The following is a 67997-nucleotide window of genomic DNA, read 5'->3' as shown; positions in this document are numbered from 1 at the left end:
GTTTTCCCAGATTGATCAGAAACTGTCAGAGATAGCCTTCCCCCACTTCCTGAAGACTTTCTCCTTTAAACTGGGACTGATATGGACTCCCATACAGAATTTCAAAGGGGCTAACCTCTTCTTTCGACTGAGGTTTAGTTCGAATTCTTAATAGAGCCAGTGGTAAGGCTTGGTACCAATATAAATTTGTTTTCTGACATATTTTACTAATCTGCTGTTTGATCAGATGGTTCATCTTTTCTACTTGCCCACTGGCCTGAGGCCTGTATGGAACGTGTAGTTGCCAATCAATTTCTAATTTCTTGCTGATTTCTTGCAATAATTTTGCACTGAAGTGTGAACCTCGGTCTGAAGAAATTGCTGCTGGTACTCCAAAACAAGGTATTATCTCATTTAACAATATTTTAATCACTTGTCTTGCATTGTTTATCCTGCAAGGGAATGCTTCTGGCCAGCCTGAAAAAGTATCCATTAACACTAACAAATATCGATAACCCCCTTTCCTTGGTAACTCAGAAAAATCTATTTGCCACTGCTGTCCCAGATAACTTCCTCTCCCAATTATCCCAATTTGATTTCTATTTTCAGTTTTAGGATTATTCTTAAGACATAGCTGACATTGTTTTGTTATTAATTGAACTGTAGTGTATAGATTCCTTCCTACAATTTGCTTGTCTATTTACACAAAGACTTGCTACCCCAATGAGTTTTATTATGCTCTTCCTGAATTAACTTCCAGAGCTGGTTGTAGGGGATTACAATTTGCCCATCAGGTATCTGAACCCAACCCTCTTTATTTTCCTGTCCTTTTAGATCTTCAATCAATTTTCTATCCTCCTTTGAATACCTAGGTTTAGTTTCTTCAATTATTAGTTTGCCATCAGGGATTAAGGACACTGGAACAGGCTGCCCAGGGGGGTTGTGGAGTCTCCTTCTCTGGAGACATTCAAAACCCGCCTGGACACATTCCTGTGTAACCTTATCTAGGTGTTCCTGCTCTGGCAGGGGGATTGGACTAGATGATCTTTTGAGGTCCCTTCCAATCTCTAACATACTGTGATACATGATTTGAGATTGCTCAGCTGCTCATTTGGCTTCAAAATGGGCCAAATTATTTCCAATTTCCTGATCAGAGTTACCTTGCTGATGTCCTTTACAATACATAATAGCTACTTCTTTATGTAGCTGAACAGCTTCTAGTAGTTGTAAAATTTCTGTAGCATGTTTAATCTGTTTCCTCTGTGTGTTCAAAAGTCCTCACTCTTTCCAGATAGCACCATGTGCATGTACCACACCAAATGCGTATTTAGAATCCATCCAAATATTTATCCTTTTATCTTTAGCCAATTCCAGGGCTCTCGTTAACATTATTATTTCTGCCTTCTGAGCAGAGGTGTTCGCAGGTAAAGGTTGAGCTTCTACTACCTGTGAGGTGGTGGTAATGGCATCTCCTGACTTACGTTCACCATTTTTTAGGAAGCTGCTACCATCAGTAAAGCAGGAATCAGCATCTTCCAGAAGTTTTTCTTTCAAGTCTGGTCGGCTCGAATTTACAGTCTCTATGGTGGCCAGGCAGTCGTGTGTTAGTGGTTCTGTCGATTGTTCCTGCAAAAAGGATGCTGGATTCACAACATTAGTGACCACAATTTCTATATCATCTTGTTCCACAAGGGTGGCCTGGTATTTCAAAAAGCGTGAAGGAGATAACCAGTGGGCTCCATTCTGCTCCAGGACTGCTGATACAACATGGGACACTAGTGCAGTGATCTTTTGTCCAAGGTGAATTTGCGAGCCTCTTCGATATTCATGGCAACTGCTGTCGCAGCCCTCAGGCATCTGGGCCATTCTTTGCTCGCTTCATCCAGCTGTTTTGAAAAATATGCCACTGCCCTTCTCTAGGGTCCTAGTTTCTGAGCAAGGACCCCCAAAGCTATTCCTTGTTTTTCATAGGAATATAGCCAAAAGGGTTTAGTCACATCCGGAAGTCCCAGAACTGGAGCTCTCATTAACTCTATCTTTAGATTTCTAAAAGCTTCCTCTGCTGAATAAATCCAATTCAGACAGAGAGGGTTTCCCTTCAACAGTTCATATACAGGTCTTACCAGAACACCATAATTATGGATCCAAAGTCTGCACCATCCAGTCATTCCCAGGAATGTCCGGAGCTCCTTGACAGTCGACGTTCATGGAGTCTGGCAAATGGCTTCTTTTCTGGCAGTTCTAAGTTCTCTCTGTCCTCCTGTTATTTCGTATCCTAGGTAGGAAACTCAGGTTTGGATTAGTTGAGCTTTTTGTCTGGATACCCGATAACCACTCAGTCCCAGAAAATTTAATAGTTCCACTGTCCACTGGATACATTCTTCGTTTGTTTCTATGGCAATTAATAGGTCATCCACATATTGCAACAGAGTCCTTGTCTGAGTAGGTGGCTTCCATGATTCTAGTTCTCTTGCTAACTGATTTCCAAAAATCATTAGACTGTTTTTAACCTCCTGAGGTAATACCATCCAAGTTAATTGAGTTTTAATTCCTGTATCAGGATTCTCCCATTTGAAAGCAAGTAAGTTTTGGCTTTCTTTGGCTAATGGTAAGCAAAAGAAAGCGTCCTTTAAATCCAGGACGGCAAACCATTTCTGATTGAATTTTAGTTTGGTCAATAAAGTATATGGATTAGCCACCACGGGGTGGATGTCCTCTACTATTTTATTTATTGCCTTCAAATCTTGAACTAGCCTATAGCTTTTCCCATCTGCTTTCTTTACTGGTAAAATGGGGGTGTTATATTCCGAATCACATTCCACTAGAAAGCCATATCTTAAAAATTTATCAATTATTTCTTTAACTCCCCTTCTATCCTGTATTCTTAAAGGGTATTGTTTTATTCGAACTGGGCAGGCCCCCCTTTTTATTTCAGTTTTAATAGGCAAAGCATTCTTTGCCTTACCTGGAATTTCTGATGCCCAAACTCCTGGGTATACCTGATTGAGGCTTTCTTCTACTTCAGGTGAATTGGACTCCTTGATTTCCTGTTGAAACAATGACACACTCAAAGCTTCAATTAATTGATCCTCTTTTACTTTTAGTTCTATTTCACCTCCTTTGAAAGTTATGACAGCCTCTAAATATTCTAATAAATCTCTTCCCAATAATGATTTGGGTGAATTTGGCATATACAGGAATTTATGTACCCCAATTTGCTTCCTATTTTATATTTTAAAGGGTTTAGAAAGAATACTTTTCCTGACAACCAGTAGCTCCCACAACCATTACAGACTCGGGACTGTAGTGACAGGACAAGGGGTAACAGGTTCAAACTTCAACAGGGGAAGTTTAGATTGGATATAAGGAAGAAATTCTTTACTGAGAGGGTGGTGAGGCACTGGAATGGGTTGCCCAGGGAGGTTATGCATGCTCCATCCTTGGCCGTGTTCAAGGCCCGGTTAGATGAGGCCTTGGGTGACATGGTTTAGTGTGGGATGTCCCTGCCCATGGCAGGGGGGTTGGAACTAGATGATCTTAAGGTCCTTTCCAACCCTAACTGTTCTATGATTCTATGGTTCTATGATTCAGAACCGAATAAGTTGCCCTAGTATCTATAAGAAATTCCACTTCTTTTTCTGTGGCCCCTAGCTTGATTTTAACCAGTGGATCCGCTAGGGTAGATTCCCCAGGTCCTCGTCAATCTAATTCTAATTCAGTGATCAGTTGAGTTTGCTTCTTTCCTTGTGGACATTCTCATCTCCAGTGTCCAAACCCTTTGCAGTCTGCACATTGATTCCAGCTAAGGGGAGTTTCAAAGGTGGGCAGATGCCAACCTTACGGAGTTTAACCATGCCAAGTGCAAGGTCCTACAGCTGGGTCGGAGCAATCCCAGGCACAGCTACAGGTTGAGCAAATAGGAGATTCAGAGCAGCTCTGCAGAGAAAGACTTGGGGGTGTTGGTCGATGAAAAAATGAACATAAGCCAGCTTCAGTGTGCGCTCGCAGCCCAGAAAGCCAACCATATCCTGGGCTGCATCAAGAGGAGCGTGACCAGCAGGTCCAAAGAGGTGATCTTGCCCCTCTACTCTGCTCTCGTGAGACCTCACTTGGAGTATTGTGTACAGTTCTGGTGTCCTCAACATAAAAAGGACATGGAACTGTTGGAACAAGTCCAGAGGAGGCCACGAGGATGATCAGGGGACTGGAGCACCTCCCGTATGAAGATAGGCTGAGAAAGTTGGGGCTGTTCAGCCTGGAGAAGAGAAGGCTGCGTGGAGACCTCAGAGCAGCCTTCCAGTATCTAAAGGGGGCCTACAAGGATGCTGGGGATGGACTCTTCGTTAGGGACTGTAGTAACAGGACAAGGGGTAATGGGTTCAAACTTAAACAGGGGAAGTTTAGATTGGATATAAGGGGGAGGTTCTTTACTGTGAGGGTGGTGAGGCACTGGAATGGGTTGCTCAAGGAAGTTGTGAATGCTCCATTCCTGGTAGTGTTCAAGGCCAGGTTGGAGAGAGCCTTGAGTGGCATGGTTTAGTGTGAGGTATCCCTGCCCATGGCAGGGGTGTTGGAACTGGATGATCTTAAGATCCTTTCCAACCGTAACTATTCTATGATTCTATGATGTCTGACCACAGGTAAAAATCAACCCAACCACCCGAACAAGCGAAAAAACAAACCTCCACAAAATACAGCTCTAACTAAACAACAGTGAGGAGTTATGGTGGTTTGACCTTGGCTGGATGTCAGTTGCTCACCAATGCCTCTCTTATCCCTCCATCTCCTCAGCTGGACAGCAGACAGGAAACATGGCGAAAGGCTCATGGGTTGAGATAAGGACAGGGAGAGATCATTTGCCAGTTACTGTCACAGGCAAAACAAACTTAACTTGGGGAAATCAGTTTAATATATTACCAGAGTAGGGTAATGAGAAATAAAAACAAAATCTTAAAAACACCTTTTTCTCACCGTCCCCTCTTCTTTCCAGTCTTAACTTTACTCCTGAATTCTGTATCTCCTCCCCTCCAGCAGCACAGAGGTATGGGGAATGGGGGCTATAGTCAGTTCACCACATTTCTGCTACTCCTTCCTCTCAGGGAAGGACTCCTCAAACTCTTCCCCTGCTCCAGAGAGGGGTCCTCCTATATGAGACAGTCCTTCATGAGCTTCTCCTGCATGGGTCCTTTCCACAGGCTGAGGTTCTTCACAAACTGCTCCTGCATAGGTCCCTTCCATGGGGTGCATCCTTCAGGAACTGACTGCTCTGGCGTTGGTCCCTTCCGTGGGTGCAGCTCTTCAGGAACATACTGCTCCAGCATGGGCTCCTCTCTCCATGGGCCACAGGCCCTGACAGAAGCCTGCTCCAGTGTGGTTTTCTCATGGGGTCACAGTCTCCTTCAGACATCCCCCCAGCTAATTCTTGAATAACTCAATGAAAGAAAAAGGGAGGACCAATCTCTAGGTATCTATCACCTCTCCTTCCCAAGGGGTACACTCTACAGGAGTTTCCTCCACAGGAAGTGCTGCAGGGAATGGAGCTGCAGGGAGCTCACTTGACACTGTGTGCTGGGTTCAGCAGCAACAGTCATCTTTCTGCTTCTTAGTAGCTGGTGCAGTGCCATGACACACTGGCTGTCAAGTGCCTCTGCCAGAAGGGAACCTAGTAATACTCCCAGCACAGGGACCTGGAACATGACATCTATTGTGAATGTATAGCAAAAGGAGAACCCAGTAACCCAAACCACCATGCCAGTATCTGAGAAACTACTATTTCTGGTTTGGTTCAGATTATCTGAGATTTTAGGGTGCTTCACAAATTCTGACAAGGAACATAGAGAAGGTGAAGCATGCTGCAGGAGGGTTCTTTGGATAACAATTTCCCTTTTCTCAGGAATATGGGTTTTCTGACCAGTCTGAGGCTGGTAAAGTCAGGAAGGAGCAGATGCTCACCATTTACTATCAAAAGGTCCATAGGCAAAGACAAGCAGGGTATCTAATGCTGACAAAATATCCCCAAATCCAACAACTGAAAAGTGGAACTGAAACAGAGTACTTCAGGAAGCCCACAGACTTTGCAAAGCGATGTAATACTCAGATCTTTACAGTAACAGGATGACTCTGACAAATACAGTAACTCTCTCCCTGACAGAATTCAACCATGATCTCCATTTTGACAGTTCAAATACTTTATTTTGACCTCATCAATGGCTGCTGAAGTAGAACAGTGAACAGCACTTTAGATTAGGTTGAAATTGTCTGTGTACCTTGTTGGGAAATTTGTGGAGAGAAAAGACTCTTCTATACCTCTTACCTTGTAGGCCGGGTTACGCAAGGAGGTGAGGGACTCCTGGTAAGTCCCACCCTGCCTGCCATTGACAAACTTCCAGCTGTCAGCACATGCCTTTTTTTACAATGCTTCTGTGGGACTGTGACCAAAAAGAGCAAAACCCAACTTCTTAACCAGCTCCAGTCCTGGAAAAGACCACCATCCTTCTTTAGTAACTAACCTTAGACGAAACTCGCACTAGAAACAGAAACTGAGTGTTTCTCTCTGCTAGATCTTTTTTGACCTTTATTGTGTGTAAGTGGATTCCATTCTCCATGAAGCATCTGCGATTTTTCTTTTTACCTTTTTTTTTTTAATCCAAACAGTTAATATCTTTTCATAACATCTGAAAAACTGTCCAAAGGGACAAAGGGTTTACTTATTAGATGTCTCATTAGCTGAAGAGGAAAAAATGCACGATATTTATTCTGCTATATATTCACATCCAGGTACGCAATGATGCTTAATCAACACCTACGTTTTGCTGGACAAGATTCTTCCTTCATAGGAATGACGCACAATTGTTTCCTGCTTTTCAAACCATTCTCCTGTACAGCTTGAAGAAGGGTGTTGCTTTTTTGTTAATACATTGCTCATCAGGTCCTTTACCAGATGTGTGCGTGCATTTTTTAATGCATTCCCATGACAGGCATTTCTTCTTCTGTTCTTTGGCAACTGCACTGATTTTTTAGAGCTTTTTGAGTTATGTGTTTATAAATCAGCTTTTTCCCTTCAGCTACTGCAATTCAATGTACTTGTCAAGTAAGTAGTTAGACTGTAGCGAGCATATAATTTTAATTTGTACTGGCATATCTAGCAACTGTATTTTACATTTTATGGTTGTTTAACACCTGGGATGCAGTGAAGAGAATATTGGTGTCTTCTTACTCTATTTATCCAGTGTGATTCCATGTGTGCATTTATCACACATCCTGCAATCCCCTTCACATGCTATGTGTGTCAGTAATATTTCAATTCACTACACTGAACAAGCTCCAGATGATACTGAATCACAATTGCATTTAGGAGAGACAACTGTCTCACATGCACATGCATGTGATCTGAGACACACAGCTGATTGCGAGAGGAAATGGCAATGGTCCTTCAAAACAAATTCATAAGTTTGGTTTAATTGATAAGAAGAGATGTCATCAAAAACCTAAATGGCCATCATCCATACATCGATTATTCAATGCAGCTTTGAAAAATCAAAAACCTTCATAAGATATATCTATATATTTCACCACAGTTCATGACAAAAAAGCTGTTGGGAAACAAAACTCCTGAAAGGTAGAATACCATTTAATTCAAGTTAATAAAACCAAGTAGTAAATAGATAGTGCATGGTCACCACCTTTTGTGTGTCAAGAGGGCTTTATGGATTTACAACCACTGGTCTCAATGAAATGTTGGAATATTTTACAGATGAGAAAATACTAGTGACTAGCCACCAAGACAATAAGAGGTTGCAGGGATAGAAAGCTAAAACTATTTCCATGTCACACACAGCTGGACGTTTGCCACTAGAGCATCACAGTGAGATGGTGCTAACGACACAGACTGCTGTGTTTGGTATCACATCTCCAGGTCAAAAAAGCAACTCCTACTTAGTGAATAGAACTGTGTGGATTTGAAACAAATACTTCAAGTTTTCTTTTTTGAGAAGGTTAGTTAATCTTAGAAATAGATGGCAGCTGCCAAGAACAATGAAGTAGGTATTGCATATGTGCTGTCATGGTAAATACTTAGTAAGGGAGAGGAAAATGCTGTTCAAGCAGAGGACTGTGCTTGTGATTCTGGGTGGCTAAGAGCTTGTTTCTTCCGTGCCACAGCCATGCGCAAGGCCTGAAGAATCGTGTTCTCGTTGTTCATGATGTTGTAATCAGTCAGCTTCAGCAGCTTGTTGAAATCTTCTGCTTTCAGCGAGACCTCCCTCGTTGAGTATGGAGAGCAGAAACTGGAGATATCAACCTTGCCCAATTCCATTTCAGCAGCGCTACGTGTCATGCCTGTCAAGGGAAACAAAAAAGGGTGCTTGTATTATCTCAGGAAATTACAGTACTCTGAGAGACTATGAGAAGAATAATTTAGAAAGATCACAATTGCTGTGAAGACAAGTGCAGTGCTATGATGTCTGAACAAATTCTATTGAAATTGTGTCACTAAATATCATTCTATTGCAAACAGCACCTTCTACTGGCCAGCTCGTGGCGTGTCATTTTATACGGTCACATGCTCAAGTCAACCTACAGGTTGTCAAGTAGAATACATACTAAAGGTAAAAGGAATAAAGATATACAGGACAGGAAGAAGCAGAATGTTAATAGCCTTGGAAATCGTTGTGACAACAAAGCCTGAACCTCAAATACTAGCCCAAAAATTACACAGTGACTGTATTAGTTCGTGCACTATTGCTTTCAGTTTCCAAAATAAGCAACCGATAACATTAAACAGCACAAATAGAAAGCACAGTGGCCCTCCATAGAATGCCCATGTACTGGACAGGTAATTTACCACTAAATCTGACCATCATAAAAATACATCATCTGAAAAATATGTTTTATTCTGTATGATAAAGTAAACTTTTGGAGATCACAAGAAGAAATTAGTTCCCATTCCTCTACTTGCAGAACTTGTTTCTTCTTTCACTGAATTGCATCAAGACTCAGACTTAAAGTTATGACCAAGATTTGACCTGATTTCAAAAATGGTTTGTGTCAACCCCTTTTGCAATATATTCTCTAGTAGAAACAAGTGAACAAAGGATTTTTGTATTGGAGCAGGTGAAAAAACATCCAGGGAGTGAGAACATTCATTCGGTCAATGAAATCAGATGGGTACTGTTAACTTACCAGGTGCTACATATTTTTGGAAGGTGTCATTCACCAATGGAAAATACAGCAGCAGAGGAGCTCCTGGGGTATCTGCACCATCGAACATGTAGCATTCCTTCAGGTTCTTCTCATCGTCCTTCAGGTCAATGCTGGGAAACGGAATTCCCTGCTCCGAGAAGTATCTGCAAGCCTGCGTCAGGGGCTGATCATGGCCCAACAGCAGCAGCATAAAGAATGGAAAAGATACCCAAGATCAGGCTGCTGCTGAAGCCCTATAATTCAAGCCAGGTTACACAAAATAGAGTGCTAGCACTGGACAGCCAGCAATAATGTGAGCACCAGCAGCTACAGATATGTTTTTCTCTTCCCTGAGGAACTATTTGGAAATAGTCTTCCAGGAAAACACCTAATATCAAGATGGTAAAAAGGGTTTAAATACATACCAAGGCACATTTCTAAAATGGGAACATGATTTAGGAACAGAACAGATTAATTGAAAGCATGTTATAGAGCATCATTAATTAAGTGAGAACTAAGTCAGAAAATTATGGATCTAAACAAAACTAAATTTTCAGTCCAAGACAGTAAGATTCATAATCAAATTATCTGTATAGCGGTATAACTTGTGAGTTGACCTCAATAGATTTCAGCAAGGTTTTGAGACCAACCTATAACTTTGGATTTTAGAAATAATATGAGATTTCAAAGTAAAATATGTTAGACCTCAAAACAGTACTTCTCAAAATAGTAAAAGCATTCATCAAAAAGCTTATTTGTGATGAGCAACATTGTTGAATTATCTAACAAAACACTGAAGTACCACCTCAGTTTGTTTGAATTAAATATTTCCAGAAGACTTGTGAGTACAAGAAAGAAATGTAATGCAAGTTTTTCAGCTACAGTATAGGGACAAATATTTGTCATGTGGCAGCTCAACGTACAAGCATTGAAGTATCTTCCACTTGAAAAAAATGACAGAACCTGAAGCAAAGAACTTTGTGTTTTCTGTGGTGCTGTTCAAGGACAGGTTTACAATTCCAAGTCTGTATTCGGAAGACTAGATCCACCTTTTTATGTGGTAAATACCACTTTCAAAATCTATATAACCATTTTAACTAAGTCAGATTTCTGTGAACATAGTAAATGCCTTTAATATCTTGCTTCAAGCCCATTATTTAAGGAGAAAAATTCTATTTATTAAAAGAGATAAAAATAAAGATGAAGAAATTCTTCACTCATGAGGTTGCTCTTGAACAGCTAGAAAATCATATAAAATATATATTAAAGGAAAATGCAGATTAAATTCAGCATCTGAATCACAAAGTTTTCCCAGCTATAGCTGTGCTATTAAATCTTACATATAATTGCAATAGAAGTTGCAGCTCAACAATCATGACAATCGACACAGCGTGCCATGCTGTATTTCATTGGTAAAGTGTTTAGGGCTATTTCAGAAGTAGCTGGAGAAAGCTAAAGATATTTTCCCCTCTGGGAATTTTCATTCTTCTTCTAAGGTTTGGAAACACTCTGTTACTAATTTTCACTGCATTCCATGTTTTACAGACAACTGTCTGAAAGTTGTGGAAAGCAGAGGGAAAACAATTATTAAACCAAGACAGTTTTCAGACTTCTCACCAAGGTCTGTGATCCACCAGTGTAATTTAAGTGTATGATGAGGTCCACTTTCCGCTCTGGTCTCAAAAGGGGTGGACAGCTGGTTTCAAAGAAGAAAGCTGCATCTACCAGCTCCAGGTGCTCTGAGTTGCCTCTCAGGTCATTAGGAGAAGCGTCTAGCAATGTGTCTAAAGAGTAAAAGATTCAGAGTTATTAGCAAACTTGCAAAAATACATCTGTAAAGCAAAAGGAAGGCAAATCTCCCTCCCATCCTGGATTTCCCCTTTGCTTTGGGGTAGAATGCAACAATCCGAAAGCTTCTTTTAGCCTCTCCACTCAGGTTTTGTTGGTGTTTCCAAATCCGTGAACTGCACCCACTCAGCTCTCCTCAAGATGTTTAAATGGCCCTCACTAATTCATAGCCCTGTGCCTCCCATGATGACCACTGAGGTGCATAGGTGGGAGTGCTGTCCACACCTTTCCACTTTGCGAAATGCTCCTGCTGGATGTACTCGTTGTGCATCTGGAAGCCCCTCAGGAAGTTGTGGTACTTGGACACAGCAGGACGGTCTGTCAGGATATCCCGGAGAGTCGTGGAGAGGCCACTCGTAGGAGTGAACATGCATGTAGCCATCTCATATGGCTTCTCAGGCAAGTCTGGTCGTTCCTCTAGATATATACGGTATAAATGACATGCAATTGAATTATAACCACAGGTAAGGGGAGGTTAGACGCAAGGAGGAGAAAGGGACAGCTCTCAGCATTGTGTTATTTTTCCCTACAGTCTGCTGTGAGTTCTGTTAATTTCTTGACGAAAATACAAACTTACTTTCATTTTGTAAACCCAAATTGGCTCTGACCCTTGTCCAAGCTAAGGCCAGATTGGATGGAGCTTTGAGAGCTACCTAATCTACCAGAAGGTGTCCCTGTCCATGGAAGAGGGATGGGAACTAGATGAGCTTTAAGGTCCCTTCCAACCCAAACTAGTCTATGATTTTATTCTATGATTCTATCTGACTAAAGGATCATTTTTCTCGTTTTCTTCATATTTTTCTCATTTTTCTGAGTACACATTAAAGTAATTCACTTTCCCACACAAATAAAAAACCACAGGAAAAATAATTTTATTTATACATTTAAATGAATTACTGCTTTTACATTCCATGTAGGTTAAATATGAAACTCAAGGTTTATTTTGAAAAGAATAGAAAAATTTTGAATATTTTATTTTTAAATTAAATATTTTTGCTTTTAAAAAAAGTTTGTTCAATTTGATTTGGCTGTGGACAGCTGAATTCAACAGAAACTTGAAAAATATTTATATAAACCCAAACATAAGAGTTCGAGTGTTTTTTCAAAAACCTGAGATTTACCTATTTCAGCCACTTTATCATGGGTCCATCTGTGCCAGAAGTCCTCTGAATTGTCAGCTGCGTGCCAGGCATCCAAGAGGTTTTTGGAGAAGATACTACTCCACATTCCTAGGAAGTGGGAGAGGTATAATAAGTAGTGCTGAGGTAAACACAAGGAAGTTCTTTTTAAAATTGTCTCTGCTCCTTCCACAGCTGCTCTTTCACTTTTTTCTGTTTCTATCCAATTTTCCCAGACATCAGTTTCAGCAGTAGAGCTGACTCAGAAGGCAGAATTATTTGAGAAGAAATTTCAAAGGATTTTCCCTTCTGCCATGTTTTACCTGGAACTTATTTTTCTTTTTTCTTTTTTTTTTTTTTTTTTTTTTTGAAATTTTACATTGTCATTTTCCTATTTGCATTTCCCTTTTCATTTGATAAAGAAATATTTTCAGCCAGCTCCTTCTCTGATTCCCCTCTTTCTTGCCCTATTTATTTCATCTTACCATTTCCATCAGCTTCCACAGTGTCGTAGGTCTCCAGTTCTCAAAGGTTTTGTAAGCTATAAGAAATAGTGGTGCTTCACAAGCACTCACAAAGGTATATAACAACTTTTTTGTCATTTTAGTTTCATTTTATCTTAGTCTAAATGATAAAACCACTTTTGCAGGTGAATGAGTCTCAGAAGACATGTTGAATTTCAGCTGACTGACCCAGTACCTCTGCTGCCACAAGCAGAACAACAGGTTTCTGGGGACTAATTTCTAACATCATTAGTGTTTGTATGAAAATGTTGTCACTCTCCCAGGCTGGTGAGTCACCTTGCATGAAGCAGATTCGGGACTCGGGAAGCTTCTTCATCAGGCGACCCATGAAGAACTCACTGCCAAAATCCTCTGCACGAATGAAGGCACCGTACTTCAGGAAGCCCACCTCATACGGTGTGAACTCTACCCACTCTGCCAACACAAGCACCAGCAACATTAGCTCTGCTACTAAAAACAGTCCAGTTGCCAGATACAGAATAAGCCTTTCAGGTGTCAACCCTCACAGACAAACTGGCTTAGCATGTGCCCTGAGCAAACCCTGCTGAGAGCCACCACTGAACCAGCTATCACACAGTCTGTGGGTTTATGAAAGAACAATGCCAGGGCTAAGGGAAAATTTTAATTCTTTCTTTTTATCTGGCAAGTGGGATAGCAATCTGTGCTCTAACTAAAACACAGTTTGACTTCTATTGGTTCCTGCCTTTAGTCAATCGTGAAAAACACACATTAAGCAAACCTAAAGCTCCAGTGAAACACTTTCTATAAGAATTCATAATGTTTCTGAGACAGTATCGTGGATCTATATTGTGTTATTAGTCTGAAATTAATGTCTGAACATGCACACTTACATGCCAGAAGATCTTACAAAATACTGAACTGCTGCTGTCTATCCTATGGCTGAACAGTTACTCTTTACACCTCTGAACAGGACTTCTCCTGGTGTGAAGTGAGAATTTAAAACAACTCATCATTATTTCCAGCATTCCCACGCTGTATCTCCCCAGGTGAAAACATAGCTCTTTTCCAGAATGGGAACATTACCTCTAAAATCTTTGGTGGCAACTTTATCCTTGACATTGAGGGCAAGGTAGATGGGCAGTGGGTTCTGACCCTGATTCACTGCCTGACGTTGATCAGAAAGTCTGTGGTGGCATTTCTGGATTTGGAAAAAAAAACAACACATTATCTGATAATCAGTTCCTTGAAGACATCAGCTTGTAAATCTGAATATGTGATATAATTTTCCTGAATTTCCTCCTAAATCTTTTTCCACATGCTTGAATAACAGAGGGCAAGAATATCATGGGAACCGGAATAATTGCTGTTAAGATAAGCAGCCATGTTTCATATTCAGTATACAATGACAGTAATGGGCTGCTTCACATGCTATTCTAACTTTTCTTTGCTAAATATAAATGAAAAAATATGGCAGGTCTGGGTAATTCAGCTGTTATCACATACTTCATCTGTTAAACATACGAGTTCTTCAAGGCATCATGTTAATGGCCCTTCTTAGTCAACATCTTTTTTGAAAACCATATTGAAAGTTTAGATCCACAGAGGAAAAATCCGTGAGCTGTCCAATACTAACAACTTCTCTTGTATAAGAAATGCAGATTTCAAGTGCACTACAGACAAATTAAATTCTAGCAAATTTTACTATGTAACACTGAGGCCAGAAATACAACTTGAAATACGCTATGAAATTACAGTACATAATTTTACCTGTTTCACCTGGACAAAATAGAAACCACGTTTATAAGATTTTAAAATAAAATAGCTATTTCTCCAGCTATCATCAGTCTGCTGGCTAATATGGAAAGTTTTGCTTGTGTCATTACAACAATTAGGAACCGGAGGTCCTAAGAGATCAAATCCAAAGTAGCTGAAAGGCACCTTCAAAATCAAAGTTTCTCTACGTAAAATGTCTCAGGAACTCTGGATCTGTATACTTTCTCATCACTGTAACACAAATTGCAGTAACTACATATGTGGTACATCTTCAGTACATTCAAAGTATGGCTGCAGCTAGTGCAAGTGCTGCAGCAATGGAGACATTAAAGCATCGGGCCATAAAAACCACCCAAGAAGCTGAAAAACTTCTTGGACAGCTACAGTGTTAATTAGCATGCTGGTTATTTTAGTGCTAGTCTGAGCATTTCTATGTTACACTCAACCACACTTTAGGCTCCAGTGTAGACATACACTATGTCTCCAAGTTATTAATGTAGATAAGTGGTGTTCTGCCTATATACCAAGTGTCTCTTCCTAGGGTTTTAATTTCTTATAAAGGTCATAAAGTCACAAATTTATGAGAAGATGTATAGACATTACCCCATCATTTAGCATGGCTTCAATCATGAGCCCCCACAGATCAATAAAAGACGTTTTATGTCCTGCTTGGGTCCTTTGGCTCAGCTCTCTGTAATAATTCCTCAGACTTCTCAAGCAAAAAGCTCCCATCTTACACTTGGCTGCTTGCTTCCGAGCTTCAATAATTATTTCTCCAAGATCCTTACGTGACCAATCAGCATCTTCATACAGTTTTGTCATTGTCCTGCAGGCAGAAAATACAATGGAGAGTGGAAAGAAATGAAGAAGATGCTTTTGAAACGCAGAGGATATACTTTGCAGACCTTTGAGCACCTATTGTTTCATCTTTAGGTTACTCTTTGAGCTTACTTTGAGCAGAAACACAAGACTAAAGTCAATCAGATCTGGGATCCAAAGCAAGCAGCTACACCAGCTGTCTATGCTGCTTCTGTTCAACAGTAAGTAACCATAAAGAATCATTTTGCATAGGATTAAGGATGGTTGCACTTCCAATAAAATTTCCTCTTTTGGTGACAGATAAATCACTTCAATTACACCAAATGTATGATGCATAATAGACCTTTCATAGGTGACCTTGTCATTCACAGACAAAGCTGGAAGTAATAACTCGAGACCCCATTTACCATTTTCAAGATTTAAAACTAGACAAAGCATGGGTTTTGTTTAACACCACAAGATCCAAATAGCAGTATCAAAATGACTCCTCACCATGTTGTGCCAGAGGAGCCACTGATGTATGAAACGCAATCCAGAACACGCAACTTTTGAAGGCCCAAAATGCTGCCATACATGCCAGTAAGTGCTCTTATCCCACATCCTGCTGTGGTCACGGCCACTATAGGCACCTGTTCAACACAGAAAAAGGCAAAAAGAAGAGGTTGAGAAATGGCATTAAAGCACATCCATATCAAAAGATGACAGATGTGCAAAAGCAACATTCAGACGCTAATAACACATAATTAGAGATAAAACAACTGCTCTGTAAGTTATAAATAATACAGGTTGTTGGATATCCCTGTGAGGTATAGTAGAAGATCTTGGCACCTCAGGAAGGATTTTTTAAAAAACATGGAGCAACCCCCTTGGTTTGAAGTTCCTTCAAATGATCCACTTGAAAGCCGACTGGAAATAGAGACTTTGCTCATCCAGACAGACTGTTGAGCTATCCAGCTGAGATAACCCTGGCTGCAAACAGTGTCCTGGAGCTGACAGAGGTTCTCACGTGTCATCCAGATTGAGGTGAGAAATCACTCCTCATCTCCAGGGTTGAGGGAAGGAGAGAGTAAAGTACTCCAATAGTGCCTTTCCTAGCTACCTCATGCTCTTGCAGATCTTCCTCCAGATGAAGAACACTTTTCAGTGCATCAGCAACCACCTTCCTTCGGTTTTGCAGGAAATTCTGTTCATCAGTGCACAGGTCAAACCCCAGGCGAGCATCTAGATTTCTTGCCCTGTAAAACAGACCCTGAGTCCTGAGACCAGGGCACAAATATTGTTATATTATTATTCACCATGGTCAATTCCATCTACGCTTGTGTGTGTTTACAGACCAGTTTGTGTAAATGAGAAAGAGAAACAGCACAGACAGGCCTCTGCTAATTGCTGCAGCTACTAACAAGAATGCGAAAGGGAAGGCAGAACAGAACATGACTTACTGTCCTGGTATGGTAACAAGGTACCCACAACACGTTTCTGGTTTTATTTGCTCATGTAATTCATTTTTGCTGCCATGTGTGCTTATAAGTAGATAACCAGCCAACAAGCACTGCAGTTTAGGGAAACAGCTACCATGCCTTTGTGTTATTTGTGTTATTGGTTTTATAATACAGAAATCTGATTTCTTTGTGGAGCTGCTCTCTCCATCTGTGGGCATAATAGCACACACAAATTGAGATCTACTTATTTAGCTGCACTAAAAGCTTGGAAACTTGGAGGAAATGGTACACATGATTTAATTCTCCATCACTGAAAAAGGAAAACCTGACAAACAAAAGCCTGCAACTCAAAGACAAACACACCTCTGCTTACAATTGAGCCTGCATGGACCCCTGCTGATTTCAAACGAGCTTTGTGTAGGTGCAAATGTCTCCTAATTACAGGATCAGGTCTTGCTGGAGACACACTTACCATTCACTTGCCTTTGTGTACAAGTCAATTGTCCTGTCCTGAAAATCGCAATACAAACAGTGTGAGCATGCTCAGGTGGTTAATCCTGCACCTTCCTCCCCCACTTCATCTATGAGCTGAGTTTCACTGTCTTTGCAGTCAGCAACGCAGCTGCAGAATCTGACCAGCCATGGTCTGGGCTGTGAGAGACATAATGAGCTCCAGTACAGTCTAGGCTGAATAGAAGTGGGCCATTCTCCCAAGCCAGTTGGGCTTAAAGTCCCTCATGTTTTCATAGCTGAACACCTAATTCAACCTTCACTTTCTGGGAATGTTATTGAAATCTGGACATCTAAACCACAGGCATATGGATGTTCTCTGTTTTATCCTCCTCTTCAGGCTCTCCCTTAACAAATGTAAGTCTTAATAGTCATATCCATTACTGTTATCTTGCATACTATGTTGATGAACATGTTAGATATGTCCTGAGGAAATTAGTTTAAACTCAGAACAGGGTTGAGCAGCATGCCTAGAACCACAGGCAGAACAAATATTGCATAGTTGCAGAGTGATTGTCATTCACACCTTAGACTGTAGCATTTGTCATTTCTGACAGGAACTGAATCACTGAACTGTAAGACTTGTCACCCACCAGACTGAATATGTCAAACATCAGTCAGTCCATATGTTGGGCTGGTTTTTATTAAGAAAGACTTGTTCTCACCTCTGCTACTGTTATTTTCTCTTGTATAGGAAGTGAGTTCAGAGCTAGAGTCACAGACTCGTTCATATCTCTTTCATTTTGACTTGAGATAGACTAGAAAAAAGGGTTAAAAAAAGTAATGACAGTTAACATTACACAAAAAAGGGGGAAAAAGGGGTAAAAGCAGTTTCTCCCACCTCACTTACACATGAACTTACCAGTTCCATGCATACACACATCTGCACACACACTCAGGTCTCAGAGGCCCCCAAAGAAATACACAGCAAAGAGCCAGCTACACATTAGTGGTGGTCACCTACCCGGCTGAGCCGTCTCCTCCGTGGTAGAGCCACGGTGAGTGCCGAGTGACTATACTTGATGTAGTGGAACCTGGCCGGGGAGGTCCGGCAGAGGCAGGAGCTCAGTGTGTGGATCCGGGTTCCTTCATATGACCCATCCACAGTTAATGCAAACTTTCTCTCTGAAGCAAAGGAGTTTCAAATTCAAGTTCTTAAAAAAAGGTGGATAATTTTTCTGCACAGTAATGTAATATACGTTTTTCCTAAGTAATTATTTTGATACTCAAAGTATTGGATAAATAAATATGCTCTTATCTCAGCCTTTAGGTTTTAGCTTTAGAGCTCATGTACAGAGCATGCCATACAGCACCTACTGCTATAGCTGCACTGCACTTCCATATATACTCCTGCTGCTGAGTCCACCACTCTATTTATTAGAAAACGATTCACGGCTGATAACAGTTTTGAGGGGAAAAAAGCACTCTCTCTCCTGAAAATCTGTAATTTTCAAAGTACCTCAGCAATAAGACAGTATGTGGTACCAAAATATTATTCTGGTATAATAATAAGGTATTTTGAAAATGTCAGACTTTTCGGAGGAACTGGTTTGGTAGCAGAGGACAATTCTCTTTGGAACCAGAAAAATCTCAGTCCTTCCATCCTGTTTCGCTTTACTTCAACCTGTAATATTTCTTTTGAAATAGTTTCTCACACCTACAAAAATAATGTGTGGTGGTTTTGCTTTCACACAATAAACCTCAGATATGTGTTTTCAAGTAACTGAAAAACAGTCTTTATATGGAATTAAATCAACACACGTTCAAGACGAAAAATACTCTGCAAATCCACACACTCAAAAGTATATAATCATCATTCAAAAGATTTATCCCAGTCAAGCATTTTCAGCCACATCTTCACTGAGCTCAACTTGAGTTCAACTGGACCATCCATGTGCTTAAGCAGTTTGCTGGATTGGGGCCATCAGGAAAAGTCAGAGTGAGTTTAAAATTGCATAGGAGATGCACAGGTCCACAAGAACAGACTCAACTATGTATCAATGCACTGCTTAAAATCTGCAACGATTGTCTTTGGCAATATATTGAGTGTCATGTTTTACATTGTTATACTGAAAGAAATTTTAAAGAAGTTAAAATTATAAATGTGCCCCAGTCCTCATTCTATTTTCTAAAAAAATAAAATAATCAGTTCCCACAAATACTTTAAAATATTACAAGCATCTGACACAATTGTAGAGCAAAGCATTTTGTGGGGAAACCAGACTGCATGCTCATCACACCATGTTCTATAATAATCTACTTTTTACCAACTACAGCCTCCTCCACAGGCCACTGGCGTCAGTGATATTGTCTTGCATCCTAAATAACTTCAAACCCAGAGGTTCAAGTGTGAAACACTGAGCATTTTGCCATAAAGTGGCATCCAGATTTGCTTTATAAGTCAGTGAAAGGCTCACCTGTACTGTCCTTACTCAGCCTCCCGCCATTCACCTGCACATCCAAACAGGAAACTTCACGGGACTGTAAAAGACAACCAGGGCAAGAGGAAAAGGTGCTTGCTGTTAGTAGAGCTCTGCCTTGGTTGGTCCCTCAGTCATGTGCAGTACACAGGGCTTGGAGCATACACCTCAGGGGAGAGATGGTGCCTTATAACCCCTCTACTAGATCTAGGGAAGTGGCACTGGGCTTCCACATGGGAAATCACAGCTCATGTAGAGATGAGGAAATAGGAGGGATCTGCTCACTCCCTGCTTGAGAAGCAGCCCCAAAGGGCCTGGGGGAGGACTGGCTGCAGGGAAGGGTCCTGGGCAGGGTGCTCAGCCAGGATCTCCCTCGCAGATCCCAGAGAGATGTCTGAGCCCACCTGGGATTGGGCAGAGATGAGCACTGGTGGCAGCAACAGCTTTTTGCAGCTGCAGCCTCTCCCAGCATGAGTCACTTGCAGGGATCATGTGGGAAAGCCAGTGCTGACACCAGCTTTAGCCTGCCTCTTGGCCAATGCCTTCATGTCACTGTGTGGAGCAACTACCCGGAATCTTTAATTCTAGCTTTGCAATAAGCATTGCTATACGGCAGGGAAAGGATTATGAAAAAAAAAATTACCACTAAAACTCCATTAGTAACAATGTTTTCAGGAGGATCCGGACTAAAAGACAAAATGGAAAGCAATCAGTTCAAAACCAGCACTCTCTTTTATCTGTTTGGTTGAGTTTTTTGACCTTGCTTTAATCATAAATTCGTTATCTTTAAAAATCCACCTTTGAACAGGCTGCATGGGCAAACAGCATCAGAAATTCTAGCTGGACATTCAATCCAATTTGCCTCTTACAGGCTTCAGTCTGAAATTTAAACTGTTTATGGATATCTGCTGAATGGAAGAGCTCCTTACTTATCAGACAGGATTGTTTTCTGACACACTGAAGCAAGTTAACACAGGGATGGCATAATTACATTATTGCCCCATATTGCTCAGTTTAAACCTGGGGAACAGAACTGAAAAGCTGGTGAATTCATCCAACATCCCATAACAAAAAAAACAAAAAGAAAAAATATTACCATTTACCTTAAAAATCAACAGCAGCAGTAGGACTGATTTGCATGCCCATTCTCTCCATTAACTGTGCGGTCAGCACAGAAACACAGTAAAACTAAAATTTAATCTATTCCTACAACTAATCCAAATTTCAAGTATCATTTTCCCCACATTGTTATGACAAAGCAAGCACCTGGGATCTCACAGTCAGCAGCGAGAGGGGTTTGAAACTTAAAACAACCTCCTTTGCAGGATGCCCCTTGTAGCCTGGTGAGTGGCAGCCATCAGGGACAACTCTATGCTTTCATCAACATCTGTGCTAGATTCTCCATGTGTCTGGATGCCCAGTGTAGACACACACGCATCATGCACTGTCATGCACCCCTTCTTCATTAAATGCCTTGCAGAAGCATCTCCTGAGCACCCAAAGTTCATCTCTATTCTATTCACCCAGTGACAGTGTCAGGGGGCAGCAAGTATAAACACAGGTTTTGTGTCAGCAATATTTTGTCTCTGACTTACATTTCTGTTGATCATCTATTTGACCTTACGTACCTGCTCTCCATTGTGAATTCAACCTCCAGCTCCTCTTTTCCCTGCAAAAGAAAATGAAGTCTGTCACTGCAGGTTGGTTCTCTTGTGATCAGAGATACCCCAAGGGAATCTGTGCTTTTCAGGGGTCTCTCTATAAACTAGTGTCCACCTAGTTACAGCACATGCAGCAGATTTCATTTTCTTCACATTGTATATGTCATATTTCTAGTGTTCCATGCTTCTAACATCGTATCCATTAGTTTAGATCTTGCAGGATAAATGTAATACATTTTACATGTAAGCAGTTACTCCCCTTTCTGCAGACATAGGTTAACCCCTCACTGTTTCATAGGAGAGCCACAATTCCCTTCCTTTCCCCTCCTACAAGCTCTTACAGTCCTCACTAATCCTCAGCAAGAGCAAGGCTGGATTTCTCTGGTGCATCCAAATCATCCTGCCCCTCTCCCAGCCCTCAGCCACAGCCTGCTCAGATGTGCCTGGCAACACATGAGCATGGTGGCACACTTAACCATATATAGCCCAGGATGTTCTGGATGGTGTGCTTTGGTTTGGTGAAGTCTGCACACATAGCTTTTTGTGTGCTCAGACTTCATCTTCATCTTTTGTAATTGCCTCCTCCTGAGATTTTCTCTCTCCTTTGTAGGTTTTGTGCATTATCTTATTGCCTTCCCAGTTTGAGCACTAAGGAAAAGTTTCAAGGCCAGGCTGGACAGGGCCTTAAGCAATCTGGTCTAGTGTGAGGCGTCCCTGCCCATAGGAGAGGATTGGAACTAGACGATGTTAAGGTCTAACCACTCTATGATACTATGAAAAAACAGCATGGAGGAACAGCCTTTCTAAAAGAGGTATTAATTCAACACTCGCTCTCGTATTTGTAGGCCTAAACACTGTCCTTAAAACTTCATTATAAAGTTGTCTCAACCAGATGAAATCAAGACCTGCTGAAAGTTCAAATTTTTGAATAGTTCAGCTATGTAAGCTATGTCATCTTCATTTTCCAAATAAGCTGAATGTCACATTGGGTTTGGGGTTTAGGACTGCAGGATAAAACACACAGCTCAGAAACACCAGCTGCACCTGCAAAACTATTGGGGTAAACTCTTGATATTTTGACATCAAGGATAGCAAGCAATCAAGCCTTATAACACTGGCCAACCCTGTCTGTAGAAGCAGAACCCAAAACCTGCTGTAGTTACGAAAGTAACACTTGACATCAACCACTGAAACATATGGACATACTCAGGTGGCAAAATAGATATTAAGAAAAGCTGAGATAGCCACATTCTCACCTGACAGCATTCCCTTAGCTTTGCCCTTGAATTTTACCCATACCTGTGGATTCAGCTGGAAAGATAGCTGAATGTTTTCTCCAAGCTGGATTTTAGAGACATCAAAGAAAACGGTGAGGAGATGGTCATCTTCGGTTGTGTTGTCCTCATCACAAACTTTAAGCTCCAGAATGTTCTGGGATCAAAAAAACCAAACAAGCAAACACATTATAAGGTTGAATAAACATGCTACAGATATTTCATTTTAGCTGAAGGAACTTGGGAAAGAAGATCAAAACTGAAAAAATAGAATTTCTGCAGTTGCTCTCTACAGACTCTATTGGCTATGCGGCCAGATACAGGCTTATCCAACCATGAAAAGCTAAATATCTACAGTAAGAAAGTGTGAATACTTCATGAGGGAACTCAGAAACACCTGCAGAGCGGAAGCGCTGTATGGTACTTTGATAGCAGGTAAGAATACCTGTTATGAATAGCCATGATCTTACCTTAACCTGACTCTGAATAGTGAAGTGGAAGGTTTCATTCCATGTTGGGTTCTTGCTGTTCTGGACTGTCTTGGTGCGGAAATGCTGAACAGAAGCTGTTGGCAGGCTCAGGCTCACATAGCAATCGGATTGGGTAACTGTTGAAGAGGGGGAAAGTGTGAAAGCAATGGACCAGTTAAACATACCTAGTACCCCACAAGGCATTGAATTTTGAAGCATAGAACATAGGACAATATGCAGAAAACAGGCAAAGATGCCAGCTAAGGTATCTTAGAGCCAGTGCTAGACAACCAGATTCTTTTGTGCAAGCCCAGCAGTTTGTTCTAATTGAGAACTACTTCTTTTAACTGCTGGAAAAAACAATAAACATTCAAAATACACAGTTACATTGCATTCCTTTTCAAAGAAATACATAGGCATTGTCTATTTATATCAGACTTCAAAGGGCTTCCAAAGTTAGGCATAAACATGCCTTTAAAATTTCTGGGGTAGCTCTGGCTGTAAGTTCTGTCTTTTCTACTTTCTGGAGCATCCTTTCTTTCTCTAGCACATCTGGCTGCCAGTGCAAGGCAGGAAGGAGCTCATTGCACTGAAGGTTCCCATGGAGTTCCATTGCTGTCACAGAAACCAGGTCTTCCAGCAGACTGATTCCAGTCTGCTTTCTTCCATTTTGTGAAGTTAAAGAAGGGAACACATGCACACCATAAAGCTCAACAACAGAGTTTTTTAAGGGAAAAAACAATAAAAAAGCCTTTCAAAAATAAAAAACTGACACTCTGTGGAGATAAATTGCACTTAATCCTCTGTGAAATGGGTTAAAATAAGCACATGTAAGAAAAGCATGGAAATGCTGAACAGTTTTGTGGTGTAACATGTACTTTGAGAAAGTCCCAAGGCAAATTTTTCACCAGTAAAGCTGTACAAAAAAAATGTTGCTTAATGTCACTGTTTTCACCTTCATCTCAGTGCCTCAGCCAGAGTGGTAAAGGCTTTTACAACACTTTACGTGCAGGTGAAAGTTTGCCCATGCTTCCCAGCACAGAGCGAGTTGATGTTGCTTCTTTACACAAGATTGCATTGCTTTGTTGTTTCCATTAGAGGCATGTTCAGGTCATAACATTTATCTATTAATTTTAATGTTTCCAGATGTAGGGAGAGCAGCTTTAATGTTTTTATTTTCCTTTCTCAGCTGAAGAGGCCATTTGCATAGTTTGCTGCTAACCACTGTTTCACATCGCAGCTTTGGCCCTGAACATCCATAATCTATGATGGAGCTCAGTTGGGAAGACAGTCTGCAGGTCTGTATCATCAATAAGCACTTTCATTCTGAGGTCATAAGAATTTGCTCCAAATATGTTTTGTCATCATTATTAGGAAATAAAAGACAAATGTGAATCACGAGATTAAAAATCCTGTGGACCCACACTCAAAAGTCAGGGATGATCACCCTACAGAACAAGATCTGTTAGTTAGGGATGACAACCTACTCTAATGCCAAAGACAGCATGGGGGAGTATTGCTCATAAATGCCAATCCCATCATTAGCATTGTAGTTCCTCTATTTGTAACGCCACCTACTCAAGCATTCTTGCCATTGCATAGCAGACACACCTTCATCTGCATAGACTTGTGTCTTGTCCCACTCAGTTTTGCTGGTAGACCTAGCTTTGGGAAACAGAATAATCAACTTGGCCCTTTATCGCAGTCCCGTGTAACTGAAGAATTAACAAAGCCAGACTTCATTTTTTCCCCTAACTTGCCTGAGACATAAGTCATTTTTGTTTGAGTAACTGAATGAAAAAAGAGTAACTTTGATTAAGGTAGCTGTGGTATATACAAAGATATATAAATTCTAAAAAAATTATCGAAACACATGGAAATGACCTGAGCTTCTAACAGTCCTAATAGCTCCCAAACTTCAGTGTGCATACAGGAAATATCCATATGAAAATATTTTTTGGCTCTTGGGAAGTCCAGGTTGATATTAGCACAGACTGCTGTCAGCTCTTGTCCCCACTAGGAAGAAGGTCAGAAATGGCCAAATGCATGTCTGTGAGTGATCCAAAGTTCATGTCACTGGCATTTCCCAAATAGCAATACATGCACTGACTTTGTCAGTTGAGAAGAACAATGTATTATTTCAAAACTATATCAATTTTTTCTGTAGGTGATCACTCTCTGCTTTTGCACGGTATCATATGCCTTTAAGAAATAACTACTTAGACAGCAGAGCCCTGACCTCACTTAAATCTCTGACTTTCACTGTAGGACTTCTGACACCAGCACTAAACAAGCATGTTTCCCTCTTCCCATCTGCAAAATGTGTTTGGTTATGCCTTTTGCGCTTCAGAGGTGTCCTCTGAAACTTAATTATCCCTTGTTCGTGACGTGTTTTCCAGGTGTTGTGAGGGAGGCACTTAGAACACCCAGGAACCTTTCTTACATATCTCAGATACCTCAGGACCACACTCTGCCCAACCAGCTCCAGGTACAAGGAGATGTGAGAACTGGCACTCCATAGCGCATCCTGTGCCCAAGCAGGTTGGTTACACCACAATATCCCATTGCCTTGTATCAAGTGCCTTTCCACATACATATACAAGGTTCCCATTGCCAGCCACATGCAAGCAAATCATCACTACCCTGGTACGTAAGCCTAACCACCACCTAACTACCGCAATTATGCTCAAACATGATACACACCGCAGAGCTTCGCAGCAGGGATCTGTCGTGTCCCTCCCCTCAACCACGACACGTGAGCAGTCGTCAAACATGCTCGGGTTGGCAGCCATGGTATCACTGTGGGGCAATATCCTGCCAAAAGCAGGTGTGGCAGCAGGTGTTTATGAAAGCACGGTCTCTTCGTCCAGTTATTACACTAAGTTTCTAATTATCTTCCAGGATAATAGCAGGACTGGATTGTAATTGTGATGTACCATTAGAAAGCATTGCAGCAACATGACCCATGCTGAAAAAACACCATGCTGCATCCCAAAATACAGGGCTCAAGCTAAAATCTTGTTCTTGTTCAAGCTAAAAATCTTGCTCTTGGCTCAATCTAATATCTCACCTGCCTCATAGACAGCTCAAATTCAAACAGGACTAAATGAAAATGGTTTCATTTTAATTCTTCCACTTTTGATGCTTAAAGAAGAAACCTCCAGACTGCTGGTAACCTGGCCAGAAAGCTGGATGTCTTTCTCCTCTTGGACTGCCTTTAAGTGCTCACATTGAGACTATTTCTAGGGGCTAGATTTCTTCATGACTGTTAGGCTATAGTTATTATTGTGCTCAAACGATCTGAACCAAGAATGTGGTCTCAAACACCGTTTGCCCAGATCATTTCCTTCATCATGTCTCCCTGCACTCGGACCCATCCATGTCACAAATCATAAACTATCACCACCAACTGAGAAAAGCATTTTTCATCTTCCTCCCACACTGTGGAGCTGAGCAGAGATCTGGCTGAGACTGGGTGGACAGTCAGACATTGCTTTTTTCTAGAGTGGTGAATATTAGATAATTTTGATCACTGGAACTTTTAATATTCTTTTTTAAAATAAATAAAAAATCTAAGTTTTTAATTTAAATATTTTTAATTTAAATATTAATTTTAATTTAAATTAATTTAAATTAATTTTATAATTTAAATAATTTTAATAATGATTTTTAATTAATTTAAATTAATTTTTCTAATTTAAATTCTCCGTTCTCAAGGCTCTTCGCAGACTGTCAGAATTCATTCAGTCCTGGGAGATCAGTTCCTGCTTCCAGGAAACATTCAACATTTACCTCCTAAAATAGCTAAACTGCAGTAAAAACTTTTCACACTCTGTCCCACCCTGCCCTTCACATTGGGTTGAGCACCCTCCAAGTATCTCTACAACAGTACCACCAGTCTCATTTACATCCCTGCTTAAAACTTCTGTTTGCTGAGATCTAGCTAAATAACCTTACTTCCTTCCACCTCCCCCCCCATTTTCTCCCTTTATCAGTCCACATCCTCTTATTTTATAATGAGATTTCAAGCAGCACCTAGAACAATAGGCTGTTGGTGAGTAACTGCAACTGCTTAAATGTTGAACTAAGCAATAAGTAATGATGAAACAATAGCAACAGTGCAAGAACAGAACACCGGATGAAGCCCGCGGGTTCCTGCAGTTAAGTATCACATTGGACCATAGGTCCTCGAGCAATAATGTATTTCACTGTTTCTTTTGAGGATCTCAAAACCCTATCCACGAACTGTTACTGTAATGCTGCAAAATATGGGTTTTGATAAAAATTTGAAACATACTTAATAATTTTATAGCATGTTGTACCCAAAATAATATAAGCCTTATATTAAAAAAGACCAAACTTGGAAATTTCGAAAAATTAACAAGCCTAATTAAAAAAAAAAAAAAAAGCTTAAAAAAATATCATTTTCTTATTAATAAAATGCTGAAGAATATTTTTAACTACATCAGTCAAAGGTCTAATTAGCCCAGGACCCACAGGCAGTGAGTCTCTTGGATGTTTTCAAGAAGCGGGGATTGATGGAATTTTAATTCCTCAGCTTGGCGCCCACATACAGTTGCCTGTTACTAACCTTTTTTTTAAACCTTAGCAGTCTGTTTTGTTTTCTTTGCCGTTTGTTAACTCCACTTAATGATTTTATTTTTCTCCAGTATCTTGTTCTTTAGCTCCTTTGTCATTTTTGGGGAAAGATCCTTGGTCCTCTTAGAGATGAACACCAGAGGAGAATATGCCCCACATTTAGTGGTGGGTGCCTAAGGAAGGGTAGAAGGGGGCAGGCATCATATAATACTCTCTCAGCCTTCATAGTTTAAGATTCAGAGACTTCCTAAGCCAAACTTCACAGGATTTTTCTTCTATGAACTTGTCCAGTCTCTACCCGGAGCTCACAAACTTTCGGCATCAGTAGTCTCCTGCCATGGTGATTTCCCAAGCTGAACCATGTGCTGCAAGAAGACATATACTTCTGTTCTAGAGCTATAGTGATTGCTCAAGGACTGAGAGGCTGAGCTTGAAATCTGTAATATTCTGCAGAGAAAGCCATGTTCTTAAGGGTGGATTGTCTTGGTGCACATCCATGTCTCACTCTATCAGGGAGTCAGGATACAGATGGGATACACACCCAAATCTGGGAACTGGCAAGTGTTCAGAGGTCCAGAATATCCAGAGCCCCAGTAAGCCTGATGGGGACGTAGGTGTGTTCAGTAGGAAGGGGGAATGTGAAGAACAAAAACAAGGCCCTAGTTTCAAAGGTGGTATCAATGCTATCAGCTATGCATCAGTGCACAAATGGAAATTAGTGTTATAATTTAGACACTGATGGGTCGGTGGGAAGAAGAGACAGCACAGTGCAAGGGTGCATTAAAAAGATTTAGGATTTGAAAAGCAGAATGAAAATTTTCTTAGATAAAACTAAGATAATACTATCTTATGCACTGAACTTCCATTCAAGGTGTTGTATTATGTATTCCATGAGAGATGTTAGTGCAGTTTTGAGGGTCTATTGTTAGGGATTAATTTTCCATCTCAATTACCTGGAAAATTAAGCAGATAGACCAATAATGAAGTTAACTTGCAGCAGCAGGTTGATAAATCTAAACACTAGATAAATATTAAACAAAGTGAACCAAAAACTCAACAGAAACCTAGTGCGAGAAGTGATCATGACAGGAGAAAATAACAAAATGGGATTGACTTTGGAAACAAAAGGATGGCACAATTGACGACAGACAGAATGAGCTGATTTAAATTGTTAAAAATCTGTAAGACGCATGAGAAATAGGTGACACCTCTCAACTTGTTCTATCTAGAAAAGTTTGCAGGAGAAGAAAAATGACACAAACAGCTGTGAAAAGGAAGAATGAGAAAAAAAAATAATCAGTGTTAGGAAAATGGTATTATAAAGAAGTTTACATCACTGGTCACCAAGGTACACATGCTCCTGGGTCTCCTAAGGCTGTGTCAAGCTAATCTCTAGGGAGCTGTTAGTAGGACTGAAACAGCTCACCAATATTCTCCCAGTTTTGCACACAAACCAGCAAAATTTTGTACAAGTGGTACATTTTTTATTGTAAGTTTCCCATTTTTCTGCCTCTCAGTGAAAGTCTAATACAGTTACCAACATGTAATTTGGACTTTCACATTGCCAGTGAGTTTAACCAGAGGTTAAATTAATTTATTAAAATATTTGAAATATAGGATTATTTTTTTACGATCAAGAGTATCTCATTGAAATATGTGACTTTTACAAGTCTGGCTGCCTAGAAAACTAAGTCCTGAAATGGTTTAAAAGCAGACCTTTCTGATAAATGCCATGGCAAATTTTCAACTCAGCAAAATGAAATGTTACTAGAATTAAGAAGCTGTCATTCAAAAACAGATCCAGCAATCAAGCATAAGCAAGGCAGGATGATTCTATGATTTTCTTTTCCTACATGATGAAGGTACCCAACAAGTAAAGCATTCACTTTTTGGAAATGTTAGTTTTGGTTTGTTTCTACATTTTTTTTTCCCTCAATATTTTGACTGATACTGTTGTTTCAAACAGATTATAGCTTGGCAATGTTGGCAGTGAATGCCTGCTGTTCTGTTTTCAAGTCAACATCCAGAATATGCTTTACAGAGTAAGACAAAAGAGCCTTAGTCTTGAAAGCCAGTGCTGCGGCTTTACTACTGCTCTGGACCCTCTGGCATGCTCCGAAGGTACCTTTGTTATTCAAACTGCTTCTTTAAGCAGCTTTACAGGCTGGTGGGATGTGTCTTGGACTACGAAGCAGAAATGCCTGCGCATTTCAGTACGTGTCCCTTGCCATAGAAACTTCCTAGTGTAGAGAAGAATAGCATCAAAACATAGGAAACATCCTCCAGAATATAAACAATTTCAAGACATGATATAAATAGAAAGCATTAATCTAGATAAGAAAAAGCTGGAGAGGAAGTTGGTAAGCTCATTCTCAGGCAAATGGTTTAATAAAACACAGTTTTGTGGGGAGGTATCTAAAGGCTAGAGTTTGCCACACCTTTTTCTTTCAGTTCAGACTGCACTTTTGTACCTTCAATTAGGTTTTAGCTGTAGCAAGGGATTTCTCTCCAGTGTATAACTGAGCTTCAAATCTCCTTTCTGCGCTTTAAATGTAGTCCAGTAGGAAGGTTCATGCAGATCCTTCTTCCCCATACATTCAGCAACAACAAAGCGTCTCACTTCTCTTCAATAAAAATTGGAGTAAGAAACTCCTCACATACCTTTGTTATCTAAAGAAACTATAGCGGAACTCGAAACAAATCACTTTGGAAAGGCCCAAACAAATGTCTTGTCTTACGTCATTTTAACTGAAGAAATTAATTTTGGTCTGGTTCCTAGAGAAAATTGCTAAATCCAGACCTTCTTATTTGTATAAATGAGTGAACATAAGACAATCAGCCATCTCCTTAGAGTGGAGGTGACTGTCATTCACAGACTTTTTCTAGTGCTTTGCAGTTCAGATATTTATGGAGCACTAATAAACTTGCACATAACTCTCATTCCTGGACATTTTCTAAAAGCAATAAAGAACAGAAAAAGCTGACACTGTGAGCCCTCCGCTAAGTTTTGAAACATGGCTGTTCCCATGGCTGAATCAAATATGACAGTCCACGAGCGATGTCAAGTAAGCAGTCCTGAGCTCACATAAAATATTCTGCAATAGGCCCAGGGATGCACAGGGTGGACATCACTGTAAGAAGGAATCATAGAAAGAAGTGCCCCATCTAAACTTCTTATAGCCTTCTCTGTGGATAAAAATACCTTTCTTTGAAGATTCATATGTGAAACATTTTATGCATTCTGTGCAAACATCTGAACTACAACTCGTGGCTAGACTTCAAATTTTCACTGATGAAGATAAAATAAATAATATCTTCCACCTATGCCATCTCATCTTCAGCATACTGAAGTTATGCATCTTGTCTCTCTTCTTTTATAAATACTCGTCAGTGTTTGTGACACTTGGTTATATTCCAAATAGTTTTACAAGCATGTTGATGCTCCAGGGTTATAGCAAAGATACTCACACAAATCTGCCTTCCTGGCGTTTTTCATCCGTATGATTTTTACAGTAAGCAAGTTGCATGGAGAGGGTTCTGTCTGTTGAGCAGCATACAAAAGGTGTAGGATGAGTATGAGGGGAGAAAGAACAGAAGCACAGTCAGAGATAGCATTGAATTAAGTGTTACAGTTCCAACAATCCAAGACATTTCTGAACTGGAGTTCTTTCTTTTGCATTTTCTTCTCCTTCATCCTAGGTTTGCAGCCAGGTGTGGCCAGAGAGCCAGAATGTACATTCCACCACAAACCAAATATCTGATGTCCTCCATTTTCCATTCTGAAGAAACTTGTGGTAACCCTTGACCTGAGGTGTCTGACTCTTGCAACCCAACAAGGAATGTATGATAGTGAGCCTTGCAGTGTTATTAATACAGCTGACACACACACATCTCTGCGCGAATTCAAAGGATGTTAAATATATTCACTGTATTTCACAACAAATAGCAGAGAATCTAGCAGGGCAGGAATTAGTAACGATATCATGGTGTAATGATGCTGCTTGTCAGCTGGTTTATAGCTATATCACTACATTGTTATGTTTGACGTAGAGCAGTGCTGGCTCCCAGACAATGAGGACCTGAAAAGTGTCTTCCAGAGACCTATCCCAAACTTCTCAGTAGGTGGAAGTGAAAGGAAGAACTCTGTAATTATTTCTGTCTGAGTAATTCAGCTCATCTGATCTTCCCTTTTGCAAAAGTCACAGGGAAGTGTCAATGGAAATCTTGGGAAACCACCTAGCCATAAGTGGTTATCAAACCTGCCAGGAAACTGGCTCGATTTTGTCATTCTCTCCCATCCTATGCAAGGATCAGACAAACATGGTGTTTAATCGAAAGTACGGGGTCTGAAGCTGAGGTACTTTGTTCCCTAGATAATTGCCTTTTTTAAAGGAATAAAAGGATGAAAATCTGAACATTTAATGCTCTAAATAAAAAAAATAAATAAATTAAAAAAAACCCCAACCAACACCCAAATCAACAAAAACAACAAACAAAAAATACAAACAACAAACCACCCCACCAACAACCAAGAGGAGCAAAAGAGAAAGAGCAAAACTAAGCAGTGATGCAACAGTTCAAGCACTCTACCTATAGAGCAGGGAATATCACTGCAACAAGCACATAGGTCGGTATATAACAATGTGCCACCATTCATTCCCTTATGCCCCAAACCACCCACAGATTTTAAAAGAGCTGTATTTAATGCATCACATAATATTAGTTTCCTGGCTTTCCCAATGAACTCACTGACAATAGTGACACGTCCTTATATTCCCTCAGTAGGTTGTTTTGCCTAGCCCAGTTGGATGGAAGTGAAGGACAACAGCAATGTATAAAAAGATATCTCTTTTTTTTTTTTTTTAATTAGGAATTTTCAAAGTAGTTAAATTACTGCAGCATGAAAATCCTTTCATTCCTCAAGGCCAAAACACAAAGCAGGCGCAAAACCTAGGCAGAAGCCCCACTTTGTTCTCAGCCTTGCTGCTGAAGAAGAAATCTCAGAGCTGAAAGTACAGGAGGCAGAACACCACATCCTACAGCAGGTATTCCCTGCCGTCAAGGGGCTGTCTACACAACTCATCACAGAGTCTCCTTTTTCCTTTCCTTACCTGGCTTTTACTGAAGAACAACCCCATGGTGGTCTTTTCCGCGTCTGAACCAGGTGTGAAACGTGCAGTGGATGGGTTCAGAGGAGTCTCAGCCAGGCAGTTTCTTGTGCTTTAAGCTGCCAGGAGCAGCAGGCAGATGTGTTAGTGCCTGACTCAGAGCCGCCTCACCCCAACACCACTGCTTGAGCAATCCCAACTCCTCCTCCTGCCCAGGAGGTGAATGTGTGCTGCGCACCTGCACCAAGGCACAGACACCCAGGCTCCAGTGCTGCAGAAACATGGTCTTTGCAGCTGCAGCGGGGAGGACATCAAGACCTGAAAGGGATTTCCCTTCACAGTTATGGGCACTGAGAAAATATTTTATACTTTTAAGCATCCCCAACACTTCTTGAAGATGCCGCAGTGCCATTGCACAGTGGAGGGCTGTCAAACTCCAGCTCCCTGTATGGAGGTGGCTGATGCCAGCCAGGGTCCATCTGGCTGCCCAGAAGTGAGCAACAAGGATTTCTTTGGCGAAGGACATCCAAACAAACTGATGTGCGTACAAAAAACTTTCTGTAGCCTATTATTGTCCATAGGAAACAGATGGATCTTTGTTTAAAGGCACATCTGAAAGATTGTTTCTTAATCCCCATCTCACCTTCATTTTGCTCAATACAGGCAGTAAGCTTTCAGCCAAGCAGCTATTGCAGTGACATATAATGCATGAAAGAAACAATACCTAAATCACCTGTTGAAACTATGACTTTCCCTTGTAAAGGCAAAGGTTTAAAGGCTCACTCACTTCTTAAAAAGATTTGTCACTTTTTGCATCTGAATTAAGGTGCTTCAGTGAATGATCTCCAAGAAGATACATTTGGGATGGTGAAACTTATGTTGAAATTAGTGTTGAAATTCATGTTAATTATTTATGTTCTCACGTATTCTTCATGTCCTCACATTTATAAGGCTTTGCTGTGCAGAGCACTGCACATCATATGAGGCGGTCACTGTTTCAGTGAGGAAGTACATAACACCAGGAAAAAATAGGAGTGTTTTTCTGGTTAAAAAAAAATAATCCTTGCTATTATGAAATTTAAGAGAAAAACCAAATTCAAAATAATCTCATTTCACTTTGCAATGAGTAGAGACCTGATTGATAGAGGTTTCACAGACATGATAGAGTTCAAATTGCATAAAACATTTGACATTTTAAGACACTCTAACATAAGAACTAGATGCAACAAATGTCACCCAGACAAACTTTAAACACATTAAGAATGGATAACTACCAGATCACAAAAAGCAGTAGTCAAGGAAGGTAACTCCAAAGAAAAATACTGCTAGAAAGATTGCAAACAGCTCAGTTATAAGCATATTGCATGGTTTTATCAATGATCTTGAAAGTCTTAAAAAAAGAAAAACTGAAAACCACTATTTGTGCCCTGATTCAAAAAAAGGAAATTGAAATATTGGGGATGCTACAGCAAAGAGCTGCAGAACAATCTTGATAATAGGTGTAACTCCCTCAGAGAGGGAAAGGCACGTTTTGCATCAGCCAACAGGACACAATGCAGAGATAACCCAAGGCTGACTTGGGATGCAGCACACGTATGTCAGTAGAGTAGTTAGTCATGGGTAGAAGATGGGCTAATTAGCCCCGATGAAAACCAGGGTTAATCAGGCTTAGGCTGTGTCACGTACCTATCTGGCTTTTTTCTGTCCAGTTGTTGAGTAAGTTTCCCCTGTTAAACAGACCAAAACTTCTTCCATCCCACCCTGTTTCATTCGCAGCAAAAATGTCTTAGGAACCATGCTAGTAACAACAGAGATATCTCTGGAAAAGACCGGAGGAGATCCCATGAGCTGATGTCCTAAACCATAGTTACAGCTGCCTCACATATGGAGAGCTAACAATCTAGCTTTAAACATGCAATACTGCACGTGAAAAAAGGGTTACATGTGCCCTTTCAAGTGTTTCAGGTACATGAACAAAATGAACATGCTCATAGGTGAAAAATATGGCCCACTCCTCCTCTTCCACCATCTGAATTGGTCTACGATGCACCATCAGCTGTTTTTTTCCATAGGAGAGACTCATTTTCTCCCATCCATTCCCTAGAACTTTATTCCATAGAAACAAACTTGTCACTTCTGAGCATAATCAAGATACCTCTGAACTGAACACCCATTCTTTCCAGTGACTCATTTTGAAGTTCATTGCATCAGTCAGAGCTTTTTATTATCAAATACTCCTAAGCATTTTCTGAGCTGCTGTGACCAGTCTCCTCACATATCATATACTACTTCCCATCTTATGAAACACTGGGGGAAATAGCAAGGCCATCTTCCAGGAACAGTCAAGGCAGGGGAAGATGAGTGGGACAGGACAGTCAGCAGCAGCTCCAAGAGAATATGAAAGCAGGACAACATGACAACTACTTAGGCTGAGTATAGGTGGTTCTGTGAGTAGCAGCTCAGAGGACTCATTTGACCATCTGAAACAAAGATGGCTAAATTCAGAGGTATTTTTTATTGATGGTGAAAACCGTATAGACTTTTACAACACTGATAGTAACTTAACAAACATATTTTCAAAGTTTCATGAAGAAAGCCAGTTAAATAAAAACCTCATAAGTGGACAGACACTTTAATCAGCAATAACAACCTTCAATAATTAGGACAGGCAAGACCAGCACAATGAATCAGCTATCTACCAGAGAAATTCCAGTTCAATGGATTGCTGTTCTGCCAGACAGAAATAAAACATTAAAATGTGAATCAAAGCAGCATTTATATGTTCTACATATTTCATTGTCTTAACACAATGCTGTTTTAATTTATAAGGAATACATATTTATCAATTGGTAATGTAGCACGGTAGCAAAACAAAACATGAATCTGTTGCTTTGAAGTTTGTTTTGGATTAAAGCACTGGTAAATTCCAATCTGCTCATCTGAACAGTCATGTAAATAAGATGAATTGGAGTCCAGCACATCCTCAGGATGATGTGATATCTACTGCAGGTATCACTGGCAAGCATCAAACATCTCGATCTTACCAGATAATAGAAAACCCAAGAAATATCACATGGAGGTTTGAAGCTAGTGGGCAGTGACTAATAATTCTGTTGTTTCCTTCGTGCCACTGCCAAGCGCAAGGCTTGAATAATCAACTGCTCATTATTCAGGACGTTGTAATCAGTCAGTTTCACTAGTTTGTCAAAATTCTCTTCACTGAAGCACACCTCCCTTGTAGTAAATGGGGAAAGGATGGTGGAAACATCAACTTTTCCTTCAGCCATCTCTTCAGGACTCCTTTCCACACCTGAGGGACAAACAATAAGAGATGCACCAATAAGGTTTTATTGCAGTAAATGGCTCATAATAGTAATTTAAGTCATTATAGAAAGAAAAGGGAGATTTGGAGGGAAAGATACAATTTGCCAGAGGGACATCTGTACCACCGTATTCTCCAGCCTCTGGATCAAGCCTCTGTCCAAAAATGATGTAAACCCAAGCAGCTGGGAATGACAACAACGTTTATTATCAGCAGCAGTGCTTGTAGACCACTCCTTGGACAACATAAATTCTTAGTTACCCAAACTTGAAAAGTACAATCAAAAGGAAAGAAAGATAGTCTTGTACTGGATGAAAAAACTACCATCTCACTGAAAGTTCAGGAGGAATTATGGCATTCAGAGGATGTAGTTCATATTAAAACCAAAGATCTCTGTTCACTCAGTCCTCAGTTTGGGAGTTTACTTTCAAATATGTCAACAAAACCCAGATGAATGCACTACCACCAAAATGTCCAGAAGGTTTTGCCTCTTCTTTGTTTGGAAGCATTGATGCATAACAAGTCCATGTCTGTAGAGTAGAAGAGCTCGTGTTGAGGACCTACCACTCATGTTGCTTGTATTTTGTGAGTTACACTTCCATACTATCTCTAATAAGTCCTGTGGAGTATATGCCTACTTTCATCTCAAATGTATTGGGAGAGCTTCTGGAATTCTCACAGTTCAGACGTACTGACACAGATCAGAGGTGTTTTTATCAGTGATGAGATTCATAATACCAGCATTGGAAAGAAGGTCGGGGATGACAGTGAGACGTTAGATATGAAATGGATACACTAGGCAAGCGACTTTAAATTAAAACTACTAGCCAGAGATGACTCACCAGGAGCTTTATATTTCTTGAAGGTGTCATTCACCAGGGGGAAAAAAAGCACTGTTGGAGCTTGTGGACTGTCAGCATCTTCAAACACATAGCACTCCTTCAAATTTTCCCTGTCTTCTTCACTTATCTCAATTTTGGGAAATGGAATTCCTTGCCCTGAGATGTACTTTGCAATCTGATCCAGAGGCTGGATAAATGAATAAAATAAATAAATTTAACACAAAGAATCAAAACTCAAAAATGTCAAGAGACCTGGATTTTTTAAACTCCAGCAGCTAACATGAATATTCTAAGGTTTAAATCTTCGTTTGGGAAGATATCAATTTTCAAGTGGAAACAGCCATAGTTATGCTAGACATTGCAATTTATCTTATTTTCTGCATTGATTTAGGCAAAAGAAGAAAATAATCACTTTTTTTGAGCTTGCAAGTTGAGCCAAAAGCCACAGGACTGATCTTACTATTCTAATGAAACAGGTTCAGAGGGAGAAGGCAAAGAAACTACAAGAATGGAGAAGGAAGACATCAGTTCAGATTATTCTGTATCGTCTTGACTTCTATTTACCACTTTCCCAATCTTTCTGTCCTCTGCAGTTTGTGATGTTTGACAATGACTCCCTATTCGCAAATACATTTATCAATGTACCTTATTATATATACCTTATCATGTACTTCATGAAAGAAAAACATTTTTAACAGCTATATTTACTTTAAGCCTATGTTTATTTTATATTATTCTCATTATATATGCAACACTAATATTATTTTTCTTTATGAATCAGGTCAAGCATCAGCCCAGATGACAACTAAAGAGGCCCAGAGACACATAGGTTTTCCCATTTATTATGTTGAAATACTGTGAGGACTTTCCATTGCCTCTGTAACTTGCTCAGTTCAAGGATAACCAAAATCAGTATCAGAGCTCAGTTAGCTCTTTAAAAACTCTTAGATCCACTGCAGTGAAGATCTTGATGATTTTGAAATGCCTGTATCCAATACAGTCTTCTAATAACCTCCTTCGCTACTGAGAAATACATCACCTAATAATCTAAATAACAAAGCAGATGATAATAATCATATAATTCCTACTGTGGTACAAAAAGCTAGTTGGTTTAACTGATGAGTGCTAGAGACCAAAAGACCATGGGAAAAACATCCCAGATGCCATGACTTATCTTACCAGTGTCTGGGACCCTCCACTGTAATTTAAATGCAGGAGGACATCCACCTCCCTCTTCGATCTCAAAAGTGGTGGGTAGCTTGTGTTGATGAAAAAACCAGTGTCAACCAGGGAGAGCTCATCATCTGCTGTTTCCATCAGTTTATTTGGGAAGGAGTCTATCACTGTGTCTGCAACACAAATATTTGTCATTATAACAAATAAAAAACTACAATTGACTGCTCTGCAGAAAGGTACTGAGGGAAGAATGGAGAATTTCTTCCCCCCATTTTCCCCGCCTTCCTTTGACTGCCTAGCAGCACTGATTTACAGGAGTGACGCACTACAGCTTTTTCTGTCATTCTTTCCTGGACACTCCAAGCAGCTTTGGCTGAGCTCACCCTGCCCACTGAAACACAATGCCCAGACAACCAAAATCAATTTCACTCCTCAATCCCACCCCCAAAAATAAAATTATGTTCAAATCTGGCTTCCATGTCTTCCATTTGTGAAAGGGAGAAGTAGGATTTCAGAAGTCAGTCTTCTCTCTTCCTTCTTGTTGGAAATACTACAGGAATTCCCAAATCTAAACCTCTCCAAAATTTTACTAAAAACCAGGCTGTGTTACTGTGCCTTTCCATGTAGAAAATCCTTCACTCTCCAGGTACTTGCTATGCATCTGTAAGCCTCTGATAAAATTGGGATACTGTGCAATGGTTGGGCGTCCTGTTAAGACATCTCGCAAAGCCGAGGAGAGGGTGCTTGAGGGAGTGAATAGACATGTGTCTACCTCATAGGGATTCATGGACAGAAAGGGTTCCTCCTCTGAAAGAAGGAAAAAAGTTGTTCTGAGTTAGAACAGAAATTATTAGTATTTTTAAAAATGGAGTAACTAATAACCACAGTTGTCACCATCCACCACCCCACAGGTAAATCAAACATTGCTGTAAGCCTTTAAGGTCTATGCTACTAAATAAAACTCAGTGTTATGCAGTGAATTAAATGACAACTACCTGCAAGCAACAAGCTGCCAGGAGGGAAATACCACCTCCCACTGTAGGCTTCCTCAAATGATGCCCACCTCTATTGCAGTGTGTGGTGGAGGGCAGAGCCAAGTCCCAAACATACAGGATAACACTGGCCGTTGAGCAGGACACCTTCAGAATGCATGTGAGTATCACCCAGCTGCAAATATTAGCTAAGTTAGGAGGCCAGCCACTCCAGGCTCCCTGTGCAATTAACAGCAAGAGTCAGCTTTCTCCAAAAGCAGTTTAGGGGAGAAAAAAGCCCTCCACAAGAGCCATTTTCTCTGCTGGCAGTGTTAGCGGCCAAGAAGTACAATATTCTAACTTAACAATCTAAAGCTGTGTTCTTAATACAACATGATTTTTACATGTCTTCTGGAGACTCTTTTTGTGCCTGTTGGCCTTCAGAAAAAGGCACAGATTTGCCAAAGTAGCACAGTTTAGTTCTAAATCAGGCAGAAAATTTTCTTAGCTGACATCTCTGCTTTGCTTTCCTCATTTCTTTCTCTGACTTCAACAGCATATCTTCAGGCATTAGACCTCTGCATAGAAGGTGCAATACATATAACATGCAATACATACTGGTAGTTAAAAAAAAAAATGTTCCAAAATCTCACCAATATCTTTTACTCTGTCTCTGGTCCATCTAGACCAGAAGTCCTCTGAATCAGTAGCCAAATTCCAGACATACATCGCATCTATGGAAAATATACTACTCCACATGCCTATAATGTGAAAGAGAGAATAGAAACTGATTGGTGGAGTAGTCTTGGATGAATTTTAGTTGGTACGTACCTTGGATACTTGGATACCCCTTGGATACTTCCTTTCTGTCTGTCTGTATATCTTTGTAGGCATACTGCCTAAGTATGTCCTTGCTAATGTACAAACCATGTGATCACTCACACCAGCTACCACTCAAGTAGGCCACCTTTCCCTCTAGGTGATAGTCACCTTGCATATAGCAGATCCGAGTCTCTGGGAGCCTCTTCACCATCCTTCCCATAAAAAATTCACTTCCAAAGTGTTCTGCAGGAATAGATGCTCCATATTTCAGGAGACTGACTTCATAAGGAGTGAACTCCAGCCACTCTATGGCAACAAACAGCCAGATCATGAAAAGGCAATAATATGTTAACTATTGCTAAACAGAAGACTATTAGAGAGTAGAAACAAATAATGAGACAGACGTTGGGTAGTTCATGACATGCTGTTTATCAGCTATAGCTATATCTATATTGCCTGCAGTACTAATGCCATAAGATCCTTTCACATCAAGGCGGGGTGGTCCCAGGCTGTGATACAGCAATCTCCAGCAGAAGAGCCCTGGTTTGAATGAAACCATAAGTATTCCCTGCAGTTAATCTTATGCAAAAGTATGTATTGCTCATGTATAACTTGTTCTTTTTAGGGCACCAGTGACACCAGCATTCGCTTGGCGTGGCTCATATTAAGCAAATACTGTGAAAATTAATATTACAGGAAATAGTGATTTTCCTGACACTAGACCCAAAAATTCCAAGTTTTCCCTTTTAATTTTTCAAAATAAAACCACATGGAACTGTCATACAAATTAGTTTCATTACAAGTTTTTTGTGACCAGGATAAATTGTGAATTTGGCATCTTCCATATTATAACTATATTTTTTTTTATATAGTCACTATTATCTGACATTTTTAAAGGGTTTGTTTTTTTCAGTTAGAATGAAAGGTCTATTATATTATTAAAGCTGATTACATGCATTCAGTCTTAGTTCAGATTCCTTAAATTATAAAGTTGCTAAGAAATCTAAATCACAACCATTACCTCTGAATGCCTGAGCACTATAGTTGGACTTGAGGTTGATGGCCACATAGACGGGCAACGGGTTCTGGCCATTATCCACTGCCTGCCGTTGGTCTGATAGTCTATGCTCATCTTTCTGGTTTTGATTAAAAATGGTTAATGGAATGAGGTGAAAAACAATTTGCACTTGAAATAACATAATGTGAATAATCAGGTTTATCTAGGTTTTCCTGCCCATTCTCAGCTCACTGGATTGTTCAGAAATATCTGCCCTAGGATATTCCAAACTTGGCAAGTATCCCAAAAGAAGCTACACCCTATATGGATTCTTGGATTTTGAGATATGCAGAGAGGTTGACTGTAAATTGAGCAAAGGAAAAAAAACATTCCCAGGGAGAAATATGTGGCTAAGTGAAAGGTAAGGGAATTTCCTTGGCTGAACTTTCGTGAACAGAATAGATCATATTTTAAGATGCTCACAAGCAGATGAAAAATACACTCTATTGCACATGACAATTTTAAACTTCCTTCAATAAACATAAACCAGAAGGAAACTACTTGAGTTATACTATTTTTGTAGTACCACTGCAGTGCCATGACTATTTCAGTTCAAAGTCAGCCTCACTTTACAGCAAGAGTAGTATTTTAATAATGATCTGAGTACACAGAACTTAATTGACCACTAGACTATATTTGCATCAGCAGTACTGAATGGCATCCAGGATTTATTTTCCTTTATAGCTATAGAAGATCTCCAGGTTCCTGGAAAAAAAAAGAGTAATACCTTGTCATGTAGCATGGATTCAATGACTAGCCCCCAAAGGTCAATGAAAGAAGTGCTATGTCCTTCTTTAGCCCTTTCCATTAGGTCGTTATAATAGTACTTCAGACAATCCAAACTAAAACAGCAGATCTTGGATTTGGTTACTTGCTTGCGAGCTTCCTTGATTGCATCCTCCAGATATTTTTGTGACCAATTAGCATCTTCATACAAGTTTGCCATTGTCCTGAAGAAGCATTAGGAAAAAATAATGAAAGAGTAGTAATGCTGTGGTTTGGCTTCAGAGAACCTTTGTGCAGCCTGTTTTCCTGTTTCTTAGTTCTTCTGGGGTTAGCAACTAAAATTTAAACACACCTAAAATACTTACATCAAGAGCAAACAAAACCTCCAAGCACTCCTGGGTTTGATAATAAAAGTTTACATGGACTCAAAAATTATCTGAGAAATTCAAAGGATTTTAAAAAAAAAAATAGCACCTGAGGCTATTAAATACAAAGACTCCACAAGTCCTCAGAAAATCCATCTCTTTGAAGGGGGGAAGTATTCTGGGGAGCAGTCACTACTAGTTTGCTCTCATCCTACGCTTGTTCTGAAATACCTTCTAATGTCTTCTGCCAGAGAGAGAGCTGGACATGTCCTGGTATGGCCATTTTTATTATCTCCTTGAAATCGTTACACAAACAGGCACACTCAGATTTCCACATGCATACAGAGAAGTTAAAAGAGTTTTGGCAAATGCTTAGACAAACCTGCCATGAAGGTTTGGAATTACATAAAAAGACTGACACAGAATTCAGTGCAAAAAAACTCCCCACTTCCAAACAGGTGTAGAGGAGTGGACCTACCTAGAACCCATTTGATTAAATAGTTTAGTATTTGTATCATCTAGTGTATGCCCACTGGGAGAGAAGAGCACTTTATATTGACCAACCATAGCTGCAGTCTCTCCAGGGTCAGTAACTTGGTGTCATTTGTTGGACTGTCTGTGACAGTATTAATTCCACTAGCCCCAAATACATCTTTACCAGAAGGAGATGCACTCTAAATCCAAAATGGAAGTGAGAATAAGCATCAAATGGCAGGCATAAATTCTTCTTCTCATCTTTCTTCAATTTCCAGTCTAAAGATGAATTTAGTCTAAGATATAATTGATAAAATATGAATAGGGAATAGAGCATTTACATGAAAATATCAGTCATAAACTGTCAATGTAGTAAAAAAAGCAGCTGATGAATGTGACAATTAATATCTTATTTTGTGTGTTTAGTTTCTATGCTCTAGGTGGAGACAGGGGAGATTGTGGGGAACATGGAAATACTGTTGCTTTACTAAGTGCCATATAAGCTGATGATGTTGTACAAACAGTCAAAGGTACTGAGAGTACAAACATAAACCTTGTTTGGGTCATTCTTACCATGTGGTACCTGATAAACCACCGATGTAAGAAACGCAGTCCAACAGATTGAGTTTCTGGAGACCCAGCAGGCTGCCGTACATTGCCGTCAGGGATCTGGTCCCTCCACCAGTAGTCGTGATGGCCACAACTGGCACCTGTACAACACAGTAAGGCAGAAGGAGTGAAGGGTTGCATGTATTAGTGACCAGCAACCCTTCTTGCTGCAGAAATCGGATAACAGGTTACAGGCATTGGTACAAGCAGTGACATTACTTCATGCAAAAAGGATGTGATTGTTGCACAAGGCTTCTGTTGCCACCACCTGACTGATGGGAGAGGGAAGTCTTGTGTCTTACTCTTACCCACTCAGGTCGGGTGGGTGGGAGGCTGTTTACTTAATAGATAATTGGAAACCAACCTCATCACCCTGGAATTCTTCTCAAAGTGTATTATTAGAAGCTGTCATAGAAAATACAGGATTTACCATGCCGGAGCAGATTAGGGATCCATGATTCTGCCTCTAACAACGACCAGTGTCTCAAAAGAATGCACAGTACCCTGTAATCAGCCAGACCCCACAATAGCCAAAGCCTTCCTGGCCTCAGGCCACTAATTACTTTATGTCCTGAAGCACAATCAGCAATAGGGCTTCCCAGACTCCAAGGTCCAAGTGTGATTGAAGAGACAGACAATTCTTCTCTTAATCTTTCCCCAATCTAGTACACCCTTTGCTTCCGTTAGCATCTTGAGTTGTGTAGATGTTTACATGCCCTATGGAAAACGGCTATTTATACCTATCAAGTATTAGTTTCTAATTTTACAAATTAGAATAATAAACTAAAATAATTTCAAAAAGTTGCATTTTGGTTTTTACATTTTCTAACCTTTTTCATTATGAAATGAAATTCTAATGTTAGCTTATCCTTTTTATTTCCAGTTCAAATAGAAGTCAAAAAGAAAGAGGGTATTTTTTTTTCTTCTCAATTTTGAAGTTAAACACTTGAATAGGAGATCCAGATTAATTAAACCTTTTGAAAAAAGAGTTTTGGTCTTGTCATTTTGCTATTACCACCTCAACCATTTTTCTATGGGTCAAAACCTCAGACAGCCATGTGAAAATGTTCTTCCCAGCATTCTTGAAAATCTGATTTCCTGTATTATTCTCTGGTGTGAAATCCAAAATAAGATTATTTTAAAATCTTTATCCTATCCACAGCACTATTCCTTTTCATTTTCAGCTGCATCATTTTTGCTGTTGGGATGTCTGTACAACTTTTAAAAACCCAGCTATGCATAAGCACTTACAAAGCTTATGGTTGAATTATAGGGGCAGAAGTAGGGGCTACAGTGATAAAGCTACACTTTGAATCAACTATTTTGTGTATACAATTCAACAATGCTGTGAGATTCACTCTTCTTTCTCATCTTAACAGTTTTATTCTAGTCAGTTTTCCCAACAAAACACCTTTTCTGCTGCAGAAACTACCCAAAGTATTTTTATTCAGATATCTGCGTGAAATTTTTTGTTTTCTCCCCTGCAAATGCTTTGCAAATGCTTTATAAATGCCAAGACTTGCACCTTGTCTCATCTTGTTACTGAGCTCAGGCACACTATTCCCCAGGCAACAATCCTAGTTGTTCCATGTTTGCCCACTATAAATTTTCTTCCTGAGACCCATGGGCAGTTTCAGGAATGGGTTGAATTAAGGGCCTGTTCAGAAGTTTTGAGGCTACAAAGGCATATACCCTGCCTTCCCTGCTCTGCTGCATGAACTAGCTACTGCTTCTCTTGTTCATCTCTTGCTCTAGGTGGCCAGGCCTGCCCCAAGAACATCAGGGTTAATTAAGCTGGTTTTATTTGTGGTTTTGATTTGTAGGCCAGGCCCCCAATCCTATAGAGGAGTTGCTACCAGGGACTGTATTGGCTTGCCTCATGCTCCTTCAGGTCCTCCTCTAAATGAAGAATCTTTTTCAGGGCAGCAGCAACATATTTCTTCCTCTTCCGCAGGAAGTCCTGCTCTTCCATGCACAGGCCAAACCCCAAGCGCACATCCAGGTCTCCAGAGCTGGAATAGGCAATGGAACAAGTCAATGCATGTCATTTATAGCTGCTTTCAAGACCTGTAGGGCAGGTAGTCAATGAATTTCACAAATCATCTGTAAACCATACTGTATATTGATCAAGGAACAGAAGAAAAAGGAGGATTTCTATTGCCAGCAAGGAGCAATAGTGAGGATGAAGAAGAGTTTCCAAGGTGCGTTAGATTTCTTGTGAACATAGGCACAAATACAAGACACACAAGGCATGGAAAGATAACCAAAAGGGGTAATTGCAGTAATTATTTTTTCTATATCCGTTCCATGTCACTGTGACATTCTGGAAAACTCAAGTGATAACAGTATGTAAAGTGAAGGTCTAATGAGTTGTGTGATGGCGTTTGAACTGCAGAGCAAGGCATCACCCTTGCTCAGCCTCTGTCCTGTGAAAGCCTTTCACCTGTGTGCTGAACAGATTTCTAGATAAGCATTTACAAGCTTAATCCTGCAAATATATAAGAATAGTCATTATTTTTTCCACATAGGCAGCCACACTGAATTTTATCCCTTTAGAAATGTGAGGCACAATCCAAAAATTATGCTGAAAAATAAGCTACAAAAGCAATAAAATGGCAGCTACTGTTTTGTACCTTCAACATAAATGCACATGTTACTGAAAAGGGCACTCAATACTGACCAAATCTGCTGAGTCACATCACCCTCTGGTGGCTGCAGGATCTATCCTGAACCTTACTTTCATCAATATTTTACAAACCTGAATGTTTCAAGGGTTAATGTTAGTAACTTCGGTTTTCCAGCAAATTTGGTACATCATAGTGTAATTTTGAAAGTAGAAAAACGTCAACTGATTGACCTTATAAAACAAGCACCTTTTTTAGCTACAGATTAAAATTTCTCTTGCTCCTTCTGTAAGTCTGTCCATCAGATTTACATTTGAGTATTTTGTTATGGGCTGGGATTGAACAGGTAGCTCTTCTTACGCTCTGAATTTCATCTACACAAACTGCTTACGTGCTCTGAAAATCCACCTTGCTTCCCTTCTTTATATCACCTAGTAGTAGGGGTGCTATGGACTGTTTTTAGCCACACTATAAAACTTTGTCTTCGATTTTACCTATCACTTCTGCAATTCTGTCCTTGTGAGTTGGCAGAGGTGCCAAGCCAGGTCTAAGGTCTCAGCTCCCATCCTGCTCAGTGAAGCAGGAGAAAGGGGCAGACGCCAGGCTGCCCTATGTTTGGTTTGTGACTTTGCAAAGTTAGGGTAGAGTTTATTGCAGTCATAATGCAGATTTAGCTATTGGCATAAATGGACAACAAAACTTATATGTGAGTAGTGCAGTTTTACTCATGTCTAAGAATAGTAGTCATAAAATAGACTAATTTAGTCTGAAGAAACCTACCAAGGCTCATAAGCTCATACTGAACTGCATGATCCTGTAACTGCAGTAGACTTGCACTTACCTCAGGCACCACGTGAGTACAGGGCAAAGCACTCACGGGGCATGTGTTCTCCTCTCCACCTATCATAGAAAAAAACCTAGATAACTAGTTTACAGTAATCCTGGATGGTAGGAAAAAAGAAGCTATCTTACCATTTTCTTGCTGTCAAGCACAAGTGAAAAGAATGATCCTAGAAGTCCAGAAAATAAAGCTAATTACTACCAAGTTTTAAAACATTTCTTTCCTCATGTTCAGGCAATGTTCATTCAGTAAGAGAGGAAGTCCTCAAATACTAATTCATATGGCTGTAGACTTTATTTTGGTACAATTCACCAAATTCCCACTCCCTGCTCTGGAATCAAATTCTCTCTTATCTAACAAGACCCTATGTTTGGGGCAGTTAGTGTACCACAAGCTTGCGTGTTACACCAGTTATAATGTTCACATTTAAAATGAGCAACAAGAATGAGACAAGTTACATTATTAAAAAAGAAATATATATAGTTACAAACAAAAGCACTCTCAGTAATTTTGAAGTCATGATCAGAATTAAGTTTATATTCTGGATATTATTATCATTATTATTACTACTTCTAATACTACTACTACTACTACTAGCCATTCTGGAATTACCCCAATATCCTAAAAGACATTTCTGTGAATAATGTGAATAATGTGTGAATAATGGACAGTTCTGCTTCTTGAAACCACTTGATTCTGATCTTGAGATGCAGGTTTGCAATGATTTTCATATTATTCTGATTACTGTTAACACCTCCTTCCTATAAAGTGAATAGGACAGTGTTAATTTTTTTAACACTATCAATAAATAGCTGCTGATGCTTTACACAGTGATTTTGTTAATCTGGTAACTTATTTCTAGGACAATAAAATATTTAAACAACAAAATATTTATTTCAAAAGGTTCACAGCACTCACCTCTTCTACTGTTATTTCTTTCTGCAAAGGGAGTGAATTCAAAGGGAAAGAAAGGACCCCAGATTTCTCCGTTTCATTTTTATCTGCCAGCTGAAATAGTGTAAAAAGTGGTAGGGATGCACACATGAAATGTTTGTCATCTCTAGAACTTACTCTATTAAGAGGGCTAGTTCATTTCACTGGTTACTTCATTTCTTCTTCTGATTTCATTAAGGTTACTGATGACATATAGGAGGGGAATGTTTACCTCTTCTGGTAATATGATATCCAGTCTCGTCTGGTCATTTATGATGCAGTGAAATACGATGATGTTAAGGCTGATTTCAGAGTCTAGCAAAATCTTTTGGCTTCCTTCATGGGATCCTTTCACTATAAATGTAAGCTCCTGGTCTAAACACAGTAATGGGGGAGGGTGAGGAAGGAGGGAGAGAGAGAATTTTTACTATTCCAAGAAAACAGACATAAGTAACAAAATCCACTTCTACTCTGAACACTTTCTGTCTGATTTTCCTGACACCACGGTAATTAAATAGAATTCAGTGGCTGAAACAGATATAAAACATCAGTTTAAAGGCATTTTGGTTTATTCAAGTTGAACAAGACAGTCATTTAGTTGATGTCAGTCTGTTCTGGTTTGTCATGTACATTTTATTATAAGTTACAATAGTCATAGCATCATAGAATCATTAGGGTTGGAAAGGACTTTAAGATCTAGTCAAGTGATTCAAACCCAAAAATCAAGCAGTCTACCTGACATGTACCCTCATTGTCGCTAAAACTGAAACCATCTGTCAACCCAAAGGCTGTGTTCCTGGCACAGAAAAGGCTTGACATTTACAGAGAGATTGTATGCTGTTCTCTTGCAAGATGAAGGTCAAGGGGCATATAACTTTAGGTCACTAACCTTTCCTCCACATGTTACATTTCTGTCTGAGGCTTCCTTTAATGTAACTCAGCCATTGCTACCATTTTCGCTATAAAGGTCAATTTTCATTTCATTAATTATCTCAAAGCAGCCATAAGTTTTTTGAGATTTGCCCCATAAGCAGCTTTACACAAGTTACTGTTTATTTGAATTACTTAACTTAAAGACTAGTGAAGAGTCCCAGTATATTTATTAGAGATATATCTTACAGCAAAGTCCTGATTTGTTGGTGGCTTCTATTTTGTGCAAACCCCTTTGATACATTTTTACATTCAACTTAAGAGCTTAAATTTACCATTGTTGCTCAACAACAACAACAACAACAAAAATCTCTTTCATAACCTTGAATGTGCAGAAATTTTGTACATATTCAAACCCAAATTAAACATACAGATAAGATTTCCACATATTAATTGTAACATAATATTAAAGATCAAACTTGGTTAAAAATTTTCATTTTGAATGAGCAATTAACAAAGAGAAATGAGAATTTTTCCCAAGTGTTCAATTCTAGTATAAATGGCTCTATATTTGCATCAAGTGAAGATTTGGCTTGAAACGAAATACTTGACTAACATGAATTTTGACAGATACAATCTCTCTGCAAGGTGAAGTTTCACCATGGTGAAACTGAGTGTTACGTGACACAGCTAAAGTAATAGATTATTAATTTTTCAACATCTGTTGTAACAACTGAACCATGACACAAAAACAATAGGTTAATGAAGCAATAACCTCACTTGTGGATTGCTGCTTCAGCTTCTTTGTATCCACTCTAACCTCCAAACAGGAAACCTCACGTGCCTGGAACAAGAGAAGATAAATGATGATTGAGAGAAGAGCAAATACGATTGCAAGTGATTCATACTGTTCTTAACCAAACCCTCTAGTTCATCAGTGAGCAACACAATTATTATCTATCACTATGTGTTCAGATAACAAAGGCAACAGTGACAAGACATTTTGCAAAGTTTGAAAGTAAAGAGGAACAAACAACTCATGAGCTGCTTGAAGTTGGAAATACAGATAAAAAAAGATGATACCTATTCAAAATAATAGGCGTATTGACATATGGGACTATTCTTGTGAGCATGTTATCATTTCTTCATTAAACCCCTGATAGTTATGGGTGTAATAAGAAAATAATGCGTAGAAAATTCAAGTTTATAGAAGAAAGTAGGCGGCACATGTATGCTGACATCAGCCTCATAATATGCTAACAACAGATCCTTTTTCTCAGTAGGACTGTGGCTGCTAGTACTGGCTTTGGGACACAGCACAGAGTTTCCAGAGTTAAAAATATGAGCAGTTTTTATGCAGGCAAGAAAAAGATTGTAAAAAATATACATTACCACTAGTACTCCATTAGTAATAATGGCATCAGGATAGTCCGGACTGAAAAACAAAATGGAAAATGTAATGTCATGGGTTGGACAATTCAGATACATATTTAAGTCTATGAGCTAATATATTAATCATTTTCCCCCATCAACTTCAACATTTCTGACTAACATTTTCACTCAAAAATACTTCAAGACTTTTAGCAAGCATACTTTTGACGACAAGAAGAGTTGCATGTTTTTCCACCCACCCATGACAGAATATGCAGCTGGGCTTTAACTCCCGTGGGGTTTTTTTGCTTTAGTAAACCATATAATATATTCTGATATGTGACATAGTGAGTTTGAGGAGAGCTGGAGACTATTACATCCATCTTGATTGTTTTGATCATTACATAGTTTTACACTTGTATGTGCAAAAGTTTTCCACTTATCCATCTGGGGACAGAAGTGGGTTCATACACTGCAGACACCAATTTCTATATTCTTAAGTATTTTTCCCCTCAGAAAAATCAGGCAATTTCTCATTAAGGATCTCTCATACCATACTATTTTATTGAAATGCAGCTGTAAATTCATACAGTACCTCAAAAAAACCCGAAACAGATTAGTCCAAAGGGAATATATATACATACATAAAATTATAAGGATTGAGCAGCAGCTCCTCAACCTGCTGCAGATACTATGAGCTGTTTATTCAGACCTTACAAGCTATGGATTATAGACTCTGTAGCTACATATAGTTATATAGTTGAAATATGTGTTTCATCTCAGCTGAAATGAGGCAATACCCTTCCTTTAAAATCAGATGAATGACACTGTTATCCATTTTAAGGGAAGTTTTATCACCTCTGTTAGATTTCAGTATAAACACAAATGAAAATAGCTTTATAAAATTCTCATGACAAAGAATTCTACAGAAATTTCAAAGCTCACAAACCATTTAAATTTTCATTTCCAAATCAGTATTTTCCTTTAAGAAAAAGATATGGATTGACTAAATACAGTGCAAAACAGACAAGAAAAACTTTCAAGTAAAAGAAAGCAAACAAAACAAACATGCAAAGAAATGTGCTTATATACCATTCAAGTTTTCTTTCAGACAAAAAATTTTGCACTTCATTGCTATTTTGTAGTCAAATAGTTGTAATGTTACATGACATATGGTGTCACTGTCCTCAAATACTTTATTAAAAAATTAATGAAAGCACAGAAACAGCATGGTGGATATTAAAAGATAGCAGCCTGCATAGCCTGGTAAAATGAAGATGCAAAGACAGGAAATGTCTCTTGACGGAGGTAAATACCCAGTAGAGTGTATTATTATTTGATGTATTGATATCAGCAAAGTATAAAGTTCTGATACTTAAGAGGTCCAGGGCATGACCTTCAAACAGGAGGAACTGACACAGTTGGACAGAATAGCTTGGAAGGCTCCTGGGAAGAACCAGGACAACAGAGGTATTAAGCACCAGTGGCTGAGATGTTCCTTTTGGCCATCTGTGGTCACTGCTGTAAGGAAGCCCAGATGCTGTCTCTTTCTGGTTACTCTCCACATGGCACTTGCAAAATTTATATCTTGAATTTCAAGGCTTCTGCTGGTTACAGCATAAGGAGGATGTTTTAAAAAGAGCAAAAGCACTGACCTTGTTCTGAAGCTTTGAAATTAGCTATGGCTAGAAACACAACTAAGCTGCGTGCAGAAGAGCTCTCACTATTCAGATTGGCAGGGGCCTTTGCATTTTGCCTATCTTTAGCACACAGAACATCCACTTCTCAGGACTTAGCTAGTAATTTCCCTGACAACCAACCTGCTATTAGACAGCCCTTATTACACATGCTAACATTCCTGTCCTCTCCTCCGTCACGGTTTGTGATTTGTGGCCTTTTTTAATGCAGACCTCAGTTTTGCTGTGAGAATTGAGAGCATATTATAGCCTGTGGCCAAGGAAGCCAGGAACTGAGACCCTGGGCATCTTTCTTCACTAAAAGTCTATGGAAGAGGTGCCTAAGACTGCAGCAGACTTTGTGAGTCAGGGGATCACTTCTCATCACTTGGTATTCATTAAACTGTTACCCCTTTTTCTGATCCTGGTTGACTTACAACAATATGGGCAATATTGCAGGGGACGTTACGGTTACATGGATTCTTAGATTACAGTTCACGTTTACAGTAGACTACTACGCTTGGGGGATCATCTTTCTCAACTTAAAACTTTTGCCTTCAGTACTCTTTGAGGCCCTGTGGCTTCTTGCCACAAACACAAATGTGAACAGTACATTTGGCCCCCAATGGGTGGAGACTCAGCAATGCCTAAACCAAATGGCTAGTGTGATCTGCTGGTCCCCCCACACATGGGGAAATTTCTAAAAATAACACAGTAGAACTATAGAAAGAAAAAAAGACTTTTATTTTCTAAAAATTATGCTTTTGGCATATTTTAATAATATTTAACTTCTATACAACTTTTTGTACACCTATTTACATTTATTTGTAATAAGTGGGCTTTGTTTTAAGCATCATCTTTCACATTTGAAATACAAGAAAAGGGAGGGGGAGGCGAGATGAAAAGTTGTGTTAAAGTAGTCCTTCATTCTTCTAAGAGATGTTTTAGATGCAATTCCTCAACTTGGGACGTCTGAAAGATAGAAAGAGGCCGAAAAGATCAGCAAATGCAGCAAATACCCTGAGGCCCTCAGATCTCTCCTTGGAAACTCAAAGTACCTTTTAGTTCAGTAGAAGACTCTTTGGGGCCCCTCAACATCAGGCGTGGACTTCAGTAGAAGTCAGAGGGGAGGGGGATATTGAGTGAGCGAAGCCACCTGGTCAAGCGGGATCCTGTCTCTGTAGCAACTTGTGGAGGCTCATGCAGATTCTGGACCCTATCAGTAGAAACACAAGGGAGAAAGCCCACATTACCATTGATAATCATCAGAAAATTACACAGAAAGTACTAAAGTACTCAAATCAGCAACCTGTGTACAACAACCTTACCTTTTCTGTCACTGCTGCTCGAGGGCAGCAGCTCTCATGCCAGCTGGGCTCATGTTATGGGCCCATAAAACATTGAGCAGGCGTTTGCAATCACTTGGCTTGGTTGCTGGTGAAAAGGCACTTGGAGGAAGGACCATGCCTTCCTGTCTGTGTTGTTAGGGATCAAACATCTGGCTTTCAATGCCTGCCATGTCTAGCGGCAAAAAGATAAGCATTTGCAGGTACTGCAGGAGTGGTGCAAGACTGAGGCAGAACAAGAGGGGTTTTTGCGGTTGTGGAAACCAAAATACCAAAACAAAGGCTTTCTTCCATTTTACATAAAAGATAATGAGAATGAAGGCAGGAACCAATTTCATACAGCCCACCAGGGTATTGTGAGGGAATTTTCACAATGTTCTTTGATAAAAGTAACACAAAACCCAATTCTTGCAGTGACATCAACGGGAAGACAAAAATAGGAGTCACAAAACCACTACTGTAGGTGAAACCTAGAAAACTTTCTTGGACTGGGGTCACACTTCATGTGTGATATTGTTTATCTGAAATGCTGGAAAGAAAGAACAGGCTAATGTAGTAAATTTTGCAGTTGATAAAGTCTGGAATGAAGATGGAAAAGGAGTGAAAAACTACTTCAGATAGTCTCAGAAAAAATGTGCTGATGGGAATGATTACTAATTTCAGAGACAAACTGCCGTATTTACCTCCAAAAAAGTATATTTTCATTGCTCCCATCACAATATCAGATTTGTAGAAACTGTACCCCATGGTTAGCTTTACTTCTTGTTAACACTATGGTTGGTTCTCCCTCTCTGAAAATTAACTCTAATATCTGTCAACACTTCTTCCATTCAGCAATGCCAAAAAACCTTGCCAAAACCTGCTGAGCTTGTTCAGCACAGGAGAGATCAGTTTGGTTCATAGCTTTCTGGTGACCCATCTCAACTACTTCAGTTAAGTCTTTCAGAACGTTTCAGGGCTCTTTAGTATATCACTGGTAATTGCAATCCCCATTGTCTCCAGTTCTAGTGCACAAACCCTTCCATCAACTATTCTCAGCATCACACTTTTCTATGTTGAAGGGCGAAAAAAATCCTCCCAATATCCTCCCAAGATCACAATATTTCATCAGTTCAGATATGGTTACATCTTTATTCCAAACTTGACTGATGCGCAGAACAGCAATGACCACCACACATGTGCCAGAAATGCAAATAAGGGATTGTAGGGGAAAGGTTTATCTGCCTTCCGACAAGAAGCCCATTTTCCTAGAGAAGCATCTTTCCTTTTCTCAGTCCTGATGGGACCTCACAAGCATATTCCTTAGCTTATGATGCAGCCGTTTCAGGACACAACTATTACATTGATCACCCAGGTACCACACCATGAATGAAAAAGGCAGATCAGATGTATTCTTGCTGTAGCAACTGAACCATGACTGGAATTATGTTAAAATCTCTTCCTTGGGACTGCCAAGGATCGTTTTTATTTGTACGGTCCCCCAACCATCATTTTCCAACCAGTAGAATTCCTACTAGGACAGAAACTGCAGAAATTGCTGAATTTATGACTTAATCTATGTCTCCAGGAAAAGCAATTGGCTACAAGGTCCGATAGAAGAGTTTGGCAGAGCCGGCACACACATGCCCCAAGACAAATTCCAGCCTCAGTACCCATACGCAAACCCACTCTAGCACAACATCCAAGCCAGACAACCTACTTAGACCTCCCTCATCAAGAGACAAGATTATCAAGAGTATAATTCTATGTACCAATTCCATAAGCCATCCTCTAACTTGCAAACAAATGAAGATCTTAGACAGGCCATTTGGGATGTCTACTGGAGCTCCTTGCCCACTGCCACTACTGGTGTTGTGACCCTGTTGTGATAGGCACCCTTTGTCTTGTCTATTGACATCTAGGCTTGGCGCTCCTTCTTTTATGGGTCAAAACTTCTTGAAAATTGTAATTGTCATCATACTTCCTTGTGTATTGATTCAATGATAAAAAGAGAACAGGACGAAGTTGGTGGCCAGGAGGTAGCAGTCAAACAGAGCAAAGATGACATTCTCAGATATTCAAAATCTTTAAAATGTGTATCCTTAAATCCCAGCTTACTAGACATAAATGAAAATATCTAGATCCTGCTTTCAGAGACCATAGATTTGAGAAGCACTGTCACATATCAACCAGGTTTTCAGACTATTTCTATGTTACATACAATAGTTTATTTAAAATTTAAGACTCTACTCACGTGTTCTGCAATGTGAACTCCACCTCCAGCTCCTCACGTGCCTGAAGAGAGGGGAAAATGAAAGAAATTTATATTATTTTTCTTCATAGCTTTCATTGTACCAATTACATATAATTTTTAAAATATTTATTTAGAATAGCACTTAGGAACATTCCCAGAGCATAAGAATAATTGGGGAAAAAAAATAACCAACAAAACCACAACATCAACAAAAACCCAAACAACCATGCCAACTGAAGATACCGAATTTTAAGATGCTGAAAAAGCAGTTGCTAAAATTAGTTTTTTGAGATCTAAATGCCATATAAGCATGGAAACATGGGAACTGCTATTCTGCTTAAACAGCCATATTCAGATTTAAATTCGCAACACAAAAAGAATTAGCTGCTTTAATATTATTACAGTTGAAAGAGTCTAAAAATTCAGAACTTATACCAAGAGCCAACAAACAAGCCAGAAGTATTCAGAATGAAGGCACAAGGTATTTATTTTTAGCTGGTTCCATCCTAGATTTTTAGCATAGAGATTTTTCATGAAAAAACCAGCAGGGAGCCCTTATACAAGGATTTAATTTTTTTCTTGTAATTTCAGCAAAATACATTTAAGTAGATTTTTGCTAATACAAAACACTGTAAAAGGATATATTTAGATGAAAGGAAAGAATTTGCTTTGTTCTCACCAGTTCCATTTCTCACCTGTGGATTCAGCTGAAACTTCACTCGAACAGTACGTCCTACGGTGAGTTTATCTATATCGAAGAGAATTGTGCAGAGCTCATCATCCCTGGTGACCGTGTCTTCATCACAGACCTTCAGCTCCAGCACATTCTGCCCAAAGAGGTTAAGAATAGCATGGAGTTATTTCTATAACTAAGAGTTCCATAAGGCAAGAAAATCTCAAGCCTAGGTCTTTCTCTCTTCTCTAGTTTCAGGGGAAGAAGAAAAAGGAGAAAGAGAAACAGAAAAGGGAAAGATTTGAGAGTATTAGACTTCACATTACTGATAACCGTACATACACAAAGCAGGCTTGTCTGCCTGGGGAAATTAAACAAGACAAGCAGGTCAAGCAGATCATTCATGAATTTGTGATGAATAACTGTATTAAATCATAGAATCATAAAAAGGTTAGGGTTGGAAAGGACCTCAAGACCATGTTTCTACATCTATTGCAGAACATGAATGTTTAAAGGATTTCTTTTCCACCTAGAAATAATTGATCTTACTGCTATTTTTATGGGACATTTAACTTGTATTTCACTTTTATATATCAAGATATGGAATAGGATAGTAAGGCCATATTCTGCAGGGCATTTAATTGCTTGTCACTGCTTCAGTACAGTAGATGTTTAAGTAACAAAAAGCTGGAACAGAACATTACCAAGGAGGATGCAAGCAACATTTTTTTTTTTCTGAAGAATCTTTACCACCTCCAGAGTTTGGAAACTAGCTGTATACTTATTGGTTTATTGTAGTTTTGCTGTATCTATTGACTATCTGCACACAGAAAATTATGAAAACCATTGACTTTCACAACCTTGATTCTGCGGTCGATCTTATAGCAGAAAGCTTCATTCCAGACAGGGTTTTTGCTGTTCCTGATGGTTCTGGTCCGAACCTTCTCAGTTGAGGCAGTAGGCAGCCACAGTGTCACGTAGCAGTCTGAAAGTGTGACTGTATAACGAGAAGATGAGCAGAGTGATAATACATCCATAAAAAGAATGATTGCACTGTGAACATTTAACCCTAATAAGACAGAGGTAACATGGCAGGGGCTGTAGAGTGACTTATTTTCTAGCATTTCTACCAGAGATTTTATACCTTAACTTACAGAAAGCCTTTATCAAAGTGTTCCCCCATCAAAGCTGAAACGTTTAAAGATCAGCATGTAACAATTTCATATTCATTCATATATTTGACACAGTTTTAGAAGTTCTGCCTTTCTCAGCAGTCCTTTTGGAAAACAAAGTCAGTTTCAGCACTGCAGTGGAATTACTATTCATCCTTTTCCTTCCTACTACTCTACCCGTAGACTGAAAAAATCTTGCCATGACTCTTGTCTGAAGAAGAAAGCCATGAGTGCCACCAAAGACATAAGCTGCTTCCATATTCTGACCCCCAATTTTCGGTCTGGAGGGAGAACCACTAGGGCATAAGACTTGTAGAAGCTTGATACAGGCACTGATGGCCTTTCTCTCCTACCTATAATGCAATCTCCCTATTTCACATTTGCAATGCACAGCCAGTCATCTGGTTCTTACAGCAACCTTGTGAGTCAGAAGAGGTCAAATAATTCAAGCCACAGTCAACCCCTGCATCGTGCTAAAAACCTGTAACAATGTTATTACATTATATTAAGTACAATTTTCTTCATATAGTTCCTCTTTCTCTTTCAGTAAGAACTACAGATTTAGGTTTTTCTATCAGCCATATTTTCACAAAGCTATGCCATATTGTGGGGTTAACAGTCAGCAAAACTTTGATAATGAATGTGGAAGGAAAGCATTTCAGAAAGTGGCCTTGGCCAAACCTGATCAGAAGAGCATGATGGATCAGATATTCAGCAGAGGCACAACTGAAGGCAAATGAAAATGTAAATGGTTAATGGCAATTAATGCTACAGCTTCCATTTTCAAAGGTCTTGAGACACACTGATGAGTTACTTCACAGTGGTAATGTAAGGATTAGGCAATTAAACACACTGAGAAAACTTGAATGACTTGCCCAAGATCCCATAATGCAGTCAGGGTCCAAAACACAGGCTGGATTTCCAGGCCTATATCCAAATCTTTAAACATTATTTAAAATCACTTTGTTCCAGAACAACCTTAGGGAAAAACTCTTATTTTCCACTAGAGAAGTAAATCGGAACATGAGATCAAAGAGGAAAGATTCACTTCAATAAACTAAGCGTGAACGTTTCACTAATGAGAAAATACAAAAATAACCCAAACATTGACAAAGAGCACACCAAAGTTTAGTCAGAAAAGCAGCAAAGTTAAAGTGGGGGAAATAAATGCTAACTCAGAATTGTAAAAAGTAGTATACTGTTAACATTACAAACAGATAGAAAAAGGATATTTCCGCATAGTTAAAAATACTGAGTTTTCAAGGAAAACTAACCAGAACATTTGTCGTTTCAATGACTCAGAAAATGTAAAGACTGCCTGAAATATTCTTCCAACTGCTGACAAAAAAATGAACAGGTTTTCCACATTAATTTGGGTTTCTTCAGAGAACAAATTTTTCCTGAGAAAGCAGAAAACACTCCTGCTGAAAAGTTTTCAAATCTCTCTGCCAGATACCCTTTAAACAAATCCTTGGGATGCCCAAATTCTGAATTTGGGCATCTCAATGGGCTAAAGATACGATATTTATCTGTTCCTGAGACCAGAACATAAGGTAATAAAACACTATGATGTGGCATACATGCCAAGAGGCTTCATGAAGACAGACCATATGATTCACTCTGCTAAGGAATGACTGAGAGCAAGATATTCCTGAGAAGAGCAGCCATAATGAGCTGAAGCATAAACAGACAACCTGCTGGAGTACACAAATGTAGACACAATAGTGCATGCAGGTTTGCAGATGCAGTTGCAGTGACTGCCTGGTCAGATCACATATTTGGTTGGTGCAAATCACCACTCAGGCATTTGAACATTGGATTTTGTTAAATAAAAAGTCATGCAAGCAACTATGAGCACACAAAATGTGTGCTTCTGTACATAAAAATAAGTCTGTAATCTCTAAGAAACCCAGAACTTTGTATCTTACAAGGTGCTCTCTCTCTCTAATGTATCAAATGCCTTTTTCAAAATGACACATTTCATAAAGCAAAGCAATTTAATCATCTGTTATTTCTAGAGTAAAAAATATGAAGACATAAGCAGTTAATAAGGCATTCAGTAAATCATAGCAGAAATTTTAAAGCTGAAAAATAAAAGGAAAAAGAAATAAGCACCATAGTATTACATTACAGAAGACACAGGAGTAAGTAACCCAGAATACCATAAGTAAGTGCAGCAGAGATTTATTCCCTGATACTAGTCATTCATTCATTCATAAATACTGTTGTTAATCACAACTTCCACGTGTTCCAACCACATCCCTGCTGCCAGAAACCATCAAATCCAACCTCAGATAAGTTTTCTCTCTACTCTTAACCAATCTCACTAAGAAAAAAGAATCTCAGTATACGTAGTAGATTAACTAAAATCTACAGCTGGTTTCCTTAAAAACTATGATGTGATGCATGAAATCTTATGTGTACCATAAAAAAAAAAAAAATAAAAAAAAATATTTTAAGCAATGTTCAGCAAGATTTTGGGGTATATATTGTAGATGTTTCCTCTTTGTCATACATATTTCCATTTTATTCTAGTGGTCTTTAGATTTAAGTTTTCTTATTCGCTTTGCCTGTATTTCACCATTTTCTTTCATGCCTTTCCAGCCTCTTTAAACAGATATTTTACCATTCAAATTTCCCCATAAGAGTGACTCAGCGGCATAATTGAATTTTGTAAGGCACCTGAAGAAGCTTCAGTGCACCTGGAAGGTGAGTTATCAAGGATCCGCATGTGTGAAACAGAAGGTCCTCAATGAACTGGAAAATTCAGAATTAAACCAGTGCCTCCCCCGTGTGGGGAATTAAACCAGTCCCCTGAGTCAGTGCCACATCTGGACAGTGAAAAGACCATTCTTTCCACCTACTGCAAGTCTCATTCTCCCAGTGAGGATTTTACTTTCAAATTTGCGTCCATACTGTCATTCAACAAGCCAATGCCACTAGTTTGCAGAAACAAAGTGAATCACTACAGAGCTTCCACAGTTAGATATCATCAGACACTGTAGACTTCCTTAGTGCAGAGATTTCTTCTGTCTTGAGCTCTTTCACTGTTTTCTCTTGTTCTGTGATCTGGCTTTGAGATTTTTCTGTTGTATCCTCTATTCTGGGTATCCTTTTCTTGCTTTCCCTTACTGTCCTTCATTTAAACTACTTCAAAAGTCTCATGATAGTGCTCTGTTTAATTTTCTGACTTAAATTGCTCTGTTCTCTAGGTTAAATTCCCAGACACACTGGATTTTATCATCTCTTCTTACATACTTCTAAATTTTGTGGAAGTAATAGAACGTGTTGCTTGTACTTCTGTTCTTCTCATAGGATTTCCTAGTACTATTGATTTTACTTTTGCATCACCAATTTTCTTCTCAGCCCTCTGAGGAGCAGCTAAGTCTGATGTCACAAAGGCAGAAAATACCTCTCAGAGTGAGATATGAAAGAGATCAAATGCACCACCTTGCTGGAGTTAGTCTCTTTACAGTATACCCATAAAATAATTCTTGCAGACTTGCAGCAACATAACTTTTTATTCCCACACAATTTAAGAACAATAACATTGACCCAATATTTTCTTTACTTTAAAGAATTATAGGAAACATCCAACAATAGTAGAAATACTCACGCAAGTCTGCCTTCCGGGCATTCCTCACTCTTAGTATTTTTACAGTGAGCAAGTTGAAAGGAGATACCGGTCTCTGCTGACAATTCAAAGAGAAAAAAAAAAGAAGAAAAAACAAATACAACATTGCGATTAATATTATAGTCTACAGTAACAGACTACTGGAACCTCTAAGTTCTAAGGATGTAGATAAAACAAGGTTTTTAAGTTTGATCCAATATCATTTATCAAACCAACAGTAGCAGTTGGAAAGAATATACGATTTTTGGCACAAAAAACCACTTGTTCAGGTCTGAAATAGAAGCAACAGATTTCAAAACCACATGTGAGTTGACAGTAGGTGCTGAGAATTTGATTTGATAAAGATGATCTCAAGGTCCTTTCCAACCCTAACTATTCTATGATTCTATGATAGCTTATTTCTAGCACCACCCCACCATTATCACAATGAACACCTCTACAGCACATGCGTGAGTGTCCTCACCTCTTACACACCACTGCCAGCAATAGAACAGACTCCTAGACTCCAAAAACACAGAGTAAGCAAATAGAGCTGAGCAACTACCACGTATCAGCAAAGCTCTTGCACCAGCACCAGCTCACACACACATCTTAAAGCGCAGGTGACGGAGACGAGACATTTTACATGAAGACTCTGATCCATGTCTTATCTTCAGCCCTGATTCCCAGCAGAATGCTACAAAACTCTTTCCAGAGATGATCTTGTGAATTAACTCACAACTTGACTAGATATCAGACACCTTGGGCTCAGAGATATTAATTCCATGATGCCTCATAACTTCCATGGCTCATATTAATATGCCTTCATATTCCTCAGGCTATAAATAGACTCCTTCCCCATTTTACCTGGAGTAACTACTTGACATCTTTCCTCTCCCACACTAACATCTCCTCTGTTTCATATGTACCATCTTTCCTTTTAAAATCAATGTATGTACACTTGCTTAAGAATAGTATTTAGCTTTGAGTCTACTAATTCTGTTTTAGAGCAGAAACAGGTGTTTTGTCTCCTAAAACTTTTCCAATCTAATAGTGTCCTAATAAAACAACATTGGTTTTATTACTTTATGCATTTGAAGTGCCTATATTAGTAATAAGCAGCAAAAGTTAAAAACGATGCAACAATAATAACTATTAAAATGTACCTTCATACATGCTCCACATTTTCTCAAACCATTTGTCTTTCCAGGTGTAGCACATATCCTGAAGTGTTTCACAATGCTTTGACAAAGTGTTAAGCAACTGGGGCCATGGCGTGACATTGAACACTAACACAATACAATGAAGCAGGTCCTTGTCCTCACCCACAAAAACCTTAACACATCTGAAAAGTCAGCAAAGATGAAGAACAGCCTCCAAGAAACAGCCTGGGTAATCCCTGGCATATCCTCTTGCACTGCCCTAATCACACCCAGACTATATAGCTGAACTACCAGAGCTACATTTCTCTATGCATTAAATAGATCAGAGCACTCCTAGGCACAGAGACCAATAGCTAAGGCTTGTCTAAACCTGCCAAATCTACTGACATGTTTGCTACATTTATGCTTGGTCCCTGTTTTCCCACCCAATAAATCCTAAATGCTTTTGTCCTCACCAATGCTGTTTCATCAGAAGTGGAGCATATCTTTACCCAGGAAGGATGTGTCTTGTATACCCTGAATACAAAATGGACTTGAACATTAATTTCTCCATCCCAGAGAAGTGCTATAATGACTAGGCATGACACCATTTTTAAGGAATAACCTTTGCTCAGCTCTTTGAAAACAAGCATCTAGACTTCTATTTTGTGCATCTCAAGTGTATAGCGGTATCCCTGCCTCCCTAAGTGGCACACAGAGATAGGATTTAAGAAGAGTGTTTCTGTGCTCAGTTGTCCCTGTTAGTTGGATGTACCTATTTATGCAGTTCCCTGCTCAGCTGTTACAATTCCCATTCTGGTGTTATCTAACTCTCCAAGCATTTGAAGCCAGTCTTCAATGCTTTACACTGGGTGGTAGAGTCAGTTTCCTTACCAGAGACTTGGAAGTCAGACCTTTTAGTTCCTAACTTTTAGGTGTCAGAATGCTATGTCAAGTCTAGCTGTCAGCCACTTAGTCACACAGAAAAACTATTGAAGGACGTATCTTGAACTGGATAATCTGCTGGTAATAGGCAGCGACTTCCACATCTTTCTCTTTGATATGATGATGACCATATCAGTCTGGGTAAGTTCTGAGGCCAGCAGTCTCCTAGGTCAGTTATTATGAGCCCTTTGACTTTCAGCTTCTGTATTTATTTTGTCTGAGACATGATTGTTACCTCATGAACCGGAAACACAAGCCAGGCATTTTAATAATCACTGTCAAAACCTCCTAAATACATAAGATTGCACACACAGGACTTGGTCACACTATCCTACGTCAGATAAAAGTTCAATTAAGTCTTGTGGCAAACTTGTGCAATCCTTACATATCTAGTCCCAGGGAAGTCAATAGGAGTGTTCACATACATGGGTGCTCATCCCTATGAATAAGACTTACATAACTGAGCTCTAAAACTGCTCAATTACAAGCTTGAAAGTCTTTTTTAGATTATTTTTTTTCTTGAGGAGACAAGAGTGAAATACATACAACATTCCCAAGGTACATCTAGAGAAAAGCCGGTTATCAAAGCAAAACAGTCTGTCGGATCTATTTGGAGCAGTTCACTCTTCCCTTAACTTTCTCTTCAAAAAGGAATAGAAATCTCACTACTACTTTAAGTACTATGAAAACCAACAAATAAAACACTTTGGCCTGTCAGAAAACACAGCAGGACTTTAAAGCACAGATCATTGTTTTGCTTCTTACCTGACTCAGGTATGTGCCACCTTTAAGCTTCAAAGAGTTTTGGAGCCTCAAGGACAGGCAGTATTTCATTAGGTTACTATGTCTGCCACCTCAGGCAAGGTCAAATGCATAAGAAACACTTTTGCTTGTACTGCGTGTTTTGTATTTATTTCAGCCATTTTAAAATATTCCATAGCTGGGTCTTATTAAGTCAGTAGAAGTCACTGGGGTTGTGCCAGAATAAAACCAAATGAAGCAGCAGTGACTCAAGCCTGTTTCTTTGCAAGAGCTATGTAAAACTTGTGTGACTTCAGACTGCAATTTTCATGTAATTTTTCTTCTCTTCCTGTTTTCAGCTCCACAGCTGGATTTGCATGTTAGAATAAATCCACATCTTAGAAGAGAAACCAAGTCAAGCATTTCCACAGCTCAAAATGTTTTTTTCTCAAGATCATGCTAATCTTTATTAGTTTGATATAATACAGTAATTTGAATCATCTAAAAAGTGTTGCTTGTTTGCCTGTCATCTTAAGGGCACTACCAACGTTTTCTCCCCAGATATTTTACATATTCCCTTTAATTTAAATTGCCACTCAAGTTGAAATCACACACATCCCACGGGTTACACTGAAACTGACTCTGGTAATGAAAACTGTTCTCCTTAAGTGAGCCAGAGTAATAAAAAACAACTCAGATATACTATGCTTATTTATTTATCATAATAAACAACAACTTCCATGGCTGGGGAAAAAAAAAAGCTCAGGTCCTTCCCAGGTTTAGCTTTGGCGAACTTTGAAGAGTCAGGGCAGAAAGAAGGGGCTCTGGGTCCTACTCTATATTATATGCACTATATTCAGGTCAGTTCTGCCACTCTAAACACCCTAAACACAAGAAACAGAGTCTACAGCCACTGAACCATACATGTCTCACACCTAGGGACCTACTAAGAATGTAAAAAGCACTAAGGATAAGAAAAAACCCAGCTTGATTGTCTAAAGACAGGCTAGATTTATAGGTTATAGGTCTAAAAAGTAACAATTTTAATGATACTAGCATAATTCCTTAGGACTGTGAAACTATATGCAGAGGCCTAAACATCATTTTAAAAGCTACTTCTTGAAAGTAGCAAAGGCTTAGCTTTACCACAGTATTTTGCTTTGAAAAGAGAATGGTTCTCAGGCACAATCAGGTATTAGATATTACAAGTAACAACAAACAACCTTGAAGCAGATCAGATTTACCACCATTTGGGTGAATCTCTGTACCACTGCAATCCTCCACATGAAACCAAAGCCCAGAACAAGTCAGGCTAGGAAACCCCTCATCACTGCAGCAGGGACAATAGCCTATCTTTCCAAATACTGATGTTCAGAGAGTTGCAACTGATACAGGCAGCCCCAAGCTCATTGTAAATGTCTGAAGACAGCCCCATCCTGTGGCAACTGCTGTTATTCCCATTCACTGGTTCACAGCAGTTTAACTGCTATATTTTCGTTTGTGCCAATACCTGTTAACATGAAAATGTGCTAATCACACTGGGAGTTTTCATTTGCCTGTGCAAAGAATTCACCCTCAGTTCAGCCTTTACAAAACACTTGGTTGCTCTTTTTTCACATTCAGAGACGTTTGGGCACTTCTCCCACTCCTACCAGGCTGATGAGATTGGGCTTGTCAGGAGGCTGAACACAACACGTTTCTCCCATAGTTTCACCTGTTCTGATGCTGCAGTTTAAACACCACGTTACACAGGGAATTGCAAGCTCTACATCAGGCTGTTACAACACAAAGACTACAAAGAGTGCTAGAACACCAGGAACAACTGAAGGACCCATTTAAATGGAGTCTTCCTATGAAGGAATAACATAGAAGACAAATGGGTGCTTAAGCAAAAGAAATCAAAACACAAAGAAAAGGAGGAATTAAAAAGTAATGTAGGCTAAGCGCAAACCAAACCAGATGATGTGCAACACCTGCTCACAGCATCACAAGCATCAAACACCAACAGAGGCCAGAGTATTTAAAGTTTACTGAAAAAGCCAAGGCAGAATTTCCTCTACAGAGTTGAAGCCACAGCTTGGCTTTTCAGTGTTCAGTAAATACTGCAGTACAGTTTTCCCCCGAGCCATTGAATTCCTAACATTTTTTCTGGTGATCTGCATTCAGCACTGGACAGCATTTAATGAAGGGCCAGCTAATTACTACCTACCGTTCTCACCGCTGGTGCTGAGGTGCCCGTAATAGTCTAGGAAAAACAACACAAGGCAAAGTTAAGAAAACTAAGCTACATGTTAAACTCTTCTTTTAGACTGACATTCGACATCTCACATTCAAAGCCACACTTAGAGCTATGCTCATTGACAACACTCATCAGGTGCTTTACTGACCACCAAACCCATCACAGCTCTGTGCCTGCTGCTTAGTTCCTTGACATGCAGCTTTTCTTTAAGGAAGCACAATAAGTACTGTTGTTATAGTCCTAAATCATTGCTTGAAAATGGAGACATGCCACAAGATTCTGCAAAAGGCTAGACTAGGAAAACCATGCTTGCAACCATGAGATCTGAGGAACAGCCAACTTTCTTTCCTTGGATTGCCAGTACACCTCAAACAGCTTGCTCTTCTCTGTGATCAGCTTAACCAGAATATCAAACAATTTTACCCACTTTATGCTTGCTATAAGCTTCTTTTGCTTACCTCATTTGAACTTAAATTTGATCCCATTGCAGCCCCAGTTGCATGTAAATCCAATGTTAAAAGAAACCGAGTCGTACAGCAGGCAGGAACTCCTCATGCAGATTAGGGGTGGAGGAATAGGGATTTTATGACAAGGCTCTCCTGCCCCACCCCTTCATTAGTTCCAGTCATTAGGCAGTCCCCTCCCTGCTTCCTGCAGCCTATTAGAGCACCTCAACTGAGTCAGCAGAACAAAGAGAAATTTCTTTTCTACCTACTGTGATGTTTGGAGGAGAGGGAGGAACACGACAGCACTGAAGCCCCTTTCTGCCCAGGGCTTGCTTTCCTGAAGATACTACTGCTAATGAAAAGGTCTGCACAACTCATGCAACACCTCTAGCCCCCAAGCAAAGCAATTGTGACTAATTAAATCACAGCTCCCAGAATAACTACACTGCCACCATCATTCAGCAGGGTGGTGGAGAGATCTCAACAGCTTCTTTCCAAACTATGAACCAAAATCAATGTAGCAGTCCTCCCGTAGCAGCGTGCAGTGACCCCATCGCGGTGTCACAACTAAGTAATTGCAGGACCCATGCTCCCCTGAAGCTACATCTCTGTGCTACACTCAGTGACCTCGCCATATACTCAGTATTCTTTACCCGGATATTTAGCGTGTATCTAGAAAATGGGTGAATCCACATCAAGAACTCTTGCAGTTTGATTTTAAATGCAATGGTAAGGAAGGGAGGAGCTATAAACAGGAGGTGAAACTTGGGAGCGGAAGGGTGAGGCAGGAGAGAGGGTTGTGCTCTCCTGCGTGGGCCCAGGGTTCCAGCAGCAGCTCACCCATCCTCAGAGCTTACTTCAAAGAGATCTTGTGTGTGCTCGCTCTCGCAGTGACCCCACAAGCACCCTGTGGGAAACACTGAGGCATGAAACCCTCCTTGATTCCTCTTCACTCTGGTGTGCAGTGACTCACTGCCTGTAATAATAGCCGTAAATTAGCATATATGTGAAGGCTGGTATATTGTGGAGCATGCAAGACCAGACTCCAGCTCTGCCACACTCTTTCCGCCTCTCTGCTTGATGACAGGCAGCAGCTACTACTCACTCTTGCATCATAAGATCCAAGTGATTATTTGGAAATCAATCTCATTCATAATAAGTCACATCATGCTGGTAAAGAAAGTAACCTTGCACACTGCGGTGGATGCTGACTAAATGCACTCCCCTGTGCCACAGAGGCCAGCGCAAAACAGTTCTGAGCTGAGGAAGAGAGGAGTTGTGTGTTAAAAGAGGATTTTACTCTAGTGACCTTCCTTCAACAGCAAGTCACTTCCTTCAATATTGATGCCTGTGTGATAAACATATGACTTTTCAGAAGGTCTTATCCAAAATGTGCATTGGTACTATCTGGTGGTTTCCATCTAAAGCATTTAATAACCTGCTGCTAACTCCATAGTCACACTTGGCACAGTCTTCTCTATAGATATGGCATGAAAGGAAAATTGCTTATATATATGAACTTCTACCATCTGAAATGCTCTTGAAAGAACGACCAAAAGACACTTCCCATGGACACAAGCATCTCTACCCCCAAGACAAAAAGCCTCCCTTAACTTTTATCTTCATTACAACATATCTGTGTTAAATACTTATGAACAAACTTAGGTGGAGCAGTCACAGCTGAGAATCACTTGCACTCTTGCAAAACAAGTCTTCCCAGCTTTGGAAAGAAGAATGCTGCTCTGGAAAAATTCCAGGGAATTCCAGTATTGAAGTGGGAATCTACTTTCATTAAAAATGTCTGCAAAATATCCTCAGTCAAAGGAAAGAGGGTAGATTATCCAACTCAACTTCTCTGAGTTGTCCCAGCAGATACATATACATCTATACACATTTCTACCATCCCAGCTGACTCGCTGACATTACATTCTCTTATCGACGTTGCCTTTAAGATCCATAAGTGAGATACCATCTAATTATTCCGGAGTCAGTGCATCTTACCAGCTGAATGGTTTCCTGATGTTCAGATTATGTTTTCCCTTTCTCAAAATGTCACTGTTGCCATACCCAAAACATGTTTCTAAA

General features: G+C 39.7%; 2 protein-coding genes across 2 annotated transcripts; both read right to left on the bottom strand.

Annotated features, from left to right (window-relative positions):
* Positions 1–8077: 8077 nt before the first annotated feature.
* LOC308221328 (cytosolic phospholipase A2 epsilon-like) lies at positions 8078–32713 on the bottom strand (the record flags this gene model as incomplete). Its single annotated transcript, XM_080618313.1, has 20 exons — positions 8078–8316; positions 9160–9343; positions 10777–10943; positions 11233–11424; positions 12129–12236; positions 12926–13063; positions 13694–13808; positions 14987–15209; positions 15695–15831; positions 16302–16458; positions 17114–17151; positions 17817–17909; positions 18116–18276; positions 19569–19632; positions 20215–20257; positions 21200–21240; positions 22532–22663; positions 22977–23113; positions 31044–31116; positions 32687–32713. The coding sequence occupies 20 exons, from the start codon at positions 32711–32713 to the stop codon at positions 8078–8080; spliced, it is 2469 nt and encodes an 822-aa protein (XP_080474439.1).
* Positions 32714–35784: 3071 nt separating this feature from the next.
* Positions 35785–65951, bottom strand: LOC308221585 (cytosolic phospholipase A2 epsilon-like; the record flags this gene model as incomplete). Its single annotated transcript, XM_080618720.1, has 21 exons — positions 35785–35993; positions 36848–37034; positions 38027–38196; positions 38639–38830; positions 39648–39755; positions 39985–40122; positions 40838–40952; positions 41601–41823; positions 43012–43148; positions 44924–45059; positions 46644–46681; positions 47431–47520; positions 47678–47820; positions 49096–49159; positions 49708–49750; positions 54942–54982; positions 55637–55768; positions 56475–56611; positions 60403–60475; positions 65437–65472; positions 65925–65951. 21 exons carry the CDS (start codon positions 65949–65951, stop codon positions 35785–35787), a joined length of 2439 nt encoding a protein of 812 aa, XP_080474846.1.
* Between the last annotated feature and the right edge of the window lie 2046 nt (positions 65952–67997).

This window comes from Psittacula echo (genome assembly GCF_963264785.1).
Source record: "Psittacula echo genome assembly, chromosome: 5".
NCBI classification, from domain to species: domain Eukaryota; kingdom Metazoa; phylum Chordata; class Aves; order Psittaciformes; family Psittacidae; genus Psittacula; species Psittacula echo.
Note: the sequence above shows the minus strand (reverse complement) of the source record. Positions and strands in the feature narration are given on the sequence as shown.